Raw genomic sequence first — 72,089 nt, 5'->3', positions numbered from 1 at the left:
AACGCCTACTAGTTTGCATGAGTTTTGTGGTGCAGTAATAGTTCTAGTTTACGACTGTTGGCCTACAATTTACTTTTTCAGAGACGTAGTGTGGTGGAAGTTTTCTATGAAGCAGCAGAGTAAACAAATATCAATGATAAAAATGAAAACGAATAAAGACTGTTTGAGATTTTAAACCAAAGTCTGGTCTTTGAGCATTTATTATATTTTGCAAAATATGAGAATACAGATTCAAAGGTACATGCAGTACAACTGAATGAGCATTACTAAAGAATTCTAAACATCATATCATCATATAGTCAAAAACCCCTCTCAAGCCACCCCTCTAACTTTATCTTCTATGGAGTTATATTCATATCTTTATTCAAGAGCGTATTCTTTCAATTTGAGAGCATTTCTCACTGATATTACGTTCAGATTTTGTAATAATTTCCCTCAAAACCTTGCTCTCACACTCAAATGGTCATGCTCGTGCTTGGATTTGCTCTGCTTGTGCTCAAACTTTGTGCTCGGATTCAGATATGTTGTTCTGTGGACAGATTTCCTGCTCTCAGCTTTGAACCTTCTCCTCGCACTCAGCCTGATTCTGCGCGCTTGCAAATCTGCTGCTCTCGGATCTCTCCTGCGCGCTTGGATTTTTCTGTGTTACAACACTATCAAAATTCCACAACCAATAGAATGCCAGGTGTAGTGTTGACCAATTAAATGATCCCTGCCCCGTTGAGGGTGCGTTCGTTTTATGTGAGAACATCCGTTGCGGCCGGCTCCTCTGTAACCATGGGTCTGTAACTCAAGTTTATTTAACCCCGCCGTCCATCGCTTTATTATTAGTATATGTCAATAATGTGCACAGAATGGTCGACGGTCTTTCACCTGCACCCATCAGGAAACGGGAGAAAGCTTTGAAGTGGGACATATCAAGTTACGTAGCTAGCTACACAACTATGAGGGTGAGTAACATAAATTAAGCACATAGCATATGGGCTAGCCATAGCTAGCCTAGCTTGATGTCCGTAAACAAATAGATTTTCTTTATATCAGTAGTTTAGCTAGCTAGCTAGATTGAACGCCATATGACGGACAGTATGTGTGTATTTACAACTGGTATTTAATGACCCCACTTTGTAATTTGTCCTCGTTTGGTTAACCATGTTCCTGGGGATTTGGCTAATTTCAGACATGCTAGTATACAGCCTAGCTTGATGTCCGTAAACAAATAATTTTCTTTATAGTTTAGTTAGATTGAACAACATATGACGGACATCAGTATGTGTATTTTTCCCTCGTTTGGTTAACCTTGTTACTGGGGATTTTGCTAATTTCATGTTAGAGCCAATAGTAAAACCTAAACTGTAATATAACTGAAAGAACACCAGAAACTGGATTGTTTGTGTTCGTTTTTGCATCACTGTTGTATGTTGTTCATCAGAATTTAGTCTTCATTTCTTCATATAACATTAGTTTGAAAATGATGGATTCATATCAATCTGTATAAAACGCTGTAATGTTAAGTACAATGTTATCACTATAATAAAACAGATCTAGAATAATTTGCTCCTTAAATAGCAGTTTTTTTAATGAATACAAAGCAAACTGAACAGAAAAAACAAGCATTTTGTTTTCTTTTCTTTTCTTCCAGTTGAGAATGAAGGGCTCGACCAATGCTGCATCATAGCAGCAGAGTCTTATCACCAGCCCATGAAAGCTAGAAGTCACCCTGCTGCTCCAGATCTACCTACTGTATGACTGGCTACAGACTACAACCATCTGCTCCAGATCTACCTACTGTATGGCTGGCTACAGACTACAACCATCTGCTCCAGATCTACCTACTGTATGGCTGGCTACAGACTACAACCATCTGCAAAATCATCAACAGCTGCAATTAAAGTCTCTTGGGGTCATATGGGACTCTGTTGTTCTCCATACTGCATCGTACACTATATTATTTTTCTGTTTTGTTATATTAGTAGTCTACAGACAACACTAAGTATCATTACTTAATCACAGTATATATTATTCTGGTGTACACTGTTGATGTGACTCACTGCTATTGATTATACGTCACTTTAGCTTGCTACTACCTCATAACTTTGCCCTAATTGCTCTTGTTTAGTTAATTTATTTTCTACTAGTTGTATATACCTCCTATTTAATTAAATTATTCTATAACTTGTGTTGCAATACCTGAATTATCCCTCTTGTGAACACTAGGCTTATCTTATCTTTATTTTAGTTAAAATCATAACCCTGCTCACAAACTCACCTGTACCTGGGTCATCAGTTTGCCAATATCAATGTTCCTGCTACAGTAAATCCTACAGGCAAAGTGTACTGCTTCACAGGAGTATGAACCATACGCTTTTTAGGTTTTGTGTCAAATATTGTGCAGTTGGTTATGAATTACTTATTGTTTTGACAAGGTAAATTAAAGCTGTTTAAAAACCTGCAAGTGTCCACTCTGGTAAATTTAATTATACTGTTTTTAGATTTAGATTACAGAACATGAAAAACCTATTCGCCTTGATAAGGGTTTTAATTTGTTGCAAGTATGAACATGGCTTTAATAATCTTATTGCTCTGAAAAACCACAATGATTTAAGAAATATCAGTGATACTTAACATTTATTGATTGTTTATGTGGGCAGACATTACAGGCACCTATTCATGTAAGCAGAGAACACAATAGTTTGTTCTCTCTTTTATCACTTGGATTATTGAGGTGATGGTGCAGAAACGGGTGAAGTCCTTGTAGATCTCTGGCACTTTGAGGACAGACGGATCCATCAACTCTCCACTGTTGACTTTGTATAGTGTGCTCCTATTTAAGACAAATTCATAGACATCAACACATAAGATATTAGGTGTACATAGCTTTCTTTAACATCATTACTATCTTACCTTACCTTCTCTTCTCTGGATTTGTGGACATCACAGTAATTGTCTCTCCTGGGCCTTGTTGTGCACCCTATGAATTTAAGCAAGAAAGAAATGATAAGTGTATGTAACATGATTTTACAATTAAATTATTATCAGACTTGCCAACGTACTTGGTTTATGCCACTACTGCCTGCCCTCTGCACACAGGTGAGTACAGGGGGAACCAATGGGATTTTGCGTTTGGAGTAATGTACTGACTGGAACAACACAATAGTGTGTTTGTACAACACTGGTCCATGCACACAGTGCAGCTCAACAGGGGTACTTCAGCCCCACCTGGAAGAAGGGAAACAAACAAAATACTTTTTTTTTTTCTGTTCAATTTGCTTTGTATTGATTTCATAAGGGTAAAAATAAATAACTGCTATTTTAAATAGTATTTTATTATATGAGTGGAATTGTACTTACAACTTTCTATACATATATACATATATATAATAATAATAATAATAATAAATTGAATTTATATAGCGCTTTTCATGGACTCAAAGTCGCTTAATATATATATATATGAATGTTATTGTTAAAATAATGTTATAAGAATTTAGAATATCTGAAAAACATGCAACAGTGATGTAAAAACTGATACAAACAATCCAGTTTCTTTTGTTTTTCAGTTATATTACAGTTTAGGTTTTACAATTGCCTCTAACATGTCTGAAATTAGCCAAATCCCCAGGAACATGGTTAACCAAACGAGGACAAATTACAAAGTGGGGTCATTAAATACCAGTTGTAAATACACACATACTGTCCGTCATATGTCGTTCAATCTAGCTAGCTAGCTAAACTACTGATATAAAGAAAATCTATTTGTTTACGGACATCAAGCTAGGCTAGCTATGGCTAGCGCCATATGCTATGTGCTTAATTTATGTTACTCACCCTCATAGTTGTGTAGCTAGCTACGTAACTTGATATGTCCCACTTCAAAGCTTTCCCCGTTTCCTGATGGGTGCAGGTGAAAGACCGTCGACCATTCTGTGCACATTATTGACATATACTAATAATAAAGCGATGGACGGCGGGGTTAAATAAACTTGGGTTACAGACCCATGGTTACAGAGGAGCCGGCCGCCAACGGATGTTCTCACATAACAAACGCACCCTCAACGGGGCAGGGATCATTTAATTGGTCAACACTACACCTGGCATTCTATTGGTTGTGGAATTTTGATAGTGTTGTAACACAGAAAAATCCAAGCGCGCAGGAGAGTTCCGAGAGCAGCAGATTTGCAAGCGCGCAGAATCAGGCTGAGTGCGAGGAGAAGGTTCAAAGCTGAGAGCAGGAAATCTGTCCACAGAACAACATATCTGAATCCGAGCACAAAGTTTGAGCACAAGCAGAGCAAATCCAAGCGCGAGCATGACCATTTGAGTGTGAGAGCAAGGTTTTGAGGGAAATTATTACAAAATCTGAACGTAATATCAGTGAGAAATGCTCTCAAATTGAAAGAATGCGCTCTTGAATAAAGATAGGAATATAACTCCATAATCTTTTAGCCTGGTCAGAGTTGAAAAGAGGACATCATTAAAAGTCAACCCATCCTTACCTTCCCCTCTGCTCCTGTTCTTTTCATTAGCCTAAACAACCGTTTATCTCAGGAGGCAGAAGGAAACATGGTTTTGTGGCCTTCTCTACTTTGTCAGCTAAAAAGTTAAACAAGTGAGAAGCTAGTGTCTCTCTCCAAAATAAAGCTTCTAGGCTAAGAGTTCATGGCTATAGCTGTCCCTCTCTAGTCTTTAAGAGTCTAAGAGGAAGGAACATTATTGAATGGAGGTTTAAAACAATCTTTAAGCAAATGGTTATAATCATTAATCAATAATGGTTAAAATAAAATTTGCCACCACAGTCCACCCTTTTGATTACAACATAATCACACAAAATAAATTTTACTTTAAAAATTCAAACCTTATTTCTTAAAGATTCAAACATCAAACATATCTTAGAATTAATCACAAAATTCAACCTTTACTTCTTAAAGATTCAAACTTATGGATATAATTGTCTATTGCTGAAATGCTGTTTTTTAAAGAGGTACAAAAAAAAAACCTTTTTAATTGTAGCAAGCGTTCACGTCTAAGTAAAAATAATAAAACAAAAAATTTTAATCAGTCTCACACAGTATCAGAAACAGTGTCCAGGACCTCATCATCATATCTGGACAGACGAAACAAGTCAGAGGACTCAGTATTCTGAAGTGCCTGATACTGTATCATATTTACCATGAAGATGGAGGAAATCATTTTCTTGACTAGTGGGATTATGCAGCATACACAGATCAGGAAACCAAACATCAAAGTTATTAGTGGTGCAATAAATCTAGCTAACCAAGCCTTCCACCCCCCTTGAAAAACCCAGGCCCACCAGTCCCATCCTGCATAGTGTTCTGGGACGTCCTGTGCTTTGAGATTAGTCAAAAGTAGGTTCAAGTGGTGAATGGTGTCAGTGATGTTTCCTGAAATGTCTGGAATGAATGTGCAGCAGTGTGTGCCTATTATGTGGCAAAGTCCCCCCTGTGCTGCTAGCAATAGGTCCAATCCCATCTGATGCTGCATTAGCATGTTTCTCATAGCTCGCATAACAGGAGGAAATTCTCCAAACCCTGAAATCATCATAGCAGTCAAATTCTCAAGACTTTCCTGAACCTGATCAATATTATGTGCATTTTTCACTGTTCCATACCATGGAAAGAATCCTGCTGCAAATTTAGTTCCTGGGCTGGTAACCTCTCGCTTTTCTCTAGTAGAAACATCAGATGTGGGCACGTACATGGGATAGTGGTGAGTTGTATGCACAAGGGAAGTCATAACTGTAATGGCAGGTGTCAAATATATCATACTACATCTTCCTGCCCATCGAGGAGTCAAAATCTGATACCAATGATCTCCACAGAGCCAAACGTAGTCCACTAGAGACCCTGCGCCAGAATCATCAGGCCAACGCATGGTGTGAGTCAAAGATGGTATCAGTAATGAAGCACTAAGATACCCCGTTGTGGAATGTAAGCATGCACTAATATTTAAATCCCCTGTTGCGCACGTACAATTCAAAGTCCGCTGACAACCCATGGTTACCCCCAAATACTGAGAACCCATGCGACGAGGTCGTTCAATGCATAAGGCATGTGTCAAATTCTTCATAAGGCTATGGTGAAACTGTCAGATGCTTTTCCATTTTTAGTTTTAAAAATAGTACCATTTGGAGCACGCACAGTGCGATTCGCAAAACCTCCACAAGGTGAAGGTTGAATAAAAGCCGAATAGAACTGACCCCCCTCCTCTCTAACATCCTTGAGTGCTGTCAGAGCACAGACAACTTCTGTGAGATTCAATGTGTGTGGTTTTACTGGGGTAGCCTGCTTCTGAGAGTGGGGAAATAGTGAACATACATAACAAGAGTCATTATACCCTACATCACGCGTGAACTTCTTAACTAGGCCAAGCCATGCATTAGTGGAGAATGCATCATTATCCTCAGAAGATCCCCATCTGTTAGATAACCTTTCAAAAGTCTGCGTCAAATGTGGTGATTCTGTGTGAGATGTGGAAGGTGAGATTACTTCAAGATAAAAAGATCCACAGGGAAGCCTCCCTAAGGTCATAATACACACAACGAAGTAACCTTGGTCCGAATACTGAGCATTGGTCAATGTTAACAAGATGCCTGTTGAGGAATAGTTTACCTTCTTTATTGATAATCTATTGGTTAGGTTTGTGTGGTCGTTAGGAACTTCATAGCCCCAATCTGCATTACCTGTATACCAAACAGCTTGTTTCCATGAGGAACATAAGGGTCCTCCTTCTCTGTAATAACCTAAATCCATCACCTCTGCAATGTAACATACATATACCTCTCTCTCCTACTGATGCTCCATGCTCCCCGCACCACACAAAGTCACAGGGCTGAAGCATAAGAGTGGATGTAGTGTTGACCATGATAGTAACATTAGCTCTGTGATACCTGTTGTACTCTGAACGCCATCTACTCCTAGACGCAGAAACTGTGGAACGCGTCACTCGCTTTCCCCTCCCATGCTCCTCACTGGTGTTCCTAGTGTGTCTGGGTGTGTCTGTGTCATTGGGAGAAGTGGTGTTGGAAAAAATGGTTACTTCAGTCAGCGGTTTATCATATCTTTCTAACATTACGAATGCAAAAATCACAAATGCAGTAATGAAGAATAAACTCAGTACAAATTTGGACCCCCCGAATCTCCTCGGAGAGTACCACTTCAGTAGTTTCTCGTGCTGCTCAATCATATGCATATCACAGCACTCTGCTCCTGTTTTGTGTGTGTGTGCCTGAGCACACTGCTCTGTGTCACAGAGGAATGTCAACAGTTCCTCAGTGAAAGGAAAACAAGGAATGTGCTGTGAGTGTGAGAGCTGTCAGAGCTCAACAGAATGAGTTTTTCAGGAATGTGCTGTGTCAAAGGTACAATACCAGTATTTGTCGCACTTCCTCTCCTCCTTTCAGTGTGTTTGCAAATCAGTGAGAAAAACTCCAGTTTTTCCCCGATTGATTTCAGAGATAGCACAGAACTTTGTCTGTCAGGCTGGTCTCTGAAGCAATTTTTCTCGTAGGTGACTCAGCAGGGAACCTGCTCGTCACTTGTTGCAGGTGTTAGCGAACCTGGCACCTCTCCTGGGTCTGGAACCTGTTTGCAGTGTGTTGCGTGTACCCACGTGGATCGTTCTGCAACCTTGACCGCTGTGTGAGTGACCAGGAGGATCTGGAAGGGTCCTTCCCAGCGTCTGGACTGCCAGTTCTTCCTCCTGAAGCTTTTGATCACCACAAAGTCCCCAGGCCGGAGCTTATGCAGTGGTCCCTCAGCTGGTTTAGGCAGACCTGCTGAAACCTGTTTTCTTATGTCAGAAAGAGCAGAAGAAAGTTGGGTGCAGTATTTCAACATGTCATGTTCACATAGAGCTGTTGAGGGAATTGCCGCCTTTGGCATTTCTGTCCTTACATAAGGAGGCCTGGCAAACAGAATCTCATACGGACTGAGATTGGAACGAGATCGTGTACGCATTCGCATATACATTAGGACCAAAGGAAGCGCCTTTGTCCAAGGGAGGCCTGTGTCTGCACAGCATTTAGCTAGTTTTGCTTTTAACGTCCCGTTAATGCGTTCCACCAATCCCGCGGACTGGGGATGATAAGCGCAATGCGTCTTGATGTTTATCCCGATAAACAAGCTTATTTGTGTTATCGCTGAGTTTACAAAATGAGCTCCATTGTCGCTAGACACAAGGCTCGGTATTCCCCATCTGGGAATGATTTCAGTCATCAGAGCTTTTGCCACCACTGAAGCTGTCTGTCTTTTGGCCGGAAACACCTCCACCCATTTAGAGAACATATCAACCATAACGAGGCAATGTTTTTTCCCCTCTGACGGTGTTAGCTCAACAAAATCCATCATCAAATGTTCAAATGGTCGTGTTGGTGGTTGGTGTGCTGCCTGTCGTGTTACATTCACTCCTCTGCCAATGTTGTGTTGTGCGCATATTATGCAAGCTTTACAAAATTTTTCTGCAAATGTAGTGAACCCTTTGTAAACCATGTCTGTGTGATAGCTACCATCATTCCCCTTTTGAGATATGGTCTAACCCATGTGTCAACTTAGCAAAATGTGGGAAAAAGTGTTTTGGGAGACATGGTTTAGAATCTGGCCCTAGCCAGATGCCAGTGTTAAAGGTGCACCCTACTGTTTTCCACTGTTGTCTTTCTTGTGGTGTAGCATGTGTCTGCATAGCAATGACAGACTCTGGGAGTGAGAAGTGATCCTCTGCAGTGTGAGCTAAGGTGTCAAGTGTGAGGGGCAGGCGTGCAGCTGCTTTGGCAGCTATATCAGCACGACTGTTACCCCTAGAGACAGCATCTTGCGCTCCTGTGTGTGCAGTGCATTTACATACAGCCACCCGTGTTGATAGTAGAATAGCAGTCAAAAGATCATTGATCAAATGATGATGTAAAATGGGCTTACCGTCAGATTTCAGAAATTGTCGGTGCTTCCACAGTGCACCAAAGTCGTGCACCACTCCAAAAGCATACCTTGAGTCCGTGAAGATGGTAACAGATGAGCCATCAGCCAACTTACATGCTTCCGTGAGGGCAATGAGCTCAGCAGCCTGTGCAGACAAATGGTTTGGGAGAGATTTAGCAATCATAGTTTCAGTGTCAGAAACTACAGCAAATCCTACCTGTCCCTGTCCTGTTTGTGGGCAGCGCGAGGCTGACCCATCTACATACAAAATGAGGTCTGGATTCTCCAAGGGAGTATCCGAAAGATCTGGGCGAGGTGTGCATGTTTGCGCCAGCTCTGCCAAACAGTCATGCGGTTCTCCGTCCTCTGGTGTAGGCATAAGAGAAGCAGGGTTAAGCACAGTACAACGTTTAACTGTTACGTTAGGCATGTCAAGAAGTACTGTGTGATAACGTAGGTATCGTGCTGCAGACAAATGTGAAGCCTTTTGTTCAAGTAGGATCAAAGAGACAGCATGTGGAACTAGCAGTGTGAGTGGAGCATATCCTACTATATCACGTGACGCTGCCAAGGCCCTTTCAGCAGCTGCTACAGCTCTGAGGCAAACCGGAAGGCCTGCTGCAACTGGATCGAGTTTTGCAGAGAAATAGGCCACTGGTCTTAACCTGTCTCCATGCGGCTGCAGGAGAACAGATGTCATGCATCCTACGCGTTCATCCACTGTCTGAGTGAAATGAAGATTTGGGTTTGGCAAACCTAAGGTTGGGGGACTTTGAAAGGCCTTTTTAAGATCTACAAAGGCCTGCTCAGCCTCAACAGTCCAGGTTACCAAATTGTGTGCAGTCAGTCCCTTACCGTGTATCACGTCCCCTAAAGGTTGAACAAGTTCCGCGTAATTTGGGATGAAAACACGACAGTAGGAACACATCCCTAAAAATGACATCATTTGTTTTTTCGTTACCGGTTTTGGTAGGGAAACAATTGCCTCAATTCGCGAAGGAGACAAGGTTTTCCCTGACCCCGAAATGTCATGTCCCAGGAAGTGGACCTCTTGTTTTACAAATTGCAATTTCTTAAGACTGGCTTTGTGTCCCTCAGTTGCAAGATGACACCGTACCGCAATCGTGTCTTGCTCACACAGCTCTTGTGTTGAGCTTCCAATCAAAATGTCGTCTACGTACTGCAGCAGACTTGAACCTGGGTTTGGTGTGAAGCTCTCTAGGCTGTCGCGCAGTGCGTCATTGTAGATGGTCGGAGATTCAGTGTATCCCTGACAAAGGCGTGTGAAAGTGTATGGTTTTCCATCAAACAGGAAAGCGAACCAGAACTGACTGTCTTTGTCCACCGGGACACTGAAAAAAGCATTTGAGAAATCAACAACAGGGAACCATTTGCGTCACTTTTAATTCCCTGTAGGATTGTGTATGGATTTGGCACATTTGGTGCTCGAGCATGAACAGCTGCATTGACAGCTTTCAAGTCCTGAACAAAACGCCATTCGTCCGGAATGCCTTTTGGCCGATTTTCTTTACCGGAAAATGGTGTTCTTACAGGAGAATCTGGACACGGAATTATAACTCCTGTATCCAATAAGGAGTTAAAAACGGGTCGGATTCCATCAATAGCTTCCTGTTTTAACGGATATTGATGTTTCTGTGGTCTGTAGTCCGAACGTGGTATTATGACGACAGGTTGACAATTTTTAATCAACCCCACGTCATATTTATGTGCGCCTCAAAGGTGTGTTGTTGCACTTTGACAAAAAGTGGTGATACATCAGTAGGTAAAATGTTGTTTTTACCTTGCAAAAATGTGTTCGTTGTAGGCGCAGTTTCCCTCAATATATAGATACTGCGGATACAAGGCACGCCGCATGATAAAAGTTTTCTATAATTTCCTGTTGAGGGAGAATATGAAATACAGTCATCAGCCGTGTCAGTCCAGTCAGTCAATTTCACAGCGGTCATGACAAAGTGTCCCTGGTCTGTCTCCTGTCTGTTGGAGACAAAGAGAGAAGAATATGAGCTGCAGAGTTAGAAATTCTGAAAAACGTTTTCTGTTTATCAGTCAAGCCTGCCACCGTCACCGCCATATATGCGGTAGCTGTGGACTGGTCAAGGAATTTGTCAACATATTCTTCGTCTGGAGTTGGGGAGACAAGTGAGATACAATCCATTTGTTGTGGTGTTCTCATCACTGCTAAAGGCGACACTAGTTGTTGTGCTTCTGTCAGGAGTTCGATAGCCTGACAAAGGTTAATGTCCCATAGAAATGTGAAGGAGTGTGTGCTTCTTGGATTTTAACAAAAACATATCAGAAAAAAAATGATTTTTGTCAAAACGCGACAACCCTGAGGCCAGTAGGGGTAGGAATTACCCCTATACCAAAAACACACATTAGATCTCTTCCTAATAAATTGTACGGGTACACAGGTGAGAGCAAAAATGAGCATTTTGCTCTTCTCTCGGGGTCTGGATCTGTAGGATCTGTGTGCACACAAGTCATTGGAACGGTAAATTTTCTCGGCATTATCATACCACTTGCACTTCTAGAAAGAATTACCCTACCAGAAAGTTTTGTTTTGGAAATAATGATTTTTTCAAAACCGAATTTGTAGCCCCTGAATCAACCAAGAATTCTATTTCCCTCCCTGTATTGTCAACACTGTTGTAGGCAATTTTTATACACATCTGATGAATACATAGCATAAGTAGGCATTTTCTCTGCTAATTCCTTCTGTTCTATATGCTGTATTGCATCTAGTATGTTTTGCTTATTGTTTGGGGTGGTGTAGATGTTTGTGGTATGCAGGAAAGCATGCTGCACGGCAAGTCATGTGTATCTGTGTGTGTGTGCATGTTACCCTCCTTAACAGGCGACTTTCGTGTCATCCAGTCCGTCCATTCCACCCGTCTTTCCATCCCCCACCGCCTGTCAATCTGCAAACTGCTGGGGGTCGTTATGCGCTGTCCCTTGGACGAAGTCCTTCTTGGGGTGGGGACATTCGGAGCCCACGCCCTTTCGCCACAGTTGTAGCAAGTGTCTTTGTCCACTATCGGTCTGTTGCCACGGCCCCTGCCTCTGCTTCCTCTGCCTTTCCTCTTCCTGCCTCTGCCTTTTCCTCTGCCAGCATTCCTTCTTTCTTAAGACATTGCTGCCACAGTTTTTATGAGGGTTAACTGTGCAGCATCACTGTTTTTGTTGTCTTTTCTTCCGTCTTGTCTCTTGTGCTGGTCAGGATTTTCTCAGCATGTCTAGCATGTCTAACAATCTCCATCAGGGCTGAAACGGGCAGTCCAATGCAGGTTTTGTCCACTTCAGCTCGGATGTCGGGAGCAGCCCACTCAAAAACACGTTTTTGAAATGAGCTTCCCAAAGTTCAACCACTGCCCGGGCGTAGTGGTGCGAGCCGATGCCGCTGTGTCTATCAAAAGTCTCAGAAAGCCGGTGCTGGAAGTCCTCCACCGTCTCGCCTTTATACTGCCTGGTGTTTGTCACACGGTGTCGTGTCGATTCTGTCTGGAAACACGGTCTCTAGTCCGGTGGAGAGATCATCCAGCAGGTCATTGTAGCCATCATTGGCTCTATTTGCGAGATTTGGATGGAGAATGACTGGATCATTGGTTGGGTCTTCGGGGAGAAGGTGTCGGATGACTTTGCATAGGCCCCAGGTTTACCATCAGAAGACGTCGTATTTCTGGAACAGTGGGCAGAAAAGTCTCAATGAATGCCTGAAGGGCCATGGTAAATTGTGCACCAGAGTTTTTGCACGGGGAAGGTGGCTTGTCGCTTTTCTAATGTCTAATTCAGTCCAGGCCCTATACACCAGGCCTATTCCCCTCCTTGTGTAGGGACTTGAATCATGGGAAATGCATCAGCTTCATCTCCGTCCTCATCAGTTTCCTCTGTGAGGCCTTGGAATACTGGCAATCCAGCGGTCGCAGCTGCTTCAGTGCGGGAGGAGTGAGATGAGCTGTTCCCGTGCGCATCGCCTCTCGTCTGTCGGGTCGTTGGTACCGTGGCTGCGCTCTTCCTCTTCCTCGCGGGCGGGGGTAGGATACGGGGGTGGAATGTCCGGTGACCAGATCCACGATTTTCAAACTCGGATAGAGAGGAGAAAATGTGTCAGTGACATTGTTCATATCTTTTCTTTTTTCTTTTCTTTTTCTTTTTTTGTTAGTATCAGTCATGCTCAGAAGTGTCATCTGTTTCTGCAACTGTTTTCTCTCTGTTATCAGCTTCTTTCATCCACACATTAAAACATGCCTTATTATCCTCAATTTGCTCTAAGACCTCTGTTTTAATTATTTTCTTCCCCTTCAATTTTTCTCCTCTGTCTGTAGATCTAATTTTAGCATCCTGAGCTTCGCTACACTCAGGGAACCATTTGGCGGAAAGCCAAAGCTTTTAGACAAATAAGATAGAAACGGCAAACAATCCGGTCCATATTTATGAGTCATTTCATCCACTATTGGTCCAGTTGCATCACTGGAACGGGAAATTTCGTTTCCCATAATTGATTCTTGGACTTTATAGTATACTATGTCTTTGTTCGATGTGATCGTCACCATACCCGCGAGGTTATTTGTCGGGAAACTTGGCGGAAAAACCTCGGTTACAGCCCCTGCGGAACGAAATCAACTTAATAGTCAAATAACTTGACCTATTTAGTATGTTTCGCCTTGTTGCAGTCTGTCTCTAAATAATCAAGAGGCTCTTTTTAGAGTAACGTTACGACCCAGACCGTCCCTGCAGGTTGTCCTTAAAGGGTCCAGAACTTGTTTAGAGTATCGTTACAACCCAGACTGTCCTGCAGGTTGTTCTTAAAGGGTCCAGCACTCTCTAGAGTATAGACTATTTGTTTTTGCTCGGGAAACTTGTATGAAAACCCGGTGCGACCCCTGCAGTCAAAATCTCTTAAATAGTTAACTATTTAATTTACTCTGCAGTCCGCCTCTGCTGCCAGTTCTCTTACTGGTCTTGTCCGTCAATCAATTGTCTTATCACCATATGAGAATTCAATCATAAATATGTCCGTGTCTCGCCAAAAGATGTCATTCATAACCTCAGTTATGTTTTGTTACCCAAAATGACCAACAACACACATCTAAATACTCAGTCTCAAAAGTCAGAATAAGTTTCATTTGTTTGTATAACACAATACTAATGATTTTTGCAATTATTCATTTTGATATAATTGACCAGATATTGATTTTACAATCCAATTAAATTGTTTAATTTGGATCTTACCCGTGCTGCCAGAAATCTCTTCCTGTTCGTTTTACGGAGGGAAAACAGCTTGGAGTCCTCCGGCGTCCTGGCCTCCTTCTCTCTGAAAATGTTTTTATTTCGAGGTATAGAAGCAGGCTGATCGTTGATCTCCTGGTTTGCCAAAACCCCCAGGCCCACGGAGTCCTCCGTGCCGCTGTTCACAACCATCCTGTTCGTGACGCCAAAATGTGGTGGAAGTTTTCTATGAAGCATCAGAGTAAACAAATATCAATGATCAAAATGAAAACGAATAAAGACTGTTTGAGAGTTTAAACCAAAGTCTGGTCTTTGAGCATTTATTATATTTTGCAAAATATGAGAATACAGATTCAAAGGTACATGCAGTACAACTGAATGAGCATTACTAAACTAAAATCTAAACATCACATCATCATATAGTCAAAACCTCTCTCAAGCCACCCCTCTAACTTCATCTTTTAGCCTGGTCAGAGTTGAAAATAGGACATCATTAGAAGTCAACCCATCCTTACCTTCCCCTCGCTCCTGTTCTTTTCATTAGCCTAAACAACCCTTTATCTCAGGAGGCAGAAGGAAACATGGTTTTGTGGCCTTCTCTACTTTGTCAGCTAAAAAGTTAAACAAAATGAGAAGCTAGAGTTTCTTAAACAAAACCACTAGGCTAATAGTTCATGGCTGCTGCTGTCCCTCTCTGGCCTTTAAGAGTCTAAGAGGAAGGAACAGCATTTTTGTGGAGGTTTAAAACAATCTTTAAGCAAATGGTTATAATCATTAATCAATAATGGTTAAAATAAAATTTGCCACCACAGATCTTTTACAAACTATTTCACTGTCAGAGAATCTATTCAAAACTCTTGTAAACACAACACCGGACATACAGAAGTTTATAAGTTTCTTATTTGCACATCCAGCAGTTAGAGAGAAACATGATGATGTATTAGCAGTCTTAGTGATTGTGTCTGTGTGAGCTGTGTGATACGGTTGAAGGGGAAAAATCAGTCTTGTTCTTTTGTTTTGAATCAGAAAGTAATTTTTCATGACAGGGCTCAATGACACCCTAAATAGTCTGGACAGCCTGAAAAAGAAGAGAATATGGACTTCTTAATTAGTATTTATTTTGACTTCTTCAGAATTATATTGATAATATTTTTGTCAGTGATCTATGAATTTTGTTAGAGATTGTAGGATTCTCGAAGGGTACAGATTTGATCATTAGCAAATTATTAAAGATGTTTTATCAATATTAATAAAGTTATGAATATGGTTATTAATAACTGTATCAAATCGACAAACAATCAAAACGGGGCACCACCCTGCAAGTCAGGGACCAATAATCAAACTGTGGATCAGTCTCATTTCTGTGGTAATCCTTTAAAAGGAAATAAAGGAAGGGTGAATCCAAGCACGGACCTGATCGACCAGCAATTATTACAACAACAACAAATTATTATAACAACAAGTACACAAATAATCACAAGCAACTGCTAATTAGGTATAATAAGATTTATTAACTTCACAATTATCAGTAGCTAATCAATAATCCTTCAATAATAAACTTATATACCTTTTTATAACATCACAACCAAAAAAAAGCAAAAAAAGCAGCATCTACGGAACGTCTTGTCCGTGTGTTGTGTGTGTGAGTGTGTGTGTGAGAGAGAGTGAGTGAAAAGGGAGGGGCGGTGTCGGAGTGTAGTTCTAACACAAAAACAACTCCAAAAGTGGCTACTCCTGTGAGTTGCACAAACTATTTAGCCTCAAGAGGGCGGGTTGCTGCGTGGTAAGGGGAGGGGCTGAAGAAGCCGGGGTTGCTAGGCAAGGCGCACGCTTAGCCTAGTATGCTAGGTCATGTGTTAGCTCTGTACAAGGTGATGCCGACTCCACGTGTGAAGTTAGCACCGTTAGCTCGGAGCTACAAGCTAGCTTGTGTCCGTGTAGGTGTATGTGTGTGTGTGTGTGTGTATAGTTAGTAAAAGGTGAAGAAGGGAAAACACTCTGATCTTAGTTATCGATAATGACCCAGTTCCCTCAGCCACTCAGGTCTGGGCTAACGGGTAGTTAGGACAGACTCTGAGGGCGCGCCCCACACGAAACGCTTTTTTTGTGCAAACGCACATGTTTTGCATCGTTTGGGCAAACCGTCCCGACAAATCCTGCAAACGCACTTTTTGAAACCAGGTCTCAGGGTGAAAAAATCTGAAAACGGCTCGCTTTTTCGTTATGGATGGTGAATACGGGATCCGTATCGATGATGTCATCGCCACACCCCTCTTTTACACCCTCTCCCACGGCGGCTGACGACACAACTGTGGTAAAGCTAAGCGAGCATGGCCCATCTCCATGGTCAAACCAGCTCACTTCATCTAAATACTGCGTCTCTGCTCCCGGACCCTTCCCTCTGGATTCTTCACAAGATATATTGCTAACGTTGTAGCCAACGTTAAACATCGCTAAAGTAGCTGACCGCTCCAGCAGCGAAGTAACTGTAGTGGCGAATTGTCCTCAGACTGAACAAAACGAACTAAAAACTCCAAAATCCAAAAGCCACTGAGGCAACCGAAGGAGTGAATCTTACGCAGAGATAAAAACGTTCATTGTCCAGGCAGAGATGGCATTTCTGTGAGGTTTATTAATCCAATTTCTCAGCAACAAACATTTCACACAAAGGAGCAATGGCGTCTCTAGGCTCTGGTAAAAACCATCAGCCCTCCCCGGTTTGGACGCTAACTATTCTTGAAACGAATCCAGGGAAGACGGGTAAAAAAGATTGTTTTGGACGTGTGGACGGGGCCTGAGACTTTTGTTTTGCTGAGGAAAACGTCACTATAACCACTCTAACAGCTGATTTTCGGATTATCTCGCGGACAGTAACTAATAACTCTGTGAAAGGAGTGATTTAAGCAGGTAGCGATTACAGTTATACCCAGCTACTTAACACAACCTAATCAACGAGTATAGTGATCAATTTATACATTCACAGAAACAGATTAATAACCAGATATGGCCAATACATGATTTCAATCAGATCACATTAATGGCACCAGTGGTAGCGAACCCTTTGCTCATTAATAACAAACCAAAACGCACTAGTTCTAACATCTGCCCAGAACTGTGTACAGCCTTACGGTGTACGTGGTTTGTCAGTTAATCTCTCGCCAGAGGTTAACGGTCCGTCGTCCCGGAGCAGGAGACGATACTGATCCAGGTCGACCAAACAAGAAAAAGAACACCGTCCTTTTCTTGAATCCAGGCTGATTAAACCCTCTGCAGATGAGGGAATACTGGGCCAGTATTTCCTCGGATCCCCTTTGTATATCAGGACGATATAAACTTTGTACCAGCTCAAAACTCGACCAGCGAGGTGATGCTGGCTACCTCGTCGGGACTAGTGCTTCCTGTAGTGACCTGAGTCACCCATTGACATATATATTAATGGACCAATAGACCCCGTTGCTCTGGACTGAGACCAGTGAAGGATATTAGAAGCACTTTTCCGGTGATCTCTTCCCTTACTGCGCAGCCGCCTCAACTGACAGAGACAACGTAAACGTGACGTGAGCAACCTGTCTGGAAAGTGTGAAGTCTTCTGGTAGCTCTGCCGAGAGAAATCTCAATCATTCCCAATCTTATAGAGACGGAGAGGAGGGTATATGTAAGGAGATAACATAGACACAGGCTAATTATTGCTAACTAACATGCTAGTTAACATTCGTTATTAAACCTAAACAGCTAATGTAAGTTGAAACTGCCTGTGAGCTTCTCCTGTACTATACGGTAATTCCTCTACTGTGTGACAGTATCTCGTGGTTATGACACAATCGTTAGCCTATTGTTATAAAAGCGTTCTGCTTACGGAGCCATAACGTGAGCTACAAGGTAATGGAGCCTTTTATACATTGTCGTGTTTCTTTAGAATTAAACAACGGACAAATAGAGTCTTTAAACGCTTCAGATGTAAAGTTAGTTGCTGTCAAGTGATGTAAAAAAAAATGGCGGTCAGTGGAATGCTAACAAGAGGTGATCCCTTCGTAGCAACAAAATGGTGCCATCGGAGGTTCGCGTTCTGAAGCGGAGCGTTACCCCTTGGAGTCACCGTGGAAAGAGCAAAAGAAACACACAGTGCCGACAGCTTTTATCCTACCTCGCCTCCTAGTGGCGGGGTGGTGCATTCAAAGACCCGACGACCAATGGGAAAACTGCAACCTGGTCACAGGTGTGAAGCAGTTTTTGTCTCACCACCAGTCTGCCTTGCCGTCCTCGTGTTGAATGCACATTCTCCATCTTGCGAAGTGGCGGCTTGTAGGAGTTTGGTGAAACTGGCTTTGGGATTCACATGTACGCCAAGATCCTTTGTCTTTCCTTCCCTGTTAACTCAATCTGAGCCAAATCACTGTTTAACCAGCTTCTTGGTCCCCAACAAGATGTTCTGAATACAGAGGTGTGGACTCGAGTCACATGACTTGGACTCGAGTCAGACTTGAGTCATAAATTTGATGACTTTAGATTCTACTCAAGAATTTCAGGAAAGACTTACAACTCGACTTGGACATTAACACCAATGACTCGCGGACTTCAATTGGACTTGAGCCCATTAAATTGAAAAGACTTGATACCTTTTCCCCAAACACAAACATTAATCAGAATGTTTTTAAAATGTGGCTTACAAAATGAATTGATTTCCATTCATTTCCTAAATCAACTAACATTATTAATTCCCAGCAAGTCAATACTTCATGAACGCATCGAGGTAATGCATTACACACCCGCCCGACTTGAGCTTCTAAAGATACCGGAAGTCATTCATTTCAATGGAAGCTGGCGCTTCTCAGCTGCAAGGAGCGTCAAATCTGTCGGCGTCGCGTTTGGCGTTAACCGAAAGTTGAACTTTGGTCAACTTTATGGTAATGAGCTATGACGCGGTTCAGCGGCAAGCAGCGGCAAAACGCCAGCAAACAATCGGAATATAGACGCCCTTCGTGCTGGCTGATTCGGAAAAACATACAATGTAAACTTTCTTCCTACCACAACATCAATTCCGGAAAATGGAGGAGAAGTTAATCATCGCGGTTGCTGGGTTCCCTATCATTTATGATATGACGTTGTTTGCATATACATGGGTATCAATGACGTCACCTTTTGTTGTGGCCGCCATCTTTAGGACTGAGCCCACCAACTGTCGATTCCAGGCTTAATTTTACTGTCTATGATGCCAGGGAAAATGGCAAACGTAACGCCAAAGAAACGGGTTCTGCTAACGTTACTCAGATGAAAATCACTCATCTCTCTGATAAAGAAAAGCAACGCTATTACAATAAAATTGATATTTGGGGTTTTGATCCGTATTTACTCCGAATCAACTACTGACCCCGCTGAAATCTGTCGTTAGCTTGCCAAACATGTCTTTTGGCGACATTTACATCTACCTCGGCCCACAATCCTTCTCCTTACACCGGGAGTCCCTTAAAGGGGAACTCCGGGCAATTTTTCCGTTAATCTTGATTGCTATATGTATATGAGTAGGCCTACTGTCGATAGCAAAAAACGAAGCGGAGCTGCTGCAGCTAATGCATTTAGCATGAGCTCCCACTCAGCTAAAACGGCAAGGGCAAAGCTAAGATAAAGAGTGCCTTTGTGCCTCTTAACACACACAAAATGCCATTAAAATGTCTGTGCAAACAGACACAAAATGCAATTAAAATGTCTGTGCAACATGAACAGGGACCTTACATGACAACAAGATGCATTTAGCAACTTAGCTATTGTTTAAATTCACCTACCCTCTTAGCTGCTAGCTGGTCTGGGATGAGTGAGTGTGTTCAGCCAGGCTCGTTATAATCATCACGCAGCAGTTCCATGTGTATTTGTAGCATATATATCCATTTTGTGTGCTGTGCGTTGGTGAATATGAGTCTCTGCAGTGGCGAATTGTGTGGTAGTTTCCTTAGCCAGGCTAGCAGCCCGGACCGGCATCCTTCTCCTTCCTCCCCGCGTTCCTCGCCTGCTGAGCCCGATAACAATCCAACAAGCCCGCTGGTCTGGTGGAGGTCTTCCAGACGACCGTTCAAGCCTTCGCGCCGAAAATTTTTATTTTATTTCACCCTCACAAATAGGTAATTGAGCACTGTAGTGGTTATGACCATAACTAAAAACTCAAAAGCCTCTTCGATGTGTTCAATATCTTCTGTATTCTCCATAGTTACGTTACTTAAGCTTTTTCCCTTTTGAACACCTCCGATCGTCACTTTTCACACACTACGCTCCTCCAACCTGCAGTGTGCTATTTTTACCCTTTTTTACGCTACAGCTGAATTCACAAGGGAACTTCAGCGGGGACTACAGCTAGCAGTCTAAAACACTATTTTACTCTAAAGAGCATAAACATAATTTGGTCCGTTTCCATGTAGTTACATAGCTAGCTAACGTCAGTTAAGGAGTGTCTGAAGTGTTCTGTGGGAGTCCACTGATCCCTTTTAATGGCAGCTAACCATTTATGTCTCCTTTCAGTATTTTTATGAATATTATAAAACGTATATCCCGATTTTTTGACTTGCTGTTATCACAGCCCACGGCACAGCAGATAGAAGGCATATTTTATGTTTACTTCCGGTCCCTGGGTGGTCCTAAAGATGGCGCAGTCTTTAATGTGTGACGTCACGGGATACCCGTTATAGGGACCAGTTACAGAAGAACGAGGCATGGGATAAAATAGCTGGGATAGTTGGTGTCTCCGGTGAGTTGTGCGTGCTGATGATTTATATTATTTTTAACTAGGAGGGAAATAATTGCACAATAATGAGCAGTGCACCGTAGCATGCTAGTCTTCCTTGCTTGATGTGAATGGTAGGATCTGTTTGCAGATCATTTTACCCTTATTACCATGCGCAAAGTAATTAAAAGTAGAAGAAGCATTTTAGTGCAATGCACTTAATTAGTTGTGTTTTACGGCTACAACATCTGGCCCGCCCGCCACAAAGTTACCGCCAGTTTCATTCATTTTTTCGAGTTTGTCATGCATTCCGCTGTTCATTTTAGGTGTAAACTGTTTCTGACAGATACTCAAATTTGTTTCTGTCTTGCCAGTAATATAAACTTGCTCTCCCCAAATGCATACCAGCCTCATATGATTAAAAACTTGATATATCGATATAGTGCAGTGATTGCTATGGATTTTAAATTTAAATTTTTCATCTGGCCCGGCATAAAGTTACCGCCAGTTTCATTCATTCTTTCGGGCGTTTGTCATGTCCATTCGCGGTGCGTTTTAGGTTTAAACCGTTTCTGATAGAGACTGCTGGTGCAAGCAGTGCCCGCCATGGCGGTACAAGCGAGGTCATGGGCTTCCTCAACCCTTTCATGGAAGACTGACCAACGTCCAGTAATATGGGGGAGGGGGAAGCCCTAGAGGACAGTGGACAATGGCTAGAGGACGGTGATGATGCCGTGGGGGGCACAGTCAGGCACAAGAGCAGACACCAGAGCTTCAGGCACAAGAGCTTCAGGCACAAGAGCAGGCATCAGACAACATACCAGTGCAGAGAGCAAGCCAGCCCGCCGCCGAAGGAAGGAGAGCCCCACACCTCTGACTTTGAGGAGAGACTGCTCACAGCATTGGAGGCTGTGAGCAACAGACCGGGACCAGTCCCCAGCCCTTCTCCCCCCCGCCTTCTCCTGAGGGATAGTGATAGCTATTTTTTAAAAGCCTACAGGAAGACTTCAAAACCCTGTCTTTAAGAACAAGGCAGGATCTCAAGTTTGAGATGCACTGCCTGTTGTATGAGGCAAAGTGTCGTGAGGTTGACCCTTGGGCTGAGAGGACGGGGTGCTGCTGACAACACTGGGAGGTGTTAGTAAGCTTGTTTCCCTCGCAGTGTTGTCAGCTGCACCCTGTTCTCTCTCCCTCACATGCACATGCACACAGTATCATTCACACAGGAAGTGCAGTGAAGCTGCCCCTTTGTTCTCTCTCCCTTAGACCAATGTAACGTTGACGTTAAAGGCCCTGTTGGGACCAAGTTTTGTTAGCTTACTCAAGAGTAAATGTTTTAGTCACATTTAAATTAGTTATTATTATTATTTGCATCTGTTCGTTCTGAAATGACAACTGACAAAAAGAGACAAAAATGGGTTTTAAAGTTAATATAAATATTGTAAAATCCTAAAAAAAAATATATATATATATATATATATAAAAAATAAAAATATTTCAACATTCATGGTTGTGTTTCATATTTTTTTAAATTAACACCTTAACACCTGTTGCATTGTGGTGTAGAAAGGAATACAGAGAGAGCCAACGTGACTGCAGAGGAAAGATGTATGGCCTCAAACAAAGATTTTGCATGATCTAAGAGGCACACACGGTAATTGTGCTTTGGTATTTCAGCCTTGTCATATTTTGTGTTATTATATTTGTTGTAATTTCTTTGCATTCAATGCACTTTCTGTAATGTAGTGACGCTAACATTGTGTGGCCCGTGATAGTTAAGTTTTTTCGACGTTTTTGACGACGTTTTGACGTACGTTTTTGACTACGTTTTTGACGACGTTTTTGATGTACGTTTTTGACGTCGGGCTTTTGACGCATCGTTTTCACCTTTTTGTTTTTGCTTTTTCCAACGTTTTAAATTGTTAAATTTTTCTTCTACACATTTTCAGCGCTACTCGACGTCCCCTATTTTCTGATATAAAAAAATATTCAAAACGGGTCACATTGACCCGTTGACGACTTTCTGTAGCCTACTGTAGTGGCACTAACATTGTTGGGCCCATATAGTTATGGTTTTTTTATACCTTTTTTCACAGTTTGTTTTTGCTTTTTCCAACGTTTTTTTGTAGTGCATGGCCTTATTTAATTGGACCAGTGTAATTACAAGGCTTATACTCCTGGTTGCCAGTGGACAGCTCCCTCGGTGGTGTAATATGAGGAGGTATCTCCCCGACACGGATGGCCTCCCCGTGGCGGAGTTGTTGCTGCCCACTCGGGTTACTGCCTGTAGGCTAGCAACTTCCCCTGTCTGCAGCTGGTGGTGGTCCTGCACGTCTTGCTGTTGCCCTGTTTGGCGTCTTTCAGGTCCTCCTCAGGAAATTATGCAGGACACAGGTAGCCTTCACACAGGCGTCCACATTTGCAGGGCTGACCCCAATGACTCCTCTGTACATACGCCATTGAGACGTCAGAATACCAAAGGTATTCTCAACAATCAGCCTTGCATGTGACAGCCTGAAGTTGAATACTCTGCGCCTGCCAGAGTGGTTGGAGCCAGGAAAAGGCCGCATGAGGTTAGGGCGCAGTGGGAAGGCCTCATTAGCAACAAAGACGTGTGGCTGCGGTCCTAGATGCTCAGCTCCCGGCAGCAGAGCGGCCCGTGTGCAGGCCGGAGAGTCCCGGCCCAGTAGTGCCCGGCCAAAGGTGGAGTTGGCCAGGACACCGCCCCACTCGTCCTCCCGTAGCTGCCGCACATCCACAACCCGGAAAGCAGTATTGGGCATCTACCACTGCCAGAAGCACAACTGAGTAAGTCCCCTTGTAATTAAAATACATGGACCCTGAATTGTCAGGAGACTTAATCACAACATGTTTCCCATCAATGGATCCAAGGCAGTTGGAGAAAGCCCACCGCTGGTAAAACCCCTTGGCGTTGCTCAGCCAATCCTCAGTGGAGGGCACTGGCATGTACTCCTCAACCATGGGGTCCCAAATGGCCCTGCAGACCTGGGGACAATGTTGGCCACAGTGCTCACTCCCATGTGATAGCTGGAAGCAATCGTGCCATAAGGAGTCCCCTGTGGACAAGAACCGCAGACAAATAGCCAGACGCTCAGCAGGACATATTGCACGGGCGGTAATTGATGCTAGTCATCATGATGAGCGGCCCCACAAACTGCTCGCGTCCGGCCTGAAGTGTCGGCTGGAACCTCTCGTCATCGAGCGCAGCTGCTGCACCAGCCGGTGATACTCCAAATTGATAACGGTCCTGGAGGGTGTCATGAACCCAAAATCTCTGAGTCCGACGTCTTCTCCCCAAATAACAGTACAGCAGCACCAAACACAACAACTGCGCGATGATCCATAATGATCCAGTGATTTGAGGATGAGCGCAACTTTTATTTGTAATATTTACGAACGTTCGTTTTACGCGGGAATGCAATTCATTTGCTCACAGTAACACCGATTTGACCAATTGCATTAGATGCAAATAATAATAATAATAATAATAATAATAATAATATTAAAGCTGCGAGCAGCGATGGACGGGTTCGCGACTTCGTGCGGCCGGGGTTACCGCGGACGCCTCTGGCGCACAGTGCATTTGCGTGGCACTTCGGACGCCGCAAACCATAACCGATGAAAGGGAACTCCCCCGCCGAAGTTCAACGATACCTCACACAAGACTCTACGTCATAACGGTTCATTAGCTGTGAAAGGGGGCGTGGCTAAAGCATAGGGCGGGTCAAACCATCACCAATTAAAAATGAAGCCTCTGCTGAGATGAATGATACTTCACACAAGACTCTACCTTAAATGGGTCAGCATGTATGAAAGGGGGCGTGGCTTAAACATAGGGGCGGGCCAAACCATCACCAATGAAGAAGGAAGTCTCTGCTGAGTTCAATGATACCTCACACAAGTGTTTACATCAATCGGGCCATTAGTAATAAAAGGGGCGTGGCTTGAACATAGGGGCGGGCCAAACCATCACCAATGAAGAAGGAAGTCTCTGCTGAGTTCAATGACACCTCACACAAGACTCTACCTTAAACGGTTCAAATGTTATGAAAGGGGCGTGGCCTGAGTAAGTGGGCGTGGTCATATTATAGGGGCGGCTCAGTATCACACGTAGACCACACATTTTTGAGTTTCATGTAAATCGGATGTTGTTTGTCATATAAGACAGATTTCCTGTTGCCAGGGGGCGCTTTGACCAAAAGTCAATTTTTGGCCTGTAGGTGTCCTCAGGCCTGGACCCTTGTCCATCGTGGAGAAATTTCGGGCAGATACGACACACGCATTACACTCAAGTTACAACAACTTCTTTGGTCATCGCTAAACACTCAAAATGGTCGCACGCCCACTCCCACACCGTCTGATGAAAAGATTTTCTTTTAATAACTTTTCATCGTTAAGGTGTTGGGATGGTACAGACCAAGTTTGAAGTCCATCGGAATCTCTAGGAGGAGTTCGTTAAAGTATAGCACCTTGACTTTTAAGGCTCTACTTCCTGTTGCCACCAGGGGGCGCTATATGACTTTAAGTAAATATCGGCCTTTATTTGTCCTCAGGGTTGGACTCTTATGAATCCTGAAAAGTTTCGAGGTAATCGGACAACGTACACTCGAAGTTACACCCACTTCCTGGTTCGGCAGCGTAAACGCACAAAATGGCCGCCTCTGCCACGGCCACGCCCTATGACGAAAAGTTTTTCTTTTAACAACTTTTCATCTTTAACATCTTAAGATGGCACAGACCGAAGTTTGAAGTTGATCGGATGAAATCTCTGGGAGGAGTTCGTTAAAGCACGACATGTGGAAATGGCCAAAATCGCACTAATTTCGAACTTTGAAATCAAAATGGCGGACTTCCTGTTGGGTTTAGGGTATGGCTCTAATGAAGTTTTTTGTACATCTTGACATGTTACATATGTGTACCAAGTTTCGTGAGTCTACGTAAATGCACTGCAGGGCTCAATTTTCTTAACTTTCTAGGGGCTAGCGAGCCATTTTTGTGCGCCTATTCCCCAAACCCTTAAAATAACGTAAATTTTCACCAGATTTGATGGAACCGCCACAATTTGGTGAGTTTTTGAATATGATAAGGCCCACAAAAAGGCAATTCATTTGACGGGAAAAAAATAGAAGGAAACAATAATAATAATTCCTTCAGTTTCAATAAGGCCTCTGCGGCTGTCGGCGCCGGGCCCTAAATATTTGTACTGATGTATTTTAACATACATATTTTATACCTACATTTGTATATTTCAGATGCGCGATTACCGTTTATTCTCACCTTCTTATATTTAATCATCCTACAGGGAGCAACAGTAAAAGTGTCAGACAGAAAGTGAAAGGAGAATAAAGTAAGCAGTGTTGGAGATAACGACTTTATGACACATATCTGCCCTTTATTCCTTTATATGATCCATCTATGTATTTGACACAAACAACCGTAGAGTTTCTCACAAATGTGTTTAAAAAAACAACCCATTCAGACCCAACTCATCAAATATGTATTATTGTGTGTGTGTGTGTGTGTGTGTGTGTGTGTGTGTGTGTGTGTGTGTGTGTGTGTGTGTTTGAAGTCAAACTGTTTCTGTGAAATCATGTGACATTAAAATCTTCAAAGACCTTTGTGGGGGGTGTCTGTGTGTGGAGCGTCCTTTTATTTGCTGCAACACCAATACAGGTCTTATCTAAAAGAGAACTCCTCCCTCTCTTCCCCTCTGGTTTTACTGATTATTTGAAGACAAAGTGTTTCTGTGAAACCATGTGACCCCAGAGCCTCCTCCTCCCTCTCTGCAGATAAATAAACTAATATATAACTTCATGACTGATGCAGTTTCTGTGAGTCATTAATAAAACGACTGCTTAATGAAACCAGTTTGCTCGAGTGTCTTCACTGATCATCAACAGCTTTTGGGTCTGTTGAACTTCCTTCAAGAAACATCTATTTCTCATTGTAATGTTAATTATACCATTTTATTTTAAAGACTTAGACCTTGCCTCACTAAAAAAACATATATTGTGCTTCAGGCACAAGAGCTTCAGGCACAAGAGCAGGCATCAGACAACATACCAGTGCAGAGAGCAAGCGGCCGCCCCGAGAAGGGAAGAGGCCCCACACCTCTGACTTTGAGGAGAGACTGCTCACAGCATTGGAGGCTGTGAGCAACAGACCGGGACCAGTCCCCAGCCCTTCTCCCCCTCCTCCGCCTTCTCCTGAGGATAGTGATAGCTATTTTTTTTAAAGCCGACAGGAAGACTTCAAAACCCTGTCTTTAAGAACAAGGCAGGATCTCAAGTTTGAGATGCACCGCCTAGTGTATGAGGCAAAGTGTCGTGAGGTTGACCCTTGGGCTGAGAGGAACGGGGTGCAGCTGACAACACTGTGAGGGGTGTTAGTAAGCTTGTTTCCCTCGCAGTGCTGTCAGCTGCACCCTGTTCTCTCTCCCTCACATGCACACAGTATCATTCACACAGGAAGTGCAGTGAGGCTGCCCCTTGTTCTCTCTCCCTTAGACCAATGTAACGTTGACGTTAAAGGCCCTGTTGGGACCAAGTTTTCTTAGCTTACTCAAGAGTAAATGTTTTAGTCACATTTAAATTAGTTATTATTATTATTTGCATCTGTTCGGTTCTGAAATGACAACTGACAAAAAGAGACAAAAATGGGTTTTAAAGTTAATATAAATATTGCAAAATCCTAAAAAAATATATATATATATAAAAAATAAAAATATTTTCAAACATTCATGGTTGTGTTTCATATTTTTTAAATTAACACCTTAACACTTGTTGCATTGTGGGTAGAAAGGAATACAGAGAGCCACACGTAACTGCAGAGGAAAGATGTATGGCCTCAAACAAAGATTTTGCATGATCTAAGAGGCACACACGGTAATTGTGCTTTGGTATTTCAGCCTTGTCATATTTTGTGTTATTATATTTGTTGTAATTTCTTTGCATTCAATGCACTTTCTGTAATGTAGTGACGCTAACATTGTGTGGCCCGTATAGTTAAGTTTTTTCGACGTTTTTGCGACGCTTTTTGACGAACGTTTTTGACTACGTTTTTGACGACGTTTTTGATGTCGTTTTTTGACGTCGTTTTTGACGACGTTTTCACCTTTTTTTTTGCTTTTTCCAACGTTTTAAATTGTTAAAATTTTCTTCTACACATTTTCAGCGCTTACTTCGACGTCCCTATTTTCTGATATAAAACAAATATTCGAAAACGGGTCACATTGACCCGTTTTCGATTCTCTGTAGCCTACTGTAGTGGCACTAACATTGTTGGGCCCATATAGTTATGGTTTTTTTATACCTTTTTTCACAGTTTGTTTTGCTTTTTCCAACGTTTTTTTGTAGTGCATGGCCTTATTTAATTGGACCAGTGTAATTACAAGGCTTATACTCCTGGTTGCCAGTGGACAGCTCCCTCGGTGGTGAAATAGGAGGTATATGTCTCCCGGACACGGATGGCCTCCCGTCGCGGGAGTTGTTGCTGCCCATTCGGGTTACTGCCTGTAGGCTAGCAACTTCCCCTGTCTGCAGCTGGTGGTGGTCCTGCATGTCTTGCAGTTACCCTGGTTGGCGTCTTGGAGGTCTTCCTCAGGAAAGTATGCAGGACACAGGTAGCCTTCACACGAGGTCCACATTTTCGGGGCTGACCCCAATGACTCCTCTGTACATACCATGGTAGAACACGTGAGAATACCAAAGGTATTCTCAACAATCAGCCTTGCATGTGACAGCCTGAAGTTGAATACTCTGTGCCTGCCAGAGTGGTTGGAGCCAGGAAAAGGCCGCATGAGGTTAGGCGCAGTGGGAAAGCCTCATCAGCAACAAAGACGTGTGGCTGCGGTCCTAGATGCTCAGCTCCCGGCAGCAGAGCGTCCTGTGGCAAGCCGAGAGTCCCGTCCAGTAGTGCCCTGCCGAAGGTGGAGTTGGCCAGGACACCGCCGTCACTGCGTCCTCCCGTAGCTGCCCACATCCACAACCCGAAAGCAGTATTGGGCATCTACCACTGCCAGAAGCACAACTGAGTAAGTCCCCTTGTAATTAAAATACATGGACCCTGAATTGTCAGGAGACTTAATCACAACATGTTTCCCATCAATGGATCCAAGGCAGTTGGAGAAAGCCCACCGCTGGTAAAACCCCCTTGGCGTTGCTCAGCCAATCCTCAGTGGAGGGCACTGGCATGTACTCCTCAACCATGGGGTCCCAAATGGCCCTGCAGACCTGGGGACAATGTTGGCCACAGTGCTCACTCCCATGTGATAGCTGGAAGCAATCGTGCCATAGGAGTCCCCTGTGGACAAGAACCGCAGACAAATAGCCAGACGCTCAGCAGGACATATTGCGCGGCGGTAATTGATGCTAGTCATCATGATGAGCGGCCCCACAAACTGCTCCGTGTCCGGCCTGAAGTGTCGCTGGAACCTCTCGTCATCGAAGCGCAGCTGCTGCACCAGCCGGTGATACTCTCCAAATTGATAACGGTCCTGGAGGGTGTCATGAACCCAAAATCTCTGAGTCCGACGTCTTCTCCGCAAATACAGTACAGCAGCACCAAACACAACAACTTCGCGATGATCCATAATGATCCAGTGATTTGAGGATGAGCGCAAACTTTTATTTGTAATATTTAACGTTACGTTTTAAGCGGGAATGCAATTCATTTGCTCACAGTAACACCGATTTGACCAATTGCATTAGATGCAAATAATAATAATAATAATATAATAATAATAATTAAAGCTGCGAGCAGCGATGGATCGGGCCCCTCGCGGCTTCTGTGCGTCGGGGTTACCGGCGGGGCCTTGGCGCGCCGACAGTGCATTTGCGTGGCACTTCGGCGCCGCGACAACCGTAACCGATGAAAAGGGAACTCCCCGCCGAGTTCAACGATACCTCACACAAGACTCTACGTCATACGGTTCATTAGCTGTGAAAAGGGGCGTGGCTAAAGCATAGGGGGCGGGTCAAACCATCACCAATTAAAAATGAAGCCTCTGCTGAGATGAATGATACCTCACACAAGACTCTACCTTAAATGGGTCAGCATGAAGAAGGGGGCGTGGCTTAAACATAGGGGCGGGCCAAACCATCACCAATGAAGAAGGAAGTCTCTGCTGAGTTCAATGATACCTCACACAAGTGTTTACATCAATCGGGCCATTAGTAATAAAAGGGGCGTGGCTTGAACATAGGGGGCGGGCCAAACCATCACCAATGAAGAAGGAAATCTCTGCTGAGTTCAATGACACCTCACACAAGACTCTACCTTAACCGGTTCAAATGTTATAAAGGGGCGTGGCCTGAGTAAGTGGGCGTGTGGTCATATTATAGGGCGGCTCAGTATCACCGCAGACCCACATTCTGAGTTTCATGTAAATCGGATGATGTTTGTCATATAAGACAGATTTCCTGTTGCCAGGGGGCGCTATGACCAAAAGTCAATTTTGGCCTGTAGGTGTCCTCAGGCCTGGACCCTTGTCCATCGCGGAGAAATTTCGGGCAGATACGTACAACGCGTACACTCAAGTTACAACAACTTCTTTGGTCATCGCTAAACACTCAAAATGGCCGCACGCCACTCCCACACCGTCTGATGAAAAGATTTTCTTTTAATAACTTTTCATCGTTAAGGTGTTGGGATGGTACAGACCAAGTTTGAAGTCCATCGGAATCTCTAGGAGGAGTTCGTTAAAGTATAGCACCTTGACTTTTAGGCTCTACTTCCTGTTGCCACTAGGGGGCGCTATGACTTTAAGTAAATATCGGCCTTTATTTGTCCTCAGGGTTGGACTCTTATGAATCCTGAAAAGTTTCGAGGTAATCGGACAACGTTACACTCGAGTTACACCCACTTCCTGTTTCGGGCGAAACGCACAAAATCGCCGCCCTGCCCCGCCACGCCCTATGCCGAAAAGTTTTTTTTTTAACAACTTTTCATCTTTTACATCTTAAGATGGAACAGACCGAGTTTGAAGTTGATCGGATGAAATCTCTGGGAGGAGTTCGTTAAAGTACGACATGTGGAAATGGCCAAAATCGCTATTTTCGAACTTTGAAATCAAAATGGCGGACTTCCTGTTGGGTTTAGGGTATGGCTCTAATGAAGTTTTTGTACATCTTGACATGTTACATATGTGTACCAAGTTTCGTTGAGTCACGTTAAATGCACTGCAGGGGCTCAATTTTCTTAACTTTCTAGGGGGCTAGCGAGCCATTTTTGGCGCCTATTCCCAAAACCTTAAAATACGTAAATTTTCACCAGATTTGATGGAACCGCCAAATTTGGTGAGTTTTTGAATATGATAAGGCCCACAAAAAGGCAATTCATTTGACGGGAAAATAATAGAAGGAAACAATAATAATAATTCCTTCAGTTTCAATAGGGCCTTCGCGCTGTCGGCGCTCGGGCCCTAAATATTTGTACTGATGTATTTTAACATACATATTTTATACCTACATTTGTACATTTCAGATGCCTGATTACCGTTTATTCTCACCTTCTTATATTTAATCATCCTACAGGGAGCAACAGTAAAAGTGTCAGCTGTGACAGAAAGTGAAAGGAGAATAAAGTAAGCAGTGTTGGAGATAACGACTTCATGACACATATCTGCCCTTTATTCTTTTATATGATCCATCTATGTATTTGACACAAACAACCGTAGAGTTTCTCACAAATGTGTTTAAAAAAACAACCCATTCAGACCCAACTCATCAAATATTAACTGTGTGTGTGTGTGTGTGTGTGTGTGTGTGTGTGTGTGTGTGTGTGTGTGTGTGTGTGTGTGTGTGTGTGTGTGTGTGTGTGTGTGTGTGTGTGTGTGTGTGTGTATGTGTGTGTGTGTGTGTGTGTGTGTGTGTGTGTTTGAAGTCAAACTGTTTCTGTGAAATCATGTGACATTAAAATCTTCAAAGACCTTTGTGGGGGTGTCTGTGTGTGGGAGCGTCCTTTTTTTGCGACCTGCAATACACCAATACAGGTCTTATCTAAAGAGAACTCCTCCCTCTCCTTTCCCTCTGGTTTTACTGATTATTTGAAGACAGAGTGTTTTTTTTGAAACCATGTGACCCCAGAGCCTCCTCCTCCCTCTCTGCAGATAAATAAACTAATATATAACTTCCTGACTGATGCAGTTTTCTGTGAATCATTAATAAAACATCTGCTTGATGAAGCCAGTTTGCTCCGAGTGTCTTCACTGATCATCAGCAGCTTTTTAGTCTGTTGAACTTCCCAGAAAAACTCTATTTCTCATTGTAATTAATTAATATTCCATTTTATTTTATAGTCTTAGACCTTTCCTCACTAAAAAAACACATATATATTCACATACATAAAAGGATAAGAGTTTACACTTAAAATAGAATTAAACTTCTGAATATGTTGATGCGTCCGTCTTTACTGGTTATAAAATGGCTCAGTTCACAATGTTCTAAAGTTTGATGAGACACACAGGATATATACCTTTTTCTAATACTCACTCCATAAACTTTGATGACATGAGGGGAGAATAATAAGAAAAGATGCGATAGAAGAGAGGATTGTAGCTCAATTCATGATAACAATTAAAACGATGAGAGTAATACATTTAGAGCTGAAACTAATAATTATTTTCCTTGTCCAATTAATGTGAGGATTATTTCCTGGATGAATGTATTAGTTGTGGGGTCTCTAAAATATGGATCAGTGTTTCCAAAGCCTCAAATATATTCAGTTTCCTGTCCCAGAGGAGAGAAGAAACTAGAAAATATTCATATTTAACAAGCTGACATCACAGAAGTTGACCTGTTTTATCATCAAAAATGACTCAAACAGATTAATGGATTATCAAAATAGTTGGAGATTAATTTAATACTTGATAACTAATAACATTAATCGAAGAATCTTTGCAGCTCTACTGTAGATCTACAGTGGATGACCAAACAATAATTCTTCAATAATAAACTCATATACCTTTTTATAATATCACAACCAAAACAAAGCAAAGAAAAGCAACATGGACACTTCTGTGTCTGTGTGTGTGTGTGTGTGTGTGTGTGTGTGTGTGTAGTGTGTGTGTGAGAGAGAGTGAAGAAGGAGGGCGGTCGGTGTAGTTCTAAACACCCAAAACAACTCCAAAGATGGCTGCTCCTGTGAGCTGCACAAAACTATTTGGCCTCAAGAGGGCGGTAGTGGTGCTGGGTGCACGGGGAGGAGCTGAAGAAGCCGGGGTTGTTTAGGCGACACGCATGCTTAGCCGATGTGGTAGCTAGTTCCTGTTTAGCTCTTTTACGAACGTAAAATATATTCCCTGCGGATTCCACGTGTGAGATTAGCCTACCGCGTTAGCTCGGGAGCTAATGCGGCTAGTCTGTGTCGTGTGTGTGTGTGTGTGTGTTAGTAAAAGAAGAAAGAGAAGGAGAGTTAAAGAAAAAGGGGGCACTATGATCTCAGATATTGATAACGGCCAGCTCAGTGGCGTAACAGCTGATTTTCGGATTCTATCGGCACACAGTAACTAAAAGCTCCGTGAAAGGAGGAGTAGCAGTTAGTCTAGACGATTTCAGAAAAAAGGCCTTCTATAAGAAGTGAGGAGCATTTATGGGTACAAGTCGGAACCGGCCTACCTTACATATTTCCACGGTGCGGAGTCCCACCAAAAATGGTACCCAAGCAAAATTTTTAGTTTTGACCTTCTAATTTGCATATCAAAATGGCCACCAAATTGCCCATCTTGCACTGGACCATTTCCCCTTAGTTTTTTGTAAGTAGGCAATCAAAATGAGGAAATTAAGTTTCTAGATCGATAGTCTAGGGTCAGAGCAAGGATATAGTGGAGACTCATTGCCTTTTTATGTATATACATGCAAATGTACAACTTCTAAGGTGGAATTAAGCATTATGTGTCATTTTTAAGGCGAGACACTACAGGTGAATAGGCATTTTTTTAACTAGCAGATATCACCATGAAACTCTGCCAGTTGATTAGTTACATTAAGGTGAGAAAAAAATGTATTACAAGTTTTCTGTAATTTAATGTTTAAATATGCAAATTATGCATTATCTAATGAAATATCGCTAATTTTTCATATATTTTAAAAAACAAAATCTGAGTATTGGATAAAGCCACGTTCAAAATTATTTTTCATTGTGTTCACATATTAGATGGGGAAAAAGTACACAGGGATTTATGGATATCTACTTTTGTTATCCTGTAAATCAGAAGATACTGTCAATAGCCTTAAAAAAACGATTTTTGCCATGTTTTTTGGAATAAAATGTTATATAAATCAGGCTAGGAATAATATATTTACAAATCCCTCTGTAATTGTCTTCATAATATAAATAGGTACAAGACTGGAAAGTTTGGTTTATAAAGGTGCTACTGAAGTGGAGATTTCGTTCTTAGAGTATGAGAGAAAAGTCATTTTGAGAAAACGGGCTTTAAAGATTTTTATAGCTAAATTCCACTAATTTCTAATGAAAGCCACAAATTACAGACACATATCCCTTCGGGTCCAAGTAAGATCCATGTATCACACTGTTTAACATCCAAAACTCATTATTGCTTCATCTATCACTGATCATAACATCCAAAACAACACATCAACATGGCCTTCAACTGAAGACCATTACATCACAAACTTCAAACTGGCCCAACACAACCATTACACAGCCTAGTTCCCCAAAGTTAGTTTACGGTCTACATATCCATGCCAGTACCATATGTAGGGCCCTCCTCCATCTCCTGATGGTGTCGTCTCACTTTTTGGCTGTGCTTACACTTTTAAGGCTCCACTTTCCACTGGTGGAATGGACACTATATTGGCTTTGAGATCCTAACCATGTCGTCATCCTTCATTGCATTAACAGTCTGTGCTCTGAAGCCACAATTTCTACATCACAGCCAGCATGGCAGAGGCACCCTCATTGAATGTAGAAATAGCCATACTGGCTGCAGTTTTTTGGGACACTGGGCCCATATAACCAACCGTTAGGCATGTGTTGGCATTCTGAGTGCCTCCATGCTGCACTGTCACTGGACATCCGGTGAACACAGGGATGAATCATTCAAAAGACCAATATTTAGAACATTGGAGAAAGCAAACAAAGTAGACTAAATTGTTATTTGACACATTATCTTCACACTGTCAGAGATACAAAGAAGAGACGGATCCTGACTAAATACAGTCTCAGTGACCACCTACTGGGTCAGACAGACAGGTCAGAGAGAGGAGAGACAGGCTCAGTGACCACCAACAGAGGTGCACTTCATCCTCCACTGGGAAAAAGTATCTTCACTAAGAGAATTACACCTTGGAAAAATAGCCAAAAAAAGTTACCACCAGAAGAGAAGCTGGTAGTTCCTAGGAGAGGGAACAGCAGCTCCACTGACAACTAAATATGGATCTGCCTGCCACAGCCTGAGGGACTCACAACCACTTAGGATCCCAAAATTACAGATTGGTTTAGTATTCTATAGTAATTATATTAGAATAGTATATATGTGACACCTACATATTTAATAGGCTATATGACATGTAGGCTAGGCCTAGGCTATGAATTTCTGTGAACTGCTGAGAGAAAGAGAGGGAGAGCGTCTGATTACCTCTGCTGTCTGAGAACTCCTGTTTTCTGAACGACCGTTTAAACATCGACGTATTATGTGAAGGCATGTCATCCTCTGCTGTCTTAGTGTGTAATCCCTGTATTTTCTTGCTAATAAGAACTGGTTTCGCTCTTCTATGAGGTGATTTTTGACCGTTTTGACGCACTTCTTTCGACATTCTGAACTACCGCGGAAATGTCAGAGCGTCACGTGACCATTCTAAGCGAATCACGTTGTCAGAAATTGGCATCAGCCAATGAGATTGCGCATTTAAAATTATATCCCCCTTTGCTGATGAAAAGGAAATGACCATATTTGGATCCGACAGCATTACACAGGAGAGAGAGCTTTCCGAACAGTATAGCTATTGTCATGACAGGGTGCACAGATCGACGTGAGCAGCGGGATGATTTAGAACGCCAACTTTTGTTGAATTTAGGAGAAATCTACCGACGCTAACAGACAAAGTGTAGTAAAATAAAGACCTAAATGTGTATTTCTTTACTTTTTTTCGCCACAAGTCTGTAAGAATACATGTTATTGAAGACAAATAGCCCAAAATCTCAAAATTGACCTGTAAAAAAAAACAATGTTTTTGCCTGCCATGTCTCGGCATTAAGCCCCCAACGTTGACTTCAAGGCAGGGCTGCGACCATTGACTTCATGACTTCAAGGCACCATAGATATATATTTAAGCCTAGATGTCTCATCCGCGCGCTGGCCAATGGAAGTCGACATCCGCACCGCGCGGCGGCCATCTTGCCACAGTCAGCTCGCTCACTCATAACATTGTGTTGTAATGGTGCATTTACTTTTTAAATAACCATAACGTGATCAATTTTCTACCGATTTTTCAAAATGTTTTTTGCTATAAACGTCAGAGATGTAGTAAATGACACTGCTTAGGCCTACTTATGAATAATTATAACCATGGACTTTCATATGAAAATAACATTAAACAGAACAGATAGGTGCAATGAATATACACACGCACAAGGTATTTATGTTAAATCAATATATAGGCTACTAAAACTCAGTGTACAGAATGGCAACGATGAGATATATATATATATATATATATATATATATATATATATATATATATATATATATATATATATATATATATATATATATATATATATATACACACAATACCCACAAGTATTGGTATTGTACATGATTATTTACATTGTAGATTCTCACTGAAGGCATCAAAACTATGAATGAACACATATGGAATTATGTACTTATCAAAAAGTGTGAAATAACTGAAAACATGTCTTATATTTTAGATTCCTCAAAGTAGCCACCATTTGCTTTTTATTAATAAGGGAAAAACTTCCACTAATTAACCCTGACAAGGCACACCTGTGAAGTGAAACCCATTTCAGGTGACTACCCTATGAAGCTCATTGAGAGAACACCAAGGGGTTTGCAGAGTTATCAAAAAAAAATTTTTTTCAGTTATTTCACACTTTTTGTTAAGTACATAATTCCATATGTGTTCATTCATAGTTTTATGCATTCAGTGAGAATCTACAATGTAAATAGTCATGAAAGTAAAGAAACACATTGAATGAGAAGGTGTGTCCAAACTTTTGTCTATATATATATATATATATATATGTATATATATATATATATATGTTTTAATATGAATATTACTACATAAAAAAATTTAAATTACTACATGTTTATTTATTTAAAGTTGAAACTATTATAAAAGTGACATTTATTTGCAACAAAAAAATTGATTTCCCTTTACAAATATACATAAAGAAATGCTGCATGTTGAAATCCCCACCCTGTATAGAGAACTACACTACTAGAGACTTTGAGGTATACACATGGGATAGAGATAAACAAATTCAATTAATTTCAATTTTATTTTGTATAGCACCAATTCATAACAAAAAGTTATCTCAGGACACTTTTCAAATAGAGCAGAGAGAGAGAGAGAGAGGTGCATGGCAACAACCGTATTGGCAATGGCAGTCAAGCAGGACCATGGCAGGAGGCTCCACTAGGGATTGATGAGAACCTGCAAGATGAGAAAAACACAAGAACTCCGGGGAAGAAGTGAAGTTAGTAACCTGCATTAATGGGACATGAATGTGTGCAGAGAGAGAGAGGAAGACAGGAGCTCAGTGCACCATAGGAAATCCCCCCGATAGTCTAGGCCTATAGCAGCATAACTAAGGGATGGTTCAGGACTCACCTGATCCAACCCTAACTATGAGCTTTATCAAATAGGAACGTCTTAAGCCTACTCTTGAATGTGGAGAGGGTGTCTGCCTCCCGAACCACAACTGGAAGCTGGTTCCCCAGGAGAGGAGAGCGTGGTAGCTGAAGGCTCTGACTCCTGTTCTACTTTTAGAGACTCTAGGACATAAGTAAAGACGTTTTGAGTGTCTAAAATGTACTGTAATAAACAACACATTATATAACTTGCAGTACCAAAAACTAAAGTGACATTTAATCACATATTGATATATCAATATTATACACCTTGAATTATTGTTGGTCAATGATACACAACCCTTTGAAGATGAGCTGGAAAGTTGAAAATAGTTGGCACAGCACCATCTTTAAGCCGGACATTCTGCCCCGTTTTGTCAAAGTCCTCCCTCCTGAAGTGCTCACTGCAGAGCAGTGTCCTGTCAGAGACAACAAAACGTTCCTTCTTAGGGCAAGATCCCACTGCCTCCTCATCTTTACGGTTTTGGGAAACCTATAAACGTGTGAGAAATGTACCCAGACATATAAATTATTGTCAACATTTCCAACCCTTTTTCCTTCTTTCAACATTACGGTAAGGACAAAAATACACACCTAAATTATCATGTTTGGGGTAATTGTATGTATGCATATGTATGTATCATGTATGCATATGTATGTACTTTAGAATAAGACAACCACACTAAACTTGTGTTAAGAAATCTCTAAAAGACGTGTTCGTTCTGATTTCTGGAGGAGAAAGGAGTGGCTAGGGTCGAATTGAAAGTAAAGCAAAAGGTTTAATAAAACAACATGAAAACCGACGGTCAAAGCATAATAAAACATAAAACACTGCCAGCAGCAGAATGCACTGTCTGCGCCAAGCGACTGACAAAACAATACCGCTGTAGACAGCGGACTTCAACTTGCTTCCCTTGCGGTCACAGATTGAAGTCCCAGACCTTCCCCGATCACACATTTATTCCCCCCCCGCACCTGGGTCGTTCCTCAAATGAAATCTTTCCCTATTGGTCAGATGTCTCTCAAAAGAAAAGGTGTACGCTCCCAATCAGTGTCCTGAGTGACCTACACCCGGTCACAGGATCTTACCTAGACGTGTCAATTGTTTCCAAACTACAGCAATACTGTTCTTTGTCTTAATCACGTCTGGGGATGGCTCCTCTAAAAGAGACAAAGTTACCTTTCCTGTGGGGACAATGAGTCTCCTACAGTATGCTAAATAACAGCCATGACCTAATCAATTCTTTACAAGCTACAGACGGGTGTGAGCCAGACAAATACTAATTAGTGTAGTTACTTGATTAGATTTAGCTGCAGGCTACATTAAATATTGTTTTTCAAAAACGAAGCATAGGTTAAAACTTTTTAAACCTAACACTAGCTATAAAAAGGTGTCCAAAGAAACATTCAGCGATTGTCTAAAAAGCCTTGGGTCAACAAGAACCTTGTAATACTATTATGTCATAGCCCTGCTGTTCCTTGTGTAACAGGACCTGTATTGTACATACATCCACTAAGTAACTAGCTAACGATTATCCCAAATATCATAATATTGTCATATATCTCTCGTTTTGAGCAATTATGTCCCTCCCACTGATGTAAAATTGCTGGGTAACAGCTGAACTGTAACGCGTAGCCTTCGTTATTAGCCAGCTAGGCTAATAACTACAACCACATCACAGCTTCTTGTTATTAGCCAGCTAATAACTACAACCACATCCACAAAGATTGTAATTTAGATAAAAGATTAGTTGTCATAAAATAGTTATTGGTGTCAGTAAAACCTATATAATTGAACAGCTTGATTGCGGTCTCCAGCCTTGAAACTTGCGGAAGTAGTCGTGATACACAACTATGCTGCACGATTAAAGTCGTTTTAGAAAGAGGAACCCGCAATTTCAACATGTTCAAGCATCCAGAATTATAGCCCGTTAATAGCGTTTGTAAGAAACCAAACCGTTTTGTAAATCCGTCAAGATTTCAGCAAGATAAGAGTATTTCTGTTCGGTCCAGATCACTCACCTTCACATCAGGTACCACAGAACGGCTGAAAGCTTGACTGTGACAAGATGGCCGCCCGGTGATGACGCCAGAGACTCACCGTAAGACATCTAGGCTTTATATATATCTATGCACCTAACCATTTCCTAATCCTAGTGCCTTCCAGGCATTGCTGCCTGGAAGCACGTTGTGAGCTTAAACACCAAACACCGCGAAGAGATTGGTCAACACTGACAGTAATGCAGCGCCAATATGAAATTTTTCATCTTAGGTTTAACAACTTATAAAACTAAATAAGCTTAATTTAAAATGGCTTAGGAACTATAGGCGGATACCGCAATTTAGAGGTGGATAAACTCACTTTGGAGGTGGGTAAACGCTATTTCCGAATTTTGGGAGGTGCATAAACGGCGTTACGTGCGTTTAGCCTCCACTACCTCCCTGTAGACGGAGTAATAATAGGAACCAGATACCTTATATAAGTACTAGAACATATTGTTGTAATTGTGATGATACCTTTGAGGTTTTGTTTTGGGGACAGTATGTTTGAGATTCTCCATATTTGAGTAATATGTTGATTATTAGTCTGATAGTTTGTTCTGTGAAGGTTTCCCTTGTTGGACATATTAACTAAACTAGTGGACTCTTAATCCACACTAACTAGAAATATAACGGGCTCTCTAATCACCTGGGACAGTTTTTTTTATACACTGATAATTATTTTTTATTTTTTATTTGCTGTTGCAGCACCACTGAACTCTCAGACGATCAGTAAAAGTCTCCTAAAGAGAAGTCCTCCCTCTCTTCCCCTCTAGTTTTTGTCAGTTCCTGTGATCTGTGCCCCAGGGGTCCCCTCCTTCACTGTAACTATTCTCTCACTACCCTCCTAGCCTCACTGCACAACCATTACCACGTGGACTTCGGGGGGGGGGGGTCCATGTCAGATCTAAGGTCTATTCCAACTTACTCATACTCGCATCTATTTTATTCTATTTCTTATTTTCGTTTCTGTTCCTTCTCTCCCGCTTTCAAATGCATTTCTCTTTCGTTCACCACTTTCCAGTTCCAGTTGTGCTATTTCTACTGTCCAATCTTTCCCTATTTCCATCCTTCTCTCTCTCCTTTCCTTCCTTTCAAACCTTTCCTGGTTTTTTCCTTCTGTGTATTGTTATATCATGCTAGCTTATTTTCTTTCAGTCTTCTGTTATTTCACCTTCAATTCCATTTCTCCTCCATTTCCTGTTTTGTTGCCTTTCCAATGTGTCCATTTTCGGTCCATCATTCTCCATGTCCTTCCTTTCTTTCATGTTCTTCTATTTTGTCTATACTTTCTTCCTGTCTCACTTTCTTTCTTCTCTGTGTTTTATTTGTGTCTTTGTCTTTCTTCCCCTTTCCATTTCCTTGGTCTTTTCTCTTTCTCCCTCCCTCCACCTCCTTTTCCTTGTGTGCTTTTTCCTTCCATTCTTTCACTGGGATCCATTCTGTGCTGTGCTCCTTGTGTACTTTCTGTGTTTCGTATTTATTTTATTTGTTCTGTCTTGTGGGCCTCTATCCGCTGCTGCCTCTGGTGTGTGTGTTTTCTTTCTCCTTGTTGCCTGTGTTGTGTCTGTGCATGCTGGCCTTGCTTCTTCTTCCTCTCCTCCTCTCCTCCTCTCCCTGTCTGTCTTCCTCTCTCCTCCATTCTCCTCCTCCTCTCTCCTCACTTCTCTCTCCTTCTCTTCTCTCTCTCTCTCCTTCTCTCTCTCTCTCTCTTTTCTCTGTCCTCTCTCCTCCTCTCTCTCTTCTCTCTCCTCCTCCTCCTCTCCTCCTCTCTCCTCCCTCTCCTCCCTCTCCTCTCCTCTCTCTCTCTCCTCCTCCTTCTCCTCTCTCTCCTTCTCCTCTCCTCTCCTCTCTCTCCTCCTCTCTCCCTCTCCTTTCTCCTCCTCCTCTTTCTCTCTCTGCCTCTTCTCTCTCCTCTCCTCCTCCTCCTCTCTCTCTTCCTCCTCTGTCTCTCTCTCCTCCTCTCTCCTCCCTCCTCCTCCTCCTCTCTCCCTCTCCTCCTACACTCTATCCTTCTCCCTCTCTCTCTGCCTCTTCCTCCTCTCTCCTCTCTCTTCCTCCTCCTCCCTCTCTCCTCTCCTCCTCCTCCTCTCTCCTTTCCTCCTCCTCTCTCCTCTCCTCCTCTCTCTCCTCTCTCTCTTCCTCTCTCTCTCCTCTCTCTCCTCCTCTCCTCCTCCTCTCTCTCCTCCCTCCTCTCTCTCTCCTCTCTCTCTTCCTCTCTCTCTCCTCTCCTCCTTCTCTCTCTCTCTCTCTCTCTCTCTCCTCTCTCTCCTCTCTCCTCTCCTCCTCCTCTCTCTCCTCTCTCTCTCCTCCTCCTTTCCTTCTCTGTCTCCTCCTCTCCCCCTCCTCCTCCTCCTCTCCTCTCCTCCTCCTTCTCTCCTTCTCTTCCTCTCTCTCTCCTCTCCTCCTCCTCCTCCTCCTCTCTCCTCCTCCTACACTCTATCCTTCTCTCTCTCTCCTCCTCCTCTCTCCTTCTCCTGCACTCTATCCTTCTCTCTCTCTCTCCTCTCTCCTCTCTCCTCCTCCTCTCCTTCTCTCTCTCCCCCCTCCTCTCTCCCTCTCTCTCCTCCTCCTCTCCTCCCTCCTCCTCCTCCTCCTCCTCCTCTCCTCTCCACTCCCTTCTCTCTCTCCCCCCTCCTCTCTCCCTCTCTCTCCTCCTCCTCTCTCTCTCTCCTCCTCCTCCTCTCTTTCATCCTCCTCTCTCTCTCATCCTCCTCCTCTCTCCCTCTCTCTCTCCTTGCTCCTCCTCCTATAATAACACAGCATCATAAAACTAAACCCAGAATCTAGACCTACGTTAGGGGTTAGGGTCCAAAAGCAGCTCAATGTTTCACTCTTTTTTTCTGATGACCGGTCTCTTGCTCTTTTCAATATTCGTTTTCTTTCTGCAGAAGAAGAAGATTCCTGTTCCTGAAATTTGGATTTTGAGATATGTGTGGTCCTTCATGTTTCCTTCTTCAAATTTGCCACCGGGGCCGGGAAGCTACAATACCCATTAGCAGCATTAGCAGCAGCTTTGGGTTTATCATGTGACAGAGAAAACATAAAGGCAGAGCAGTATGTCCTGTATGTCCCACACACACACACACACACACACACACACACACACACACACACACACACACACACACACACACACACACACACACACACACACAAGGTGGAGCAGTATGTCCTGTATGTCCCTTACCGGCTAACGTGATATTTCTAGATGGAGCATGAATATGGAGCCGTCACCTAGTTCATGCAACGCGCAAATATAAAAATTTCAGCCAATAGGAATACTTGGAATTGATGGTGGTGATAAATATTCATGAAAAAGGACAAGTTGGTGAAGGACAATACAGATTTTGATAATAAACAACTACAAATGTTACACAATGGGGCTTTAATTTAGTTGAACTTGTATGTGTGCAAAGAGAAATATGCCTGCTCTAATAAAGAAACATCGGTTAACTTTGAGTGATTATTCCCGTTTGCCGCGCTTACAAATCTCAACATCACAGAATGGATTTCGTTTAACGGAATGGTTTAGGAATCATTCAGTGGTTTACTTTAGCAGAATTTCGTAGATTTTCAGAGACAAGTCAGGCATTTCATAATGACTGCAGCAGATGTCACGCTGCAGCACCGTATCATTGATCAGCGCAGAATTGATCATTGCAAACTGTGTTGATGGTGGACATAAACTGTGTTCTTTTGCCCTAATAATGATACAAATAATATAAAAATGTCAGTTTGGGATTTGGGAACGCATATTTGAATGATATCGATACATTACTTGGGCTAAAAAACAACCAAAATTCCTGGGAATGGGTGGTTTTTTCCCCGACATCTGATTCATCTAATTTCGGGAAAAATATTAAACCCTAGTTATGGTCACTTGCATTATTACATTATTACATCATTATATTACTAGTATTGCTTTTTAAAGTCTCTAAAGTACAGATGCAGTGTCAGGTGATGAAATTTAGACTTAAATATAAGTCTAAATTTCAAGATATAATTGCGCTCATTGTTATTAATTGTTGATTAAGCTGATTGTTTTGAATGATGACATAATATCTGATGATGTGTAACTGCTTAGTTTATAGATAGTTTCATGTTTTGAGCATTCACCAAGTAAAATAGTTTTGCCCCAGTAGTAGAGTGATGTTATTTCATTTCATTCTTTGTTTAGTAGTTTTTGAGCTCATGTCTTTACTTTTCTACAGAAACAACTCTTCCAAATATGACAAAATCCCCCGCAAAGTTCTTACCCCAGGATCTCCTGCTGTCTACCAGCTGAAACCAAAGAAAGAGAAGATTGGAACTCTGACAAGAATGACTCTTGGTGAAAAAAATCCAAACAAGAAAAACAAAACCATCTTACTTGTTGGTGAAACAGGAGCAGGAAAATCTACTCTGATCAACGCTCTGGTCAACTACGCCATGGGAGTGGAGTGGGAGGATGATGTCTGGTTTCAGATCGTAGAGGAGAAGAAGAGAAGTCAATCAGAAAGTCAGACATCAGATGTGATCGTGTACCAGATCTTTGGTTTTGAAGATAAAACTCTGCCCTACTCTCTGACCATCATCGATACTCCTGGATATGGAAGCACTGGTGGGATCGAACATGACATGAACATCATGGAAAGATTATTTGACTTGTTCCAGTCAGAGGATGGAGTTCATGAGATTAATGCAGTGGGTCTGGTGATGAAAGGGAGTGACAATCGACTGAATGACCGACTGAGGTACATCTTTGATTCAGTGATCTCTCTGTTTGGAAAAGACATAGAGAAGAACATTGTCGCCCTCATCACACACTCAGATGGTGTGGCAGCTGAAAATGTTCTGGAAGCTCTTGATGCTACAAACATTAAATGTGCCAAAGATGAAGATGCAGAGCCTGTTCATTTTATGTTCAACAACCGCCAGAAAACACTGAAAACTAAGAAAAATAACGCTGCTCTAAATAGTGCATGGGTCTTAACAATAGACCAAATACGTCTATTCACTAATTTCCTGAATACAAATTCCCCTCAGAACCTGATAACAACTGTTGAAGTGCTACATTCACAAATCAGACTGACAGCCTGCATCAACAACCTGCAGGAGAGAATCAAATTGATTGATCTAAAACAGACAGAAATCCAACAGACTCAGGATGGTCTGAAAAACAATGAGAAGTTCACTGTAGAAGTTGATGAGCCCTACAGAGTTAAACAAAAAGTCGACCGAGAGTGGAGGTGGTGGGCACTTGGGTTAAATTATGGAGGAGCTGTCTGCTGTACTGTCTGTAAGGAGAACTGTCACTACCCATGCACACTGGCCTGGTATCCAGAACACTGTGTGATCATGAATGATGGCTGCTGCACTGTATGTACCGGGAAGTGTCCTGCATCAGTTCATGTGAAGGAAGAACAATGCATTGACTGTGAGGGTATATGTTCAGATGAATCAAGTCATGTCAAACACCCCTGGATCTATGTGACCAAGACAAGGAAAGTTCAGAAGACCACGCAAGATGTGAAGGAAAAAGCAGGAAGCACTTTGAAAACTCTTAAAAAAATCATGGAAGAACTTCAGCAAGACAAAGATCAGTGGTTGGAAGAGTCCTTTCAGCATGTTGTCAATCTGGAGGAGATGGCCCTGAATGTTAATTCACTGTCCATTCATGACCACTTGGCTTTCCTGATTGAGAAGATGAAGGAGAAAGGAGACACAGGGAAGGTACAGAGACTGAAAGAGATATTAAGTAAAATAGCTAAAAGTAAAGGATTCAAAGCACTGGTGCGATACGGGTTTAATAAACTTGCAGCAGCAGTTGAAACTGTGATGAACTAGATGATCACTGAGATCAGACAGCTGTGTAGAAAACGAGGTGTACACTGATTATCAAATGTGTTTCATTAAGGTTTCATTAATGTGTTATTAATGAAAACAGAGCCCTCTGTAATGACTGTTCAGTCAATGCAAGGCATGTTATATATTCTGATGTTAGTGTGATGTTGACAGAATAACTGGTGTAGGGACAGTAACTCGTCACTGACATATAATGTATAAATATCCATATAAAGCAGTTAAACATGATGTTTCCTTCTCTTGTTAATTAGTTTGTATTTGATGCATATTCATTAATATATGTGATTATATATTATATACCCTGGTGTTATTATGTGTATTCATGCCTAATGACTAGCTATAATATTTCAGAAGACAAAAACATGTTAATCCATTTATGTTGTACTTTGTTTTATTTCGAGTGATTAAATATCTTCACAGTAAATATATATTGTCTGAGTGTGGACTGGTATCTGGAGAGGTACCAGTCATCCTCCTGGAAACTACCTAACTGCTCGCTGTGCTGTGCATGTTAATCCATATTAATGCATGTCTATATGTTTCTCTTTGTTGTGGAAATTAAGCAAAATAACAACAATGTAAAAGGAAATAACTTCCCTCATTATATTCTGTTGTTCCTCATGAAATTACACCCTGACTGATGCAGATTTCTGTCAAATATTAATAAAATGTCTGTTTGAAATGAGTTTGCTCAGAGTGTCTTCACTGGATCATCAGCAGCTGTTTGAGTCTGTTGAACTTTCTGCTCAACTTTCTTCAATAAATGACAATTTGTCTTTGTTATACCAATTTATTTTATAGACATGGTCCTTGCCTCACTAGAAACACTCACATATATTCACATGTATACATAAAAAATCAGTCTAAAGTTCAGGTCAAACACAATCAAACTTGTGATTTTTAGTTTTTGATATCAAACATTGTTGATATAAAATAATTGGAGGATGTAGAGACAGAAACTCTCCACCTTTTGGTAATGTTTCCTTTCATGTTTCAGTACCTCAAGAAATGATCAGCCAATCAGAAACCCTCCTATTATTATTATTATTATATAAATACAGAAGATAATCAGTTTGGGGAGTCTGATAACTGACGATGTGAAACAAAGATTATTATCCAATCAGAAAGAGGATTTGAACATTTTTTATTTGGTGACTCCTTTTGTCTCAGTGAGTTTCTCTGTTTCTATTTATTATTTTATTGGTTGTTATGCTGATTGTTTCATTGTTTTAAACTGGGTTGTTATTAAAAAGTGTTCTAAAGTCAATAAAGTTTTCTTCATTTGAAGGGAGAAGATAAAGCAGCTGTGATGTTTCCTTTTGACCAGCAGGTGGTGAAAGAAACTAACTGGAGCTGGAAATTATACATCCTTTATAGTTTACATAGTTTAATAACATGGAAATATCATCACTGTCAAATATAAATCTAAGCACACTGTTAATAAACTGTCATATCATCTACCTCATAAAGAAACTGCTTACATTAATCATCTCATATTTATTCCAGAACCCTTTGCACTCGGCACTATTTTCTTACTCTTAACAAAGTCCATTGTTGTTGTATATATCTTTATGTCAGGGACAAAGCAATGAGGAGAACAGGAGTTTTCATTGAAAGAGTTTTTTTTATTAACCTTAAAAAATGCTAAACAATATAAACCAAGAACTTAATATCTGGGCCTTCTAAAAGATGTCAACAAAATATAACTATACTCAAAATAGCAACAACAAAACAGGAAGTGAACTAGCAGCACATGGTATCTCTGGATCGGCAGGCCCCAGGATTTAACAGTCCTTCACCTTTGGCCTTTCCTCCACCAGAGGCCTGGACTAACGAAGCTTAGCGGATTTGGTTGCTACGAGCTAACTTCAGGTTCAACCCGACCGGTGGATTAGTTGTTACCGGGTTCAATCGCCGTGGTAACTCATGCTGGACACCTAACCGTGGCAATACCTGGAATCTCAGATCAACATGTCCTGGATCTCTTTCAGTTATCCGGCTTGCGTGTGGTGGTTGTGTTGTGTGTGTGTGTGTGTGTGTGTGTGTGTGTGTGTGTGTGTGTGTGTGTGTGTGTGTGTGTGTGTGCATAAATCTGAATGTAAAGTAACTAGTAACTAAAGCTGTAACAGATGAATGTAGTGGAGTAACTAAAGTAACTAGTAACTAAAGCTGTAACAGATGAATGTAGCGAGTTAACTAAAGTAACTAGTAACTAAAGCTGGAACAGATGAATGTAGTGGAGTAACTAAAGTAACTAGTAACTAAAGCTGTAACAGATGAATGTAGTGGAGTAACTAAAGTAACTAGTAACTAAAGCTGTAACAGATGAATGTAGCTGAGTAACTAAAGTAACTAGTAACTAAAGCTGGAACAGATGAATGTAGCGGGGTAACTAAAGTAACTAGTAACTAAAGCTGTAACAGATGAATGTAGTGGAGTAACTAAAGTAACTAGTAACTAAAGCTGTAACAGATGAATGTAGCGGAGTAACTAAAGTAACTAGTAACTAAAGCTGGAACAGATGAATGTAGTGGGGTAACTAAAGTAACTAGTAACTAAAGCTGTAACAGATGAATGTAGTGGAGTAACTAAAGTAACTAGTAACTAAAGCTGTAACAGATGAATGTAGCTGAGTAACTAAAGTAACTAGTAACTAAAGCTGTAACAGATGAATGTAAGCGGAGTAACTAAAGTAACTAGTAACTAAAGCTGGAACAGATGAATGTAGCGGAGTAACTAAAGTAACTAGTAACTAAAGCTGTAACAGATGAATGTAAGGGAGAAACTAAAGTAACTAGTAACTAAAGCTGTAACAGATGAATGTAGCGAGATAACTAAAGTAACTAGTAACTAAAGCTGTAACAGATGAATGTGGATTAACTAAAGTAACTAGTAACTAAAGTAACTAGTAACTAAAGCTGGAACAGATGAATGTGGCGGAGTAACTAAAGTAACTAGTAACTAAAGCTGTAACAGATGAATGTAGCGGAGTAACTAAAGTAACTAGTAACTAAAGCTGTAACAGATGAATGTGTGGAGTAACTAAAGTAACTAGTAACTAAAGCTGTAACAGATGAATGTAGGAGTACTAAAGTAACTAGTAACTAAAGTAACTAGTAACTAAAGCTGGAACAGATGAATGTAGCGAGTAACTAAAGTAACTAGTAACTAAAGCTGTAACAGATGAATGTAGTGAGTAACTAAAGTAACTAGTAACTAAAGCTGTAACAGATGAATGTCGAAGTAACTAAAGTAACTAGTAACTAAAGCTGGAACAGATGAATGTAGAGGAGTAACTAAAGTAACTAGTAACTAAGCTGGAACAGATGAATGTGTAGGAGTAACTAAAGTAACTAGTAACTAAAGCTGTAACAGATGAATGTAGTGGAGTAACTAAAGTAACTAGTAACTAAAGCTGTAACAGATGAATGTAGCGAGTAACTAAAGTAACTAGTAACTAAAGCTGTAACAGATGAATGTGAAGTAACTAAAGTAACTAGTAACTAAAGCTGTAACAGATGAATGTGGAGTAACTAAAGTAACTAGTAACTAAAGCTGGAACAGATGAATGTAGCGGAGTAACTAAAGTAACTAGTAACTAAAGCTGTAACAGATGAATGTGAGGAGAAACTAAAGTAACTAGTAACTAAAGCTGTAACAGATGAATGTGGAGGTAACTAAAGTAACTAGTAACTAAAGCTGTAACAGATGAATGTAGCGGAGTAACTAAAGTAACTAGTAACTAAAGCTGTAACAGATGAATGTAGCGGAGTAACTAAAGTAACTAGTAACTAAAGCTGTAACAGATGATTGTAGTGGAGTAACTAAAGTAACTAGTAACTAAAGTAACTAGTAACTAAAGCGTAACAGATGAATGTGCGAGTAACTAAAGTAACTAGTAACTAAAGCTGTAACAGATGAATATGTGAATTAACTAAAGTAACTAGTAACTAAAGCGGAACAGATGAATGTAGCGGAGTAACTAAAGTAACTAGTAACTAAAGCTGTAAGAGATGAATGTAGATAACTAAAGTAACTAGTAACTAAAGCTGGAACAGATGAATGTAGTGGAGTAACTAAAGTAACTAGTAATTAAAGCTGGAACAGATGAATGTAGCGAATTAACTAAAGTAACTAGTAACTAAAGCTGTAAGAGATGAATGTGAGATTAACTAAAGTAACTAGTAACTAAAGCTGTAACAGATGAATGTAGCGAGTAACTAAAGTAACTAGTAACTAAAGCTGTAACAGATGAATGTGAGTAAGTAAAGTAACTAGTAACTAAAGCTGTAACAGATGAATGTAGTGGAGTAACTAAAGTAACTAGTAACTAAAGCTGTAACAGATGAATGTAGCGGAGTAACTAAAGTAACTAGTAACTAAAGCTGTAAGAGATGAATGTAGCAGAGTAACTAAAGTAACTAGTAACTAAAGCTGTAACAGATGAATGTAGCGAAGTAACTAAAGTAACTAGTAACTAAAGCTGTAACAGATGAATGTGCGGAGTAACTAAAGTAACTAGTAACTAAAGCTGTAAGAGATGAATGTAGCAGAGTAACTAAAGTAACTAGTAACTAAAGCTGTAACAGATGAATGTGCGAAGTAAAAGGTTACAATATTTCTCTCTGAAATGGAGTAGTAGTAGCGCAGTGGCATGAAAGAATAGACTCAAGTAAAGTACAAGTACCTCAACATTTGGGACTGAAGTACAGTATTGGAGTAAATGTACTTAGTTACATTTCAATAGTACTCTAAACTACTACAGAGTCCCCTGCTCCTGGAGAAACATTTGACCTACTTTTTATGACTTTGACCAATGAGCTGCGCTGTTGGCTCTGACCAATGAGCGGTTCTGTTGGCTCTGACCAATGAGCGGCGCTGTTGGCTCGGTAGTGTTCACCATGGTAACGGAACGCCTGTGCTGTTGTGTGTGTGTGAAACCAAACATTGAGAGACTGGGCCGCCTCGGTAACTCATCATAACTCATCATAACTCATCATATCTTCATCAACAACGGAGAAAATTCGACGTTACGTTTGACATCTTGATGTTTTTAAAATGCTGCTGAGTCAAAGAACAACAAAATGTCGGGGAGTTCACGGGACCGACGCCTCATTCAGTCGCTTTGGTGAGACACGGCGCACACACACACACACACACACACACACACACACACACACACACACACACACACACACACACACACACACACACACACACACACACACACACACAAAAACGGTACACACGGTTACACGGTACACACACACACACACACACACACACACACACACACACACACACACACACACACACGGCACCAACTGACAACTAGCTACGGTTTAAACCAACGGTCAGAAAACCTGCTAGTTAAACCATGTGTGTGTGTGTGTGTGTGTGTGTGTTGTGTATGTAATCGTATAACTAGTTAATATAGGTCAGAGGTATTAATGTACTGTAGGTGGATGTTTTTAAAGTAAATAAACCAAACGGCATAAAAAACGGATTTGAGATGTGTTTTATTTTAAATATTAATCAATCGAACCGCAGATTCAACATGGAAACAAACAAACTAATTTAAGGCTAAAAAACAGCCTGTGTTACATATATACTTCTAGCCAACTTCAGTCAGTTATTTTTGGGTAATTTGGTCGGAAAGAAACCAACATTTCTTATTATGAAAGTTTGGTTAAATGCATGTTGGTGAAGTCTCTGTCTATCACTGAGAGGAGGTAACTACTATAGGTCTATGGTCTACTGTTAATATTAATATTCTATCACTGGAGGAGGTAACTACTATAGGTCTATGGTCTACTGATAATATTAATATTCTATCACTGGAGGAGGTAACTACTATGGGTCTATGGTCTACTGATAATATTAATATTCTATCACTGGAGGTAACTACTATAGGTCTATGGTCTACTGATAATATTAATATTCTATCACTGGAGGAGGTAACTACTATAGGTCTATGGTCCACTGATAATATTAATATTCTATCACTGGAGGAGGTAACTACTATAGGTCTATGGTCTACTGATAATATTAATATTATATCACTGGAGGAGGTAACTACTATAGGTCTATGGTCCACTGATAATATTAATATTCTATCACTGGAGGAGGTAACTACTATAGGTCTATGGTCTACTGATAATATTAATATTCTATCACTGGAGGAGGTAACTACTATAGGTCTATGGTCTACTGATAATATTAATATTCTATCACTGGAGGAGGTAACTACTATAGGTCTATGGTCTACTGATAATATTAATATTCTATCACTGGAGGAGGTAACTACTATAGGTCTATGGTCCACTGATTATATTAATATTATATCACTGGAGGAGGTAACTACTATAGGTCTATGGTCCACTGATAATATTAATATTCTATCACTGGAGGAGGTAACTACTATAGGTCTATGGTCTACTGATAATATTAATATTCTATCACTGGAGGAGGAGGTAACTACTATAGGTCTATGATCTACTGATAATATTAATATTCTATCACTGGAGGAGGTAACTACTATAGGTCTGGTTCACTGATAATATTAATATTCTATCACTGGAGGAGGTAACTACTATAGGTATGGTCTACTGATAATATTAATATTCTATCACTGGAGGAGGTAACTACTATAGGTCTATGGTCCACTGATAATATTAATATTCTATCACTGGGAGGTAACTACTATAGTCTATGGTCCACTGATAATATTAATATTCTATCACTGGAGGAGGTAACTACTATAGGTCTATGGTCCACTGATAATATTAATATTCTATCACTGGAGGAGGTAACTACTATAGGTCTATGGTCCACTGATAATATTAATATTCTATCACTGGAGGAGGTAACTACTATAGGTCTATGGTCCACTGATAATATTAATATTCTATCACTGGAGGAGGTAACTACTATAGGTCTATGGTCCACTGATAATATTAATATTATCAACTGTGTGTCTGTGGTGACATCTCCTGGGAAATATCCTGTATTACACTTTTCCTCCATTGTATAAAGACAAGAAAATTAAAGTATGAATGCACACTATTTAACTATTTAACGATGAATGAGGAATCAGTAATCTATATAAAGGCTATAATCAATATTTTTCTTTAACAAACATTATTATAATCTTGGCTTCTGAGCAACAAAGTGAGGAAACAACCGGCTGAGTTTTCTGGCTGCTGATTGTGTAAATATGTGTTCAGGGATGAACTGAACTGAACTATGAAGTTCAAGAGGAGAAAGAGAGGTTTTAATGAAGTTATATCTCTGTCGAAAAGGAAGAAAGAAAGTCAGAAAAGTGACAAGAACGTCTAAAAAAGGAGAAAAAACTTTGGAAGAAGGAGACAAAAGTGTCAACAAAAGTGACTTTTTTTTTTCACAATAAGCTGATTAATATCTAAAGAATAAGTGTGTGTTTCGTTGATTTGTGTGTCAAACAGAGAGCCAAGTCCCCGTCCAGGGAGCCTGTGGACCATCTGATCCTGGACCGACAGAAGCAGGACGCTGCCAGAGAAGAGATCCAGGACTTCACCAAGAACCAGCAGAGCTTCAACATGAAGACTTGGTGGCTGCAGACTTCAGACCGACGCTCTCCAAGGATCCGGTCCAGAGACAAGTCGGAGCTGCTCTGACCCAGCAGGAGGTCCACGTGGACCAGAGGAGGGACAGGTTGGGCTCTTAGTCAACATTCCTTTATTTGGCATTTTAATGTTACACATACAAACTAAACTGGGTTTCACACATCCACCAAGAAAGCAAAAACTTTAAAATTACGAGCTGAAAAATGAAAATAGTTCATAAATCAGATAAGATTACACTAAAATATAATTTAATTTAAAGTTATACTGCCACCGGAGAGTTTCTTCTGACTTTTTCTTACTTTCGTAAGTTAATTAGACATCTAAATTTCCATGTGTATGAAAATTCACACTTTTCAGATTAGATTAAATTTTATTGTCATTTAGCAGAGTCCAGGTAGAGAGCCAATGAAATGCAGTGGACATCCAACCAGAAGTGCAAAAGAAGCATTAAATACCAAAGTGCAGGTTGAGTACAGTATTATTCTGTGCAGTTATGTAGACGATAGATATTAATTATGTACAACAGTGTAGAGTTAGATAAATACAGGTTTACCAGATTATATGTCTACAGTGGACAGAGGGTTATATACAGAGAATTAAAAAAGATATATATATATATATATAAATATATATATATATATATATATATATATATATATATATTAATTTCTTAATATACAGATATATATATATATATATATATATATATATATATATATATATATATATATATATATATATATATATATATATATATATATAACTTTGTCATACCAGGAGAGCTGAACAGACCTGGTACTTTGCCCTGTCTTTTGCACTAAATCAATCTTAAGTGTTGATCTAACCCTGCTGCTTAATTCTAAGTTTCTCCTCATAAGGAAGACTTTCAAATGGCTTCGCCAAAATCAGGTCGACAATATTAGCATTGTCTGCCATCGTGTGCAGTTTGCTAGCTGGCTAGCTCACCCCTACAACACTAGCCTAGCCTACTGTACGAATGAATGAATGAACAAACATCTAACAAAACGATATTAAACTCGAAGGAGGAAATGTAGGAATTAGGTTAAACTGAAACAAGGAATGTGGAGTATAATTGTATGAAATGTATGATGAAAATTGGCTAGCAATTTCGCCAAGCAAATACCAAGAAACTGGTTGCAGCAGTTTGTCTTTCAACTAGCTAGACTTGTAAAATCCGCGATGGGACTGAGCTGAGCTCTGCTTGAAGTTGAACAGTTTCGGCGACTTTTTATAGTACAAAATCGCTGTCAATCAAAATGAGATACAGTCCTTCGACAGACCCTCCAATCATCACGCAGAAGCCCAGCGTCCAGGCCAGCCCCAATGCTCCATTGACCCCCAGAGACGCTGAGCGTTCGTGGGTGGGACATAATGGCAGCATTTATCCAATGACCGTCTAGTTTCAAAGCGCTGAAAAAAACTGCTCAAAGCAGTCCCATTGAAGTCAACGGACGCCAGGCTTCAACAGGGAAATGCACTGAGACGCTACGGGAATGTATGAGAAGGAAATCGAGTCAGCTGATTCTGAACCAACTTGTCTTCGAGATTAACGTATTCTAACGCATTTTAGTCAATAAAATGTTAACACAATAGGACATATTTGACCATTTAAATTTTAGACATTTTAGGGGAAGCTGAGCTTCCCTTGCAGTCTTAAAGAAATCGCCACTGATATATATATATATATATATATATATATATATATATATATACAGTACAGGCAAAAAGTTTGGACACACCTTCTCATTCAACATGTTTCTTTATTTTCATGACTATTTACATTGTAGATTCTCACTGAAGGCATCAAAACTATGAATGAACACATATGGAATTATGTACTTAACAAAAAAGTGTGAAATAACTGAAAACATGTCTTATATTTTAGATTCTTCAAAGTAGCCACCCTTTGCTTTTTTTGATAACTCTGCAAACCCTTGGTGTTCTCTCAATGAGCTTCATGAGGTAGTCACCTGAAATGGTTTTACCTTCACAGGTGTGCTTTGTGGGGTTAATTAGTGAAAATTTTCCCCTTATTAATAAAACAGCAAAGGGTGGCTACTTTGAAGAATCTAAAATATGAGACATGTGTTCATTCATAGTTTTGATGCCTTCAGTGAGAATCTACAATGTAAATAGTCATGAAAATAAAAGGAAACGCATTGAATGAGAAGGTGTGTCCAAACTTTTGGCCTGTACTTTATTTATATATATATATATATATATATATATATATATATATATATATATATATATATATATATATATATATATATATATATATGCTGTACAGGTTTATGGCCAGGTTATGGAAAAAAAAAAAAAAATATTGTACAGTTTTGGGTGTTAGCAGTGCAAGGGCATTGATGAAACAGTGCTGGAGTAAATGTAAACAAGTAAACAATGCAGAAGTAAAAAAATAACAGTGCTAGACAGGAGGCGAAGTTATACATCACATGTAGTGTATGAATACATTTACACAGATTACACATCACATGTAGTGTATGAATACATTCACACAGATTACACATCACATGTAGTGTATAAATACATTTACACATGGATTACACATCACATGTAGTGTATAAATACATTCACACATAGATTACACATCACATGTAGTGTATGAATACATTCACACATAGATTACACATCACATGTAGTGTATAAATACATTCACACATAGATTACACATCACATGTAGTGTATGAATACATTCACACATAGATTACACATCACATGTAGTGTATGAATACATTCACACATGGATTACACATCACATGTAGTGTATGAATACATTCACACATGGATTACACATCACATGTAGTGTATAAATACATTTACACATGGATTACACATCACATGTAGTGTATAAATACATTTACACATGGATTACACATCACATTTAGTGTATAAATACATTTACACATGGATTACACATCACATGTAGTGTATAAATACATTTACACATGGATTACACATCACATGTAGTGTATAAATACATTTACACATGGATTACACATCACATGTAGTGTATAAATACATTCACACAGATAACACATCACATGTAGTGTATGAATACATTCACACATAGATTACACATCACATGTAGTGTATGAATACATTCACACATAGATTAGATTACACATCACATGTAGTGTATAAATACATTCACACAGATTACACATCACATGTAGTGTATGAATACATTTACACAGATTACACATCACATGTAGTGTATGAATACATTTACACATAGATTACACATCACATGTAGTGTATGAATACATTCACACATTGATTACACATCACATGTAGTGTATAAATACATTTACACATAGATTAGATTACACATCACATGTAGTGTATGAATACATTCTATCAGCACATTGGGGGGGCGATGGTCCAGGAAAAGCAGCGCTAACAGACCAGAGACTGGATCAGAACAGATGTGTCCACGGGGTCTGAACACAGAGACAGTTACAGTATGAAGTACTGGACTTATGGGAGCTGTGAGATGTGATGCAATACTTTCATCTGATATCCACCTGTCTGCCTGTCTGTCTGTCTGTCTGTCTGTCTGCCTGTCTGTGTGTCTCCAGGCTGCGTGTGCTGCTGGAGGAGGAGGAGCAGCAGCTCCTGCAGGAGATGGAGGAGAAGATGGAGACTCCGGTGGAGAGACAGGCGAAGATGAGAGAACGAGCCAAAGCTCTGAGAGAGAAGAGAGAGACAGACAGGCAGAAGATGGTCTCAGAGAAGATGGATCAGCTGTTCAGGTAAACAGAGAGACAGATAGGCAGAAGATGGTCTCAGAGAAGATGGATCAGCTGTTCAGGTAAACAGAGAGACAGACAGGCAGAAGATGGTCTCAGAGAAGATGGATCAGCTGTTCAGGTAAACAGAGAGACAGACAGGCAGAAGATGGTCTCAGAGAAGATGGATCAGCTGTTCAGGTAAAAGAGAGAGACAGACAGGCAGAAGATGGTTCTCAGAGAAGATGGATCAGCTGTTCAGGTAAACAAAAAAAAAAAAAAAGAAAAAAAAGGGCTTAGAAAAGATGGATCAGCTGTTGAGGTAAACGGGTCCACTTCCTCCACCCTTTCACATTAAAAGCCTCCCAGCCTGCTCTCATTAAGGGCCATTACAGAGTCAACGTGCTAACGCGACCAACGCGAACAAGCAACGCGAACAAGCAACGCGAGCGACGATCCCTTTATAGTTTAAACAGCGGACGCAAGTAGACGCAAGCGCCACCGAGCGTACGTGTGAAATGCAATACACCGGCCACACAACAGGGTAGCAGAGTGCTCCGGCGGGGTTCGGTCGGCAGAGCCTCCACACCGGTGTTCGGTCGGCAGAGGCAGCGCAGACATGAGCCAGACCCTCCCGGAGAGCAGCACTAGTCAGGGAGCAGCTGGCTGACTGACTTCTTTTTATCAGATGCTGGCATGTTTCCCCACCAGTACAGTGTGCTACGATTGGGTAGCACTGACCAATACATTGATAAAAGGTTGCTTAAACATGGTTTAGCAGGTTTTAAAATATATAAATACATTTGGGTCTCTCTCGTCTCTCTCCTGCTGTAGGCTACTTCAGCCTCTTGAGGAGGGCACACAGCATAGACTACACATGAATTCCCTTATCCATATCTCTGTTGGTCAGTTGTCATCACCGGGACTGGCAATTGGACCAAACGTGCAACTGGGGGTGATAAATTACGGCCATTGATTTTGACCTCGGCTGATCTAACACATCCATCAGCGCTGGTGTGGACTTTGACCACTCTGCCCACAGGCCAGGAGGCCCGGAGTAACTGGGGGTCCACTATCATTACTACAGTCCCAAGTGTAAGGTTGTCGGTGGGATGCTGCCATTTCTGGGACCTGGAGATGTGGTAAGTAGCTCCTGATAAATTGTGACCAGAAGTGATCTGCCATCACCCCGCTATGCTGCCACCGTTTTTGTGTCGCAGTGGTGGGAGCAACGATACTTGTGGCAGAGAGCGCCCCCCCTACATTAGAAGCATATTTTGGCGTCCCAGGGTCTGGGTCTGCTGCATCAGCTGACACATATCCCAATAGTTTAGAGTTAAGCATTTTTTCCACCTCAATCAGCAGTGTCAGAAGGACTTCCTCAGGAAGAGCTTCGGTCTCCATGACAACCTGTAGAGCAGTCTTAGTGGAACGGATTTCCTGCTCCCATATGCCCCCAAAGTGAGGGGCCCCAGGGGGATTAAACTTGAACGTGATCTGATGCTTAGCTAGACCTTCACGTACCTGAGGCTCCATGGCAGCGAAGGTCTCAGTTCTCTTTCTGCACCTCGGAAATTTGTCCCTTGGTCGGACAGGATCTCAGATGGGGTGCCACGACGGGCGATGAAACGTCTGAGGGCTAGCAAAAAGGCATCAGAATCAATGCTGTTGATCAGATCCAGGTGTATGCACTTTGTTGTTAGGCACTTGAAGATTACCCCCAAGCGCTTCTCATGGCGCCGACCGACCTTTACGGTGTAAGGTCCGAAGCAATCCACTCCTGTGGAGAAGAACGGAGGTTGGATAAGCCGCAGGCGTGCCGGTGGCAAGTCCGCCATAACTGGCACTGCTGGCTTGCCTCTCCATCTTTGGCAGTCCACACATGTCCTTTGGTGTTGCTTGATTGCCTGTCGACCCCGGAGAACCCAGTATTGGCGCCGCAGTTCGGCAAATAACCGTTCGGGCCCTGGATGCAGCAGCTTTATGTCAAACGCTTTAATGAGGAGACGTGTCACTTGGTGATTGCAGTCCAGGATAATAGGATGGATATCCTCCACGCTAGTTTGGTTCACATGCCGTAGACGTCCTCCCACTCTCACTAATCCAGTATGAACATCCATCTCCGGTGCCAGCATCTTCAATCGACTGTGTGATGATACTGGTTTATTGGCTTTGAGGGCTTTCATCTCTTTCGGGAAGCTGTAAGTATGGCATGATTGCAAGAGGTGGAGTTCTGCCTCCCGCGACTCATACTTCTGTGCATTGGCATCTGTTCCTGCCGCCCCGTTTAAAGCCTGCTGCGTGGCCTTTACCAGTTCTGACCAGTCTGTAAACTGGGTGACATCTTGGCAGCGACGGAGCTGACTGAGTTAGCCCACAGAAGACATCCCTTCTCAGCTCATCTAGAACCTCTGACTCTCGTACACTTGGTGGAGCTGGCCACTGCTCTACTGGGCCCCAGAGGAATGCAGGTCCTTGGATCCAGCGGTTTGGGACTGTGAGCTCAGCCAGCGTTTTGCCTCTGGTGACATCATCTGCCGGGTTGTTGGCTGATTCGACATATCTCCAATCACAGGGGTTAGTTAACTCCTGTATCTCCGTGACTCTGGTGCCGACGAAAACCTTGAAGCGACAGGAGTCAGATTTCAGCGAGGACAAGACTGTCGTTGAATCAGTCCAGAGATGGGTGTTCTTAAGTGGTATCGTGAGCTCCTTGTGCAGGAGGGAAGATAGTTGGGCCCCGGTTAACGCTGCACAGAGTTCAAGTCGTGGCATTGATAATTGCCGCTTTGGTACGACACGTGAGCGGGCCATCACGAAAGCGACATGAACCTTGCCTGCACTCACCACCACCAAGTAGGCCACAGATCCATAGGCCTGCTCAGATGCGTCACAGAAAACATGTAGATTGTATTCTGTGTCTGCTGGGTCGAACTGTCGTGGTGTCCTGGTGCGTACCTCCGAGGCAAGGTAATGTTCGCCAAGTCTGGTAGTTCTTTCTCCCAGTTAACCCATGCTGCCAAGAGATCAGGTGGGAGGTTAGGATCATCCCAGTCTCTCTTTTTTGCCCATAACTTCTGGATCAGAACCTTCGCCCCGTGTAGTGTATGGGATGATCACGCCTAAGGGATCATACTGGGTGGCCAACACACGGTACATAGTGTGCATGGTAGGCGTTAATGTCTCTAGCGGTCTGATCTTGTAGCACAGCCTATCAGGAAGACAGTGCCAACTCAGTCCCAGAGCTGGTTCTTGTGGGTCGGAGTGCTTCTCCAGAAGACAGAGGTCAGTGGTTTTGGATTTAGCTTCAGCAGGGAGATGAGAGACAACTGACAAATCATTACTTGCCCATTGACGGATCTCGAACCCACCAGTTTCCAGCAGGTTGCGGAGTTTGTCCACCAGACGTGTAGCAGCTGCAGCAGTAGAAAGGCTCCGGAGCTAGTTGTCAACGTAGAACAACTCTTCTAGAGCTTGCATAACGTCCTCATTTCCGGCTGCATGATCCTTCACATGCTTTAGAAGTGCGAAGGTAGCACAACAGGGGCTGCTAGTTGTGCCAAACGGCAGGACTTTCCACTGGTAGATGTCTGGGGGCTCATTCCGCCTTTAGGTTCCTCCAGGCGAAACGCACCAGGGGTTGGACCTCGGTTAACAGGCGCAACTGGTGGAACATCGCCTTAATGTCGCCGCTCACTGCTACGGAATGCTCTCTGAACCTCAAGAGCACCCCAAGCAATGACGGACTAAGAGCTGGACCTGGAGTGAGTTGGTCATTGAGGGAGAGTCCCTGATAAGTGAAGGAACAATTAAACACAAGCCTGTGTTTTCCGTTGTGTTCAACCAAGTGATGTGGAATAAACCACGACTCACGCGTCTGGGTAACTTCCTCTCAACTGAGCTTTTTGACGCACCCTGCATCAAAAAGCTTCTTTATCTCTGCCTCATAGATGAGCGCTTTGGCCGGGTCGCCTGCCAGTCTCCTTTCCGTACGCCGCAGAGTCGGCCTCACAAAGTCAAAAGGTGCTCGCAGTAGAGGTGCATTTTTGATACGCAGCAATGGCGTAGCATATCTCAAAGTGTCACCATCCTTCACACGAACAGCTTCTTGGTCCTGAAGTGACCGTGTTGCCATTTTCTCGCTCCTAAAGGGCAGGACATCGAGCTGCCACAAACACTCCACGTGTTGATAAAGGTCATCGGGAGCTGGTCTGAAGCAGGTAAAGTAGCAGTTGGTTGGCACTTGATGAGGCATGAGTCCGTCAGGCCCCTGGAGAGTCCAGCCAAGCTCTGTGTGTACTGCTGCTGGTCCGCCACTAGGGCTGAGACGTACAGGTTCCTTGGCCATGTTCAGGTGCGTGTTATCGGCTCCGATGAGGAGAAGTGGCTGCACTTTGCTGAAGGGCTGGATCGGGATTCCTCTCAGGTGGCGGTAGCGCTTCTGCAAAGCAGGCACTGGGTACGTATCACGGATTCAGGAAAGCTTGGACCCAAATGCAGTGTAGAGGAAATTTATTGAACAAAGAAAAATCTTACACACAGTCCTCAGACATGTAGCAAGGCAGGAACAACCAAAAGAAAACCGACTCCACGACAGCTCAGTTTCCATCAGCAAACACAGCAACAGAATAAAATAATCCGGCAACAGACAATGAAGACACAGAGACTAAATACAAGAGATAACGAGGACTAACAAGAAACAGAAGGCACAACAGGTGAAACAAATCAGACAATCACAAGGGCGGGAAAACCAAAAGACAGGAAGTAAAACCATACAAGACAGAAAACCAGACCTTCAAAATAAAACGGGGAACAGAGCAAAACAGACAAGACTATCACAATAAGACAGAACATGGAACAAAGTAAAAAGCACAAAACACCACAAACCCCACAATAACGGCCACAGTCCCAACCGGATCATGACAGTACGATTGTTCAGCCAATGTCAGGCGGTTAGCAGAGAATGCCCCTATTGTATATACAGTATGTCCTTTGTTTAGACGGTGATGCGATCTGGAAACTAACAGACATTGCTTGATGTGAGCAATGTCCTGTCTTATTGTTCTGAGGGCCATGGACTCAAGTTCTCCCGCAAACCCAAGATGGTGTGTGATGGTACGTTCGGCGCCGTCATCCAGAATTGCTTATGTATGCAATGATTTCTTTCCATTACTCACAATGACAGGAACGATCTTCAGATTTCCCCTTGGGCAAGCTGATGAGACTGTCCATATTCCTGCTGTAGGGCTTGCATTGCAGTGGTGTAGGGTTGAGCGTGATGGCGGCAAGCCTGTGCAATTAGGCGGGCTTCTTCCAGAACCAGCTGCTCCATGAGGACCCTATACTTGTAATGTTCCAACAGCTCAGCATGTGGCTGCGAAACTGTTGAGCCTGGTTGCATGTGTGCTGCAGCATATTGAGGGGGATAAGACAGATGATAGGAAGGCTGCAATGGCTGAATAGCTGCCTGAGCTGGGGGATAGGGCAGATTATAGGAAGGCTGCAACGGCCAAGTAACTGCCTGAGCTTGGAGATAGGGCAGTGCTAATCCACCGGCTACGTTGTGTGGTAGCGTGTGATGCTGATGACCATGTTGGTAATAGCTGACTAACCTGCTGTGCAGCTGCTGTTGGTGCGCCATAGTGTAGGTGTGACGTGGCTGACGCTGGTACGAAGCCTGGCTGTGTAGATACTGCCCATCCTGATTGTTTAACTGTAGGTGCAACAACTGGCATTGACTGTGTTAAGATTGAAGATGTAGGGGCAGGTACAGGTATTTGGTAAACTGGTACTGTACTTAAAGGCAGCTGGAGATTTTGACTAGTTATGGGCATCTGTTCTATGATGGGCTGTGACCAACTGGTGTATGTTGTCTGTGGGATGTATTGAGAGCCACCTGCTGCTGGAGCTAAAGCCTGAGGGGATGTATAGCTCATCTCTGACACTAGTGGATACACTGGAGACAGTGTGAACACGGGCGGCCCTGGCTGCAATGCAGAAGGTGGGACATAATCCCAAGCAATACTACTCACTTGTGTTGATCTGGGAACATAGGCAGGGGTGTGGGAGCTATGCGGAAGTGCGTGGAATTTGATAGAGCCAACAGATAAGGAGCCATCCTCCTCTGAATCCGCTTCACTTCCGTGCTGTCCTTCCTCTTGTCGGGAATGCTGACGTCCTAAACCTCCACTCAGCTGACTAGAGAGAGCTGACAGTTCTGCTTTGCCTACTACATCCTGTGTTCTCTGATCCAATCTCATCTGGTGCCCGAGCACTGCTGGTAACTGGTCACCTGTCAGAGAGTATGCTGGTTCCCCACTTGATGAACGCAGTTCTGGAGTGCTGGCACTAAGAGGTTTAGACATGAGCAAGGCTTGAGGTAGGTTCACCTGATAATCTTGCAGGTGTGCAGGAAGATGTCTGCTCCGTCTCTGTCTGAGTATTGTCGGTAGGACTGTTGCTGCTTCCTTTTCTGCCATTCTGTTCCACTGTAGGTGAAGATATCCGGCTCGAAGGACCAATGTAAGATTGTACTGAACTGAATATGTAAATCCTTAACAGTTGTAGGCCGGCTCCTCATCTACAATGGGTCTCCGGTTAGAGAGATAGACACAGGGGGCAGAGGTCTTGATTCCACTTAACTTTACTGGTGTTCAGAATCTGGTACAGTGGTTTGAACAGCAGGAACAGCTTTCTGGCTATGTAGAAAGGTGGTATGATGCCTGTATGGTATATGTATCTACGGATGTATGGTATCTGAAATAATAATCAGAGTAGAAAACAATAGTGGGTCAATGTGACAGCAAAATGAATGCATGTCATATGTCAAATGAATACAAAACTGTCCCGTTAGCATTAGCGCGTTAGCATTAGCACGTTAGCATTAGCTTAATAACAGTGATGTAGAAACAGTATAAACTCTACTCATTGAAATAACAACAATCAAACTCTCTAAATCGTCCTTAAACCCAATAAAGCTCTGCCACAGAACATCTAAGTGACTGAAACATAGGTTCTGGTTATTTAACAAACTTACATGTGCTCATTCACGCATACAATGTTCATTCCTTGGCTGCACCGAGTGGAATAACTCACTACGAAACAGACGCAGTAGTAAAGGACCCCAGTCTTGGCTTAGCTGCCCGGCCTAATGCCTGTCCCTTTATCTAACTAATACTGCCACCTAGTGGGAACAGTGGGAATTCAGTACAACTAGTATGTTTCCTGCAGTAATCTGATTACTGTCTCTAACTCCAGGGATCAGTGTGTACTAGTATGTTTCCTGCAGTAATCTGATTACTGTCTCTAACCCCAGGGATCAGTGTGTACCAGTATTTCCTGTAGTAAAGTAATCTGATTACCAGGGACCAGTGTGAGGAGCTGAGGACGGTCCAGAGCCAGCGCAGAGAGCAGCAGGTGTGTTTGGAGCGAGCAGCTCAGCTGGAGAGTCGGCAGCAGCAGCGCCAGCGCCAGCGGCAGGAAGAACAGCTGTTTGCTGAGCTGTGGGAGGCCGACCGGCGAGCCAAAGACCAGAAAGAGGAGCAGGAAGCTCAGCGGCGCCAGAACAGGAACCTTCAGACGCTGGACGCCATCAGGACTCAGATGGAGGCAGCGGAGCAGCAGAGACAGAAACACAAAGAGCTGAGAGAGGAGGAGGCTGCACTCATGGTTTGTTATTATATTACATATATTACATCATCACATGGTCTGTTATTATATTACATATATTACATCATCACATGGTCTGTTATTATATTACATATATTACATCATCACATGGTCTGTTATTATCACAGAGCTTTATATTACATATTATATTACATAGATTACATCATCACATGGTCTGTTATTATATTACATATATATTACATCATCACATGGTCTGTTATTATATTACATAGATTACATCATCACATGGTCTGTTATTATATTACATAGATTACATCATCACATGGTCTGTTATTATATTACATATATTACATCATCAGAGAGTTTATAGTTTACATGTGTCAAACTTGAGGCCCGTGGGCCAAACCCGGCCCCTCGCAGATTTTGATCCGGCCCGTATATCAATTTAGGTTCACAATACATGTCGGCTTGTGCGCCAAATCAAAAAGAGGGGAAAGTGTTTTCTTGATTTGCTAAATTCTATGATGGCTTAGGAAGTTTTTTTGCTGACTTTTGTTGGGCTTTATGTCGAGAACAATTCAACAAGTGTCCAAAAAAAGTGTCTAAAGTCTAAAAAAAGGAACAACAAATTGTAAGAAAGTTACAAAGAAGATGGAATAAGCAACAAAAATGTTGAAAAAAAGCTACAAAAATGACGGAAAATGCGACCTACAGTAAGAAGATATTTGACTTTTTCAATGAAATAAAAATATGTCATTAAACTCTCCATGTCTGGCCCTCGATGTGATTCTCTTCTTCTAGTGTGGCCCTCTGGGAAGTTGAGTTTGACACTTCTGGTTTAATGTTTACATGTGCATTCATATCTACATATAGAGTATATATAGAGATATATGATTTATAGAATAAAACACAGAACACTGAAAGAATAATTTTGAAAAAAAGTCAAATATTTTCAAAGAAAAAAAAGTTGGAACATTTTGAAAGAAAAGTCAGAATACTTTTGGAAAAAAGGCCAATTTTTTTGATAGAAAAAGTCTGATTATCAAAATTGTTGATCTAATGTTTCTGTGTTCCTTCAGTGGCCGCCCGCAGCAGGAGATGTTAAAGGTGCACTATGAGTTCCTGATGGTTTCAGCATGATTTCATTTTAGTCTCAATGGTAGGCATCCCTCGTTGAGCCGCTAGCTGCCTGGTCCCTGAACACACCGTGAAACAGCCCGGTCTCGGGAGACAACACAGGGCTCGTAAACGTCAAACAGACACTAGGGGCACAGGCTGTGCACCAAAATACAACACACCACGTTCCAGCCAATCACCGACAAGATGGTTGGGGGAAGGGACGGGGGTTATTGGCAGTTAGTCAGTTAGTCATGACAGTTACTGAAACATGGGGGGAGGGGCGAGCTTGCTCTGTTTAGTTTGGTATTAACTTGGAACGTCAACAGAAGTGACGTCATGCAGGAACTCATAGAGCACCTTTAACATGTTTGTGTGTGTGTGTGTGTGTGTGTGTGTGTGTGTGTGTGTGTGTGTGTGTGTGTGTGTGTGTGTGTGTGTGTGTGTGTGTGTGTGTGTGTGTGTTTGTCCTCCAGCGTGAGCAGCAGGAGATGTTAACATGTATGTGTGTGTGTGTGTGTGTGTGTGTGTGTGTGTGTGTGTGTGTGTGTGTGTGTCCTCCAGCGTGAGCAGCAGCAGATGCAGCAGCTCCAGCTGCAGCGTGAGCAGCAGCAGACTCTGCAGCAGCAGCAGCAGAACCGGAGGCAGCTGGATCAGGGTCTCCGGCTGAAGATGAAGCGTCTGGCCCGGGAGCAGCAGGACCAGCTGGAGCTGGACATGAGCATCCTGCACACGCTGCTGCAACAGGAAACGGACCACAAACAGGAAGCTGCTCACAGGAAGGTAAACACACCTGGAGTCACTGTAACTGCAGATGATTGAGGGCCCTGTCTATGGGCGTGCTGGTCTTACAGGGAGGTGTGTTCAGGTGCATTCTGGGCGTGCTGGTCTTACAGGGAGGTGTGTTCAGGTGCATTCTGGGCGTGCTGGTCTTACAGGGAGGTGTGTTCAGGTGCATTCTGGGCGTGCTGGTCTTACAGGGAGGTGTGTTCAGGTGCATTCTGGGCGTGCTGGTCTTACAGGGAGGTGTGTTCAGGTGCATTCTGGGCGTGCTGGTCTTACAGGGAGGTGTGTTCAGGTGCATTCTGGGCTTGCTGGTCTTACAGGGAGGTGTGTTCAGGTGCATTCTGGGAGTGATAAAAATTATGGTGCAAATCCTCCATCATAATAGCAATGCTCCAAGGTCCAAACGCGCCTGGCTTTTATAGGGAATGGGAGATGATCTCTGATTGGTTTATTGTGTGTGTGTGTGTGTGTGTGTGTGTGTGTGTGTGTGTGTGTGTGTGTGTGTGTGTGTGTGTGTGTGTGTGTGTGTGTGTGTGTGTGTGTGTGTAGGTGGAGCTGCGTGAGGAGCAGCAGCCCACGCCGTCGAATTTATCAGCGGAGCTGCAGAAGCAGAGGAGGGAGGAGGAGGAGACGGAGCAGCTGATGGAGGACAAACTGAAGGAGGTGTGGAGCAAACGAGGAGAAGGAGCAGAGCCGGCTGCAGAGAGAAGCCAGAAACAGACTGATGAAGGAAGTGATGGAGGCTCGCAGTCTGCAGATACTACACAAACGTAACACACACTTTATATACACTTCTATATTCATTTAGGTTGTATTTCTAGTGTCAGATCCCAACAGGAGTTATCTCAGTTTACAGAGACAGTAGGTCTAGACCACACTCTATCATTTACAGAGACAGTAGGTCTAAACCACACTCTATCATTGACAGAGACAGTAGGTCTAGACCACACTCTATCATTTACAGAGAGAGTAGGGTCTACACACTCTATCATTTACAGGAGACAGTAGGTCTAGACCATTGACTCTATCATTTCATAGAGACAGTAGGTCTAGACCACACTCTATCATTACAGAGAGTAGGGTCTAGACCACACTCTATCATTTTTACAGAGACAGTATAGGTCTAGACCACACTCTATCATTTACAGAGACAGTAGGTCTTAGACCACACTCTATCATTTATTAGAGATTAGTAGGTCTAGACCACACTCTATCATTTTACAGAGAAGTAGGTCTAGACCACACTCTATCATTTACAGAGACACAACAATTCTCAGTGGTGAGGAAAAACTTCCTTTATATATAATATTTTATACAGGCAGAAAACCTCAGACAGAACCTGACTCTTGGGGAGGTCATCTGCTGCTGGTTGGGACACAGAGTCACTGCTGAATGTTTTGTGTGTGTGTGTGTGTGTGTGTGTGTGTGTGTGTGTGTGTGTGTGTGTGTGTGTGTGTGTGTGTGTGTGTGTGTGTGTGTGTGTGTGTGTGTGTGTGTGTGTGTGTGTGTCTGCAGTGGAGCTGAACATTCAGAGTCAGGCGGAGTTGTCCAAAGAGAGAGACGAGCTGAACAGAGCGATGGAAGAGATGAAGCTGATGGACGATGAGGAGAAAAGACGGTCAGAGACAATCTTATTTAACTCACTGATTACATTTCCATGCACACTAATATTCTCATACATACTATTAACAGCATATACTGTTTCCTTTTTCTGAATATACTATCTTTAGATGAAAACCTGTGTCTTATGTCGCAATCAGAATCTGCTTTCGTGGTTTTTACCGTAGTTTGGACAGTTTACAGCTCTGAGTGTTAAGCAATGGGTTACTGTAATAATAAAACCAAGTAGCCGCGCCAGTTTGCAGGCTGATAAGAGCTGACTAGAGATTTCAACCTCGCAGACAGCAGCAGAGGGCTGAGTCCTACCAGGCCTAATCTTGCCTTGCCAGATGAAGTCCCAGCAGCAGCCCTTCCAGCAGAAAGCTCAGGAAGAGAGGGAGCACCGCCAATATCAATGTTCACTGCCAGTAAATCCTACAGGCAAAAGGATGTACTGCTTCACAGAAGTATGAACCATAAACTTTTTTAGGTTTTGTGTCAAATATTGTACAGTTGGTTATGAATTACCAGCATTGTGTTTGACAAAGGTAAGAATTAAAGCTGTTTAAAAACCTGCAAAGTGTCCACTCTAGTGAAATTTAATTATACTGTTTTTAGATTTAGATTACAGAACACAGAAAAACCTAATTCCTTAAGCCTTGATAAGGGTTTTAATTTGTTGCAAAGTATGAACATGGCTTTAATAATCTTATTGCTCTGAAAAACCACAATGATTTAAGAAATATCAAGGTGATACTTAACATTTATTGATTGTTTATGTGGGGCAGAGACATTACAGGCACCTATTCATGTAAGCAGAGAACACAATAGTTTTGTTCTCTCTTTTTATCACTTGGATTATTGAGGTGATGGTGCAAAGCGGGTGAAGTCCTTGTAGATCTCTGGCACTTTGAGGGACAGACCGGATCCATCAACTCTCCACTGTTGACTTTGTATACGCGGGTGTGCTCCTATTTAAAGACAAATTCATAGACATCAACACATAAGATATTAGGTGTACATAGCTTTCTTTAACATCATTACTTATCTTACCTTACCTTCTCTTCTCTGGATTTGTGGACATCACAGTAATTGTCTCTCCTGGGCCTTGTTGTAGCACCCTATGAATTTAAGCAAGAAAGAAATGATAGAGTGTATGTAACATGATTTTACAATTAAATTATTATCAGACTTGCAAAGCGTGCTTGGTTTTACGCCACTACTGCCTGCCCTCTGCACACAGGTGAGTACAGGGGGACCAATAGGGATTTTAGTTTGGAGTAATGTACTGACTGGAACAACACAATAGTGTGTTTGGTTACAACACTGGTCCATGCACACAGTGCAGCTCAACAGGGTACTTCAGCCCCACCTGGAAGAAGGGAAACAAACAAAATACTTTTTTTTTTTTTCTGTTCAATTTGCTTTGTATTGATTTCATAAGGGTAAAAATAAATAACTGCTATTTTAAATAGTATTTTATTATATGAGTGGATTGTGCTACAACTTTCTATACATATATACATATATATAATAATAATAATAATAATATAAGTGTGAATTTATATAGGCTTTTCATGGACTCAAAGGGTAAGCTTAATATATATATATATGAATGTTATTGTTAAAATAATGTTATAAGAATTTAGAAATCTGAAAAACATGCAACAGTGATGTAAAACTGATACAAACAATCCAGTTTCTTTTGTTTTTCAGTTATATTACAGTTTAGGTTTTACAATTGCCTCTAACATGTCTGAAATAAAAACCCCCAGGAACATGGTTAACAGCAAGGACAAATTACAAAGTGGGGTCATTAAATACCAGTTGTAAATACACACACATACTGTCCGTCATATGATCGTTCAATCTAGCTAGCTAGCTAAACTACTGATATAAAGAAAATCTATTTGTTTCTGGACATCAAGCTAGGCTAGCTATGGCTAAGCGTATGCTATTGTGCTTAATTTATGTTACTCACCCTCATAGTTAGTGTAGCTAGCTACGTAACTTGATATGTCCCACTTCAAAGCTTTCTCCGTTTCCTGATGGGTGCAGGTGAAGACCGTCGACCATTCTGTGCACATTATTGACATATACTAATAATAGCGATGGACCGGCGGGGTTAAATAAACTTGGGTTACAGACCCATGGTTACAGAGGAGCCCGCCACAGCGGATGTTCTCACATAAAACGAGCACCCTCAGCGGGGCAGGGGATCATTTAATTGAGTCAACACTACACCTGGCATTCTATTGGTTGTGGAATTTTGATAGTGTTGTAACACAGAAAAATCAAGCGGCCTAGGAGAGTTCCGAGAGCAGCAGATTTTACTAGCGTAGCAGAATCAGGCTGAGTCGCGAGGGAGAAGGTTCAAAGCTGAGAGCAGGAAATCTGTCCACAGAACAACATATCTGAATCCGAGCACAAAGTTTGAGCACAAGCAGAGCAAATCCAAGCTGAGCATGACCATTTGAGTGTGAGAGCAAGGTTTTGAGGGAAATTATTACAAAATCTGAGCGTAATATCAGTGAGAAATGCTCTCAAATTGAAAGAATTGCTCTTGAATAAAGATAGGAATATAACTCCATAATCTTTTAGCCTGGTCAGAGTTGAAAAGAGGACATCATTAAAAGTCAACCCATCCTTACCTTCCCCTCTGCTCCTGTTCTTTTCATTAGCCCAAACAACCGTTTATCTCAGGAGGCAGAAGGGAAACATGAGTTTTGTGGCCTTCTCTACTTTGTCAGCTAAAAGTTAAACAAGAGAGAAGCTAGTGTCTCTCTCCAAAATAAAGCTTCTAGGCTAAGAGTTCATGGCTATAGCTGTCCCTCTCTAGTCTTTAAGAGTCTAAAGAGGAAGGAACATTATTGAATGGAGGTTTAAAACAATCTTTAAGCAAATGGTTATAATCATTAATCAATAATGGTTAAAAATAAAATTTGCCACCACAGTCCACCCTTTTGATTACAACATAATCACACAAAATAAATTTTACTTTTAAAATTCAAACCTTATTTCTTAAAGATTCAAACATCAAACATATCTTAGAATTAATCACAAAATTCAACCTTTACTTCTTAAAGATTCAAACTTATGGATATAATTGTCTATTGCTGAAATGCTGTTTTTAAGAGAGGGTACAAAAAAAACTTTTTAATTGTAGCAAAGCGTTCCGCGCCTAAGTATAAAAATAATAAAACAAAAAATTTTAATCAGTCTCACACAGTATCAGAAACAGTGTCCAGGACCTCATCATCATATCTGGACAGACGAAACAAGTCAGAGGACTCAGTATTCTGAAGTGCCTGATACTGTATCATATTTACCATGAAGATGGAGGAAATCATTTTCTTGACTAGTGGGATTATGCAGCATACACAGATCAGGAAACCAAACATCAAAGTTATTAGTGGTGCAATAAATCTAGCCACCTTCCACCCCTTCAGAAAACCAGGCCACCAGTCCCATCCTGCATAGTGTTCTGGGACGTCCTGTGCTGAGATTAGTCAAAAGTAGGTTCAAGTGGTGAATGGTGTCAGTGATGTTTCCTGAAATGTCTGGAATGAATGTGCAGCATGATTATTGCCTATTATAGCGGCAAGTCCCCCCTGTGCTGCTAGCAATAGGTCCAATCCCATCTGATGCTGCATTAGCATGTTTCTCATAGCTTCGCATAACAGGAGGAAATTCTCCAAACCCTGAAATCATCATAGCAGTCAAATTCTCAAGACTTTCCTGAACCTGATCAATATTATGTGCATTTTCACTGTTCCATACCATGGAAAGAATCCTGCTGCAAAATTTAGTTCCTGGGCTGGTAACCTCCCGCTTTTCTCTAGTAGAAACATCAGATGTGGCTACGTGCCATGGGATAGTGGTGAGTTGTATGCACAAGGGAAGTCATAACTGTAATGGCAGGTGTCAAATATATCATACTACATCTTCCTGCCCATC

At 41.9% G+C, this 72,089-nt stretch overlaps 1 protein-coding gene and 1 pseudogene across 1 annotated transcript; both read left to right on the top strand.

Moving 5' to 3' along the window:
- Window positions 1-43,975: 43,975 nt before the first annotated feature.
- On the top strand, window positions 43,976-45,733 carry LOC120561869. The gene has a single exon (XM_039805187.1). It carries the CDS (start codon window positions 43,976-43,978, stop codon window positions 45,608-45,610), a length of 1,635 nt encoding a protein of 544 aa, XP_039661121.1. The 3' UTR covers window positions 45,611-45,733.
- A 6,975-nt stretch (window positions 45,734-52,708) lies between these two features.
- Window positions 52,709-68,605, top strand: LOC120561868 (annotated as a pseudogene).
- The last annotated feature ends 3,484 nt before the right edge of the window (window positions 68,606-72,089 follow it).

This window comes from Perca fluviatilis, chromosome 7 (assembly GCF_010015445.1).
Source record: "Perca fluviatilis chromosome 7, GENO_Pfluv_1.0, whole genome shotgun sequence".
NCBI classification, from domain to species: domain Eukaryota; kingdom Metazoa; phylum Chordata; class Actinopteri; order Perciformes; family Percidae; genus Perca; species Perca fluviatilis.
This window is presented reverse-complemented; position numbering and strand designations above follow the sequence as displayed.

Coding starts and splice junctions, on each gene's coding strand:
- LOC120561869 (XM_039805187.1), top strand. CDS start 43,976: ATGTCTTTACTTTTCTACAGAAACAACTCTTCCAAATATGACAAAATC.